This window comes from Macadamia integrifolia, chromosome 3 (assembly GCF_013358625.1).
Source record: "Macadamia integrifolia cultivar HAES 741 chromosome 3, SCU_Mint_v3, whole genome shotgun sequence".
Lineage (NCBI taxonomy): Eukaryota > Viridiplantae > Streptophyta > Magnoliopsida > Proteales > Proteaceae > Macadamia > Macadamia integrifolia.
Genome location: NC_056559.1, coordinates 16843384 through 16915472, shown reverse-complemented (window position 1 = coordinate 16915472; position 72089 = coordinate 16843384). Strand labels below are relative to the sequence as shown.

The 72089-nt window shown below is 43.5% G+C and overlaps 1 protein-coding gene and 1 pseudogene across 1 annotated transcript in view; one reads left to right on the top strand and one right to left on the bottom strand.

Moving 5' to 3' along the window:
• Nucleotides 1-18750: 18750 nt before the first annotated feature.
• On the bottom strand, nt 18751-55220 carry LOC122074199 (annotated as a pseudogene).
• A 13935-nt stretch (nt 55221-69155) lies between these two features.
• Nucleotides 69156-72089, top strand: part of LOC122072602 (actin cytoskeleton-regulatory complex protein PAN1-like) — a 19199-nt gene continuing 16265 nt past the window's right edge. The window contains exons 1-2 of the mRNA XM_042636964.1: nt 69156-69228; nt 69601-69765. Coding sequence (XP_042492898.1) covers nt 69631-69765 — 135 coding nt within the window. The 5' untranslated portion in view covers nt 69156-69228; nt 69601-69630. The remainder of the gene's footprint in view (nt 69229-69600; nt 69766-72089) is intronic.

Sequence of the window (72089 nt, the reverse complement as noted above, 5' to 3'; positions counted from 1 at the left end):
GCCGAACTGGAGTGGCCCATTCACTGTCAAAGAAATTCTACCAAGAAAGGCTGTGAAACTCATAGACCTCAATGACGAAGAAATACCCAGACTGGTCAACATGGATCAACTTAAGATATATTATGTCAGAAAGGGTGAATAACCCGAACTATGCTAGACCTAATTCCTCTCAAGGGATACGTAGGCAACTTGACATGTGCAAGTGCGGCCTCAACAATCTTAAGGCAATAAATTGGTTCCTTGATTAATAATCAATGTATCTAAAAAGATCATCATAGTTTGTGTCCTTTAAGAATCGCCATTTGGCATAAAGGCCATTAGGTATCTGTTATTCACTTATGGTCCTCTAAATTCTTATCCAGAACTCCATCCCCCAAAAGTCACCACCCGGCACGAGTAAATCAAGGCCAGCTCATTCCTCACCCTTAATTAGTAAAAAAAAAAAGGATTTGATGTAATAGTGGTAAAGGTTTGGTTGTGTCAATAGCTAATGAGTAATATTTTGAAAAATTATCTCATCTCCTCTTTGTTTATGATGATTGCGGGAAGGTCATGGGCTTTTTGGATGAGACATTGAGAAAATAGACCTTCGACATGAACATAATGGCACCAGGACTGCTAGAATTTATGAATATGTCAATGCTCAGTCAGATTGGGTATGTAGAATTACATCAGAATTTACTCCGACAAGTGCCTCAAAATTGGGATACCAATCTTCACATATTTTAGTTTGGGTTGGTTAAGATCTATCTAACTCTCGAAGAATTCCGAGTTTGTATGTTATCTCCACCTAAGAGTAGATTGATTCAACCATCTTTGAAGAAAGATTCCTCAGAAAAAATTCAGGACTTCTTCGGATGGGAAAAGGAGGAAGTGAAGCAGTTTATTAGATATGAGAAGATCGACATTTTGAAGGTGGCTAGGATCTTCACCCGGTATCTATCAATGGGAGGAATCCATTAGCAAAGATCATAGAATGCTTATCTACTTTGCATGATAGCTCGCTATGTTCTTCGGACACCCGGACGTGGTGCACCACTTGTTCTGTTAGAAGTGGTAAAGCAATTGAAAGAAGGAGGTGATATCATTCCCACGGTTCTTATAGAGACATTTAAGGGATTTGATGATATGAGCCATAGCCATAGATTTGGACTTGATCATTATCAAAGAAGTCTTGCTATTTTCTAAATTGGGCTGCTTAACAAACTGAAGCTGACCAAGCATTTAAATGGATGCCATCTTGGAGTTCTTTGTTACCAAGATAGGAGGGAAGTCCCGGAATTCAAATTCATCGTTGTTTGGGAGGAGTACCTATAAGGAAGAACTGCACCAAATATTACATGGAGATGCCCAGGATGTTCGCGAGATGATTTTCTAATGTAGACCCCTGGATGCAACTACATTAGGTTGATGGGTTTAATCACACATTAGTTTACTTGCCCGCCTACATGAGCTGACAGTATGGACTTGAAGCAGAGGACCCGGAGGAGTTGGTAAACTTTTACCCACCCTAAGAACTGTCTCCCCACATTGTTACCTACATATTCTGTCTGTGGTAGGGAAGTTATTTCCATTCTATGTAATTCGCTTGCTAGTAAAGACGTGATACATGGATTTTCGTGTTATTCCGATAATTCTAATAAAGACTTGAGTTGTGGAATTAATCATGCTTAAAATTTCAAAATCATAAACAAAGAAGATTTTCTTTATGCTGAAGATAGATTTCCATTCATAAAATGCCAAGTCTGGCAATACAAGAAAATAATAAAGAAAAAATGATGAATAAACATGGGGAGGGAAAAAGAAAAAGAATATATATATGCTTGTGTTTACAAGAACAACAAGAGCAAGTCCCTAAGAATCAAAATCCTCATCCGAGCCATACTTGGGGTCATCCTCAGGGAACATCGAGGAGCTAGCGGGTGCCAATCCTAAGTTTGCCATCCTCCGAGTAAGATCCAGGATCTGAGTGTCCCATCGGGCAAGCTCTTGCTGATAAGAGCTAACTTGTCTCCACAAAGTAGCATTTTCCCAGTCCTGAGAAATACAAAGAATGATCAAGATAAGAGCAAAATAAATAAAAAAGGACAAGATTAAAGGTAGGATGACACCTTATAGAGCACCACCTCACATAAACCCTGGTGCATTCTCCTAATGTCAGCATAGACCTCCGGAGACACCTGATGAAGACCATGTCAGCCAAAAGAAGTTAAAGGACAATCAAATGAGAAGTGGTTGAACACTCACACAGTCATAGGGAATGGGCAGTCCAAGGGAAGCATCTCTATCTAGCCTATGTTCAAGGAGCTGCAGGATACTGGGATGAGCTGCATTAGGATAAGACCAACCTAGGAAACCATGAAAGGGGATGGTAGCCATGTTGTGAGATCTACCTGCAACAATAGAAGGCCCGGCATGGGAAGCACTAGCAACACCCAATTGCGACTGAATAAAAGAAGGGGCCACACGTTGTGTTCTCCACTGAAAGAACATCAATAAAAAAAATAGAAAAAAATAAAAAGAGGACAAGGATTTGAAATATGAAAAAGATACTCAAGAAGGGAAACATACCATTGGGCCTCTAGGACCCAAAGGGGTGCAGACTATTTCTTCCTCAAGAAAGGTCTCATAATCCCCATTCTGATCTAGGAAGGAGTCATCCCAAACCCCTTCAACTAACCCCTCAACCTGGTCCTTAGGGATGAGCTCTGGATGATGCATGGAAGGTGGAGGAAGACAAGGAGGGAAGCACATATTAGAATCGGACCACTAGAGAGTGACCCACTCCCCCAAGTACCAAGCATGGCCCCAAAGAACCCTGAACAGAACCTGGCTCTCTGTTAATTGTCTAGCACAAGCAATCTCACCGATGTCAGGGAACCCATGATGCCGAAATGGTCTCCAGGTGACCTGCAAGTTCAGAAGAATTAAGTACAGCATAAGATAAAGGAAAATGCAATGCCAAATATGACATACCTCTGTAAACTCATTCAGGAGAGAACAAGCAATGGTCCCAGAAGGATAGCGGCAGGCCCTGAGTACCTGACCGTTTCCCCACCTTGTGGCCACAGGGAAAAATGTTGCCTGATGAACCTTTAGTATGGGGGCCATGATCTCCAAATGTTCATAACACCAGGGTTGAGTTGAAAAATCAAAGGAAGTGCAACCAAATAAAAGGAAAGGTGAGTATGGAGAAGAGGCTACCTGGACAATGTAGCTTGCTCCCTTAAGGCCATGATCTCCATATGATAGAAGATCAAGAGACCGCAATAGGTAGGCATAGGCGGCCCCACCCCAATCCCAATTGTCCACCTCCCCAAGATTCTGGAAAAGGGCAGCCAAGCGGATGTCTACCCCACCTCGAAGGTTGCCAAAAAGACACTGGCACATAGTATATAGAAGAAAAGAACGGGTCACCTATACGATAGTACCAGGGTTCACACTCAGGCCGATCCACCACTAGCAAGAACTAATCTCGCCCAACCGGATATATTTCTAGTCATCTAGAATGTCAACACCAGTCAAGTTTGTGAAATCCTCTACACTAAGGACCTCAGGCAGGACTAGGGGCCTCCCCCCAAATGGTATGTCTGTCAAGGCATAGAAGCATAGGGCGTGATGGTAATCTCGCCAGTAGGGAGATGGAAAGAGTGGGTACTCGGCCACCACCATTTAATCAGGCCTCCCACCAATGTCGGGCTGAACTTTCTGGTCTCTAACGAGGCCAATCTACTCAAGTAGGATGCGTCTACTATCTCCTTAACCCTGTAGGGAAGCACCTTGTACCAATCTCGGGCTAAATTTGGATGGTTGTATCTGGCCTATGTGGGTGGTTCTTCCCCATGGGACCCCTAAAAAATAATAATAGAAAATAAAAATGAAAAAAATGAAAAAAATAAAAATGAAAAAAATAAAAAAATATGAATAAAATGAAAAATAATAGAAATGATGAATGAATAAAATGCATGATTTTTTCATAAACAAAGACTTACCCATGCGCCCCATATGGGGTTACATACGTGACCCCAGTCTTCTGGAGCGTCTGTCCAGCATACCAATCCGCAGGACCCTCGTCCCTCTGAGCTAATGTACCACTACTCTCCACGCCATCTAACCGGCGCCCTCTGGGAGTCCTTCTCTTCCTTCTCTCCGCCATATTTTTCAAAAATTATAAGGAACCTCAAGAAGTTTCACAATTTACAAAAAAGCCCAAAAAATTTCAAATTCTCCAAATGGCTCCCTACTCAAGAACTTTTGAAGATCTTCAAAGAGAGGATGAAGATCTTCAAAGAACTTCAAAGCAAACTCAAAGATCTTCGAAGGAAATTCGAAGAAATTTGATAAAATGCAAAGAACTTCGAATGATCTTCAAATCTTCAAGGAAATCCAAAAACCCGAGCTCACCCACCCGCAACTCGCCCTCAACCCAAAAAAATCAGAATGAGAAGTGAGTAGGGGTGGACCATTTTATAGCTCAAATTCATTTTTTGAAAAAAAAAATCTTTGAGATTCCAATTCCAAGGTGTAACTCAAAGATTCTTACCACAAGATATAAGATGCAAATCAAATTCAAAGCACATTCAAATCAAATTCATGTGGAAAGTAAAATTCCAATCAAATTCATGTGGAAAGTAAAAATCACATTCATGTGGGAAGTGAAATTCAAAGCACATTCAAATCAAATTCATGTGGAAAGTAAAATTCAAATCAAATTCTTGTGGAAAGTAAAATTCCAATCAAATTCATGTGAAATGTAAGATTCAAATCATATTCATGTGGAAGGTAAAATTTAAATCACATTCATGTGGAAGGTAAAAATCAAATCCCATTCATGTGGAAGGTAAACTTCAAATCACATTCATGTAAAAGGCCAAAATCCGAATGCAATCAAATTCATGTCACATTCATGAAAAGCAAAATTCAAATCAAATCCATATCAAAAGAAAATCAAGATTCCAATTCAAAGGTTCAAATTCAAGAGTCCCAATCAAAGGTCAAAAGGAAAAAATTAAGAAAAGAAAGAATCTCATTGAACCGGCCTTAGGCGGCCCAATCTCATTGAATTGGCCCCAGGTGGCCCAATCTCATTGAACCAGCCCTAGGTGGCCCAATCTCATTGAATTGGCCCCAGGGGCCCAATCTCATTAATCTAGCTCCAGGCGGCCCAATCTCTTTGAATTGGCCCCAAGTGGCCCGATCTCATTGGTCAATTCCATGGACTGGTGGAAGGAAGCCCAGCCTAGGAAAGCCAAAATTCAAGCACTAACATCTTTTGCAAGGAGAGCTCAAATCTCTGCAAACAATGACTCAAGAACAATTTCAAGCACTAACATCTTCTGTAGGGAGGGCTCAAATCTCTGCAAATGATGTCTTCAAAACAATTTCAAGCACTAATATCTTCTGCAGGGAGGGCTCAAATCTCTGCAAATGATGGCTCAAGAACAATTTGAAGTACTAGCATCTTTGGTAGGAAGGGCTCAAATCTCTGCAAAACAATGGTTCAACATCTTCTAACAGGATTGAAAGGATTCAAATTTCTTTCCTACAATCGGTGGCCAAGGTAAGATCCTAAACTTTAAAGTAGTTAGGAGAGATTACCTGTTGCATTTTCAACTCTGTCATTGTTATGCAAGATGATGACAGTACATGCTTCAAGTGACAAAATGTGGCCGTTCTTTTCTTTGCCCTTCGACTGCTAATATAGGCCTCGGCCAAAGAGGGGCATTCTTTAGACACCCAATTTTATCACCCTCCCCCAGCTATGATGACTTACGGATCTTAGAGTGAGCTCTCGCTTTCGATCAATAGAGATGACAATTGAATGAGGTAACCCAACCTAGAAACATTCCATACTCACCTAAAATTCCCAGAAATCCCATGCAAGAGAAAGAAGGGTCCAATTATGACTTCTCATATATGAAGGAATCCGATCCAAAGTGACCATAAGAATGAATAGAACTCAGAATCATGATTCCAATGATATATGGTATGTCAAAATTGAACCATTGGATCTCCTGCAATCATTCCCAGAAATTACACCTTGAACACCCAAAACCCTGCCCATGTGAGCACCCACACCTTGCCATGAGCACCCAAACCCGCCCATGCGAGCACCCACACCTTAACATGAGATCCCAAACCCCACCTATGTGAGCACCCACACCATGCCATAAGCAGCCTTGCACACCCTCACATCCAACAACTTGGCCTAACATTGCGCATCCTTATACACACCAATCAGCCTTGCGCGCCCCATGTGCATCGGCTCAAAGCCTCCGGCACCCCCACAAGAGCCTTGATGCCCCTGCAGGAGCCCCGATGCCCCCAAAAGAGTCCCAGTGCCCCCATAGGAGTTCTGACGCCCTCGCAGGAGCCCCGGTGCCCCCACATGATGCCCAGCACCCCCACCGGTGACTAGAATCCTCACTTTGATGATCGATTTTGTGAGGAGATCCCCTCTTCACCTACTTGTGTACTCCACACTACCCCGCTAGTGTATCCTACACCATGACCTCCCATTGGCCCAAAACAACATCTTTTCACACTATTGGCCAAAAAAGCATCTTTCTTTTCAATTGGCCAAAAAATTACCTCTTTCCTCCCGTTGGCCTAAAAAAGTATCTTTACACCTCATTGGCCCAAAAAAGCATCTTTATACCTCATTGGCCAAAGAAATTTACTCTTCACCCTATTGGCCCAAAAATTTACTTTGTTACCCCATTGGCAAAGAAAATTCACTTTTTAACCCCATTAGCTAAGGAAATCCCTCTTTCCTCCCCATTGGTCCAAAAAATCTATAAATACCCCCCTCTCTTTGGTTTTTGACACTCAACCCTCCTAGTGAGCACCCCTTGTCTCCTAGTGACACTTAAGCTCTGCCCTCTCTCCTCCCCTCCTAGCTTGAGGTTCTTCAAGTCTTTGGAGAGATCTTCATAAGATTTGAAGTGTTCTTCCAATCTTCAAAGTGTTCTTTGAATCTTCAAAGTGTTCTTTGGGCCTTCGAAGTTCTTCAATCATCTGCTTCTTTTTGAGTGAGCATTTTGTGTAGGAGAAACTTTGCCTTAGTCCCCCCCCCTTTGAGGTTCTTCAAGTCTTCAAAGCGATCTTCATAGATTCAAAGTGCTCTTTAAATCTTCGAATTGTTCTTTGGGCTTTCGAAGTTCCTCAATCACTTGAGTTTCGTCAAGCCCTCCCATAGCCTATTCCTAGTAGAAGCTCTGTCAAAGTGCCAACTCAGCCTAGCCCTTCCATAGCCTATCCCCAGTGGAAGCTCTACTGGAGTGCCACCTCAGCCTAGCCCTTTCATAGCCTATCTCCAGTAGAAGCTCCGTCGGAGTGCCACCTCAACCTATCCCTCCCATAGCCTATCCCCAGCAGAAGCTCTGCCGAAGTGCCACCTCAGCCTAGCCCTCCTATAGCCTATCCCCACCGAAAGCTCTGTTAGAGTGCCATCTCAGCCAAAATCCAGAAGTAGCCATCCCCAATGAAAGCTCTGTCAAATTGACACCTTAGTCAAAGCTTGAAAGTAACTGTTCCTAGTCGAAACTCTATTCAAATATTATCATAGTTAGCATCTCTCGAAAAATGAAATTGGAGGTCAAGACCATCTTCCCCTAAGCCGAGAGAATCCACAAGAAACTTCATGCCAGCATTAATCAGGGGGTCCACCCCTCTTGACCTAAAATAGGGGTCAAGGTCAGATATAATTTCTCAACTGAATTAGCATAATATAGACTTTATATTGACCTTATTTTAGTGTATATAATTATTTAAATTTAATCAATATATATGTGTGATAACTTAGCCATGCGTGTGGAATAGGAATAATTGTGAAAAATGTTCGTTCTTAAGCATCTAATAGGAAGACTGGTTAAACTGAGTAGATTGGGTGCCTAACACCTTCTCAACCCTACAACCTGACACGTACCCTAAATCTCTGGACCAGACCAACTTTTGATCCATTTCTTCAAGAATTGGGCCCACCCCTAGGTCCTAGGCCCATAATCCTAAGTGGCGACTCCAAACCACTTTTGTATGATCCCAATCCCCTATATTGGACCATCATCAAATACCTATCTCAATAACGATCTTTATACTTCTGCGAAATAGGCCTCCAAGTATCTTTGAGCGGTGATACGATGATGTAGGGCCTGCAGGTAAGCACACACGACACACCTCTTCCTAAGAAAGAGAAAGAGAGGAGAGAGGGTCGAATGCATAAAGTCTTTTTTCCCCTCCCACAAAGGGGAAAAGAAGAGATCTCCGGCCAATACCCTCATAGTACTATATTGGCCAACCATTGGGGGTACTTCACCACTTGTAGAAACCCTACATTCCACTGCTTCATAACTTCTTCTCTTATCTTTTCACTCAATTCTAGACACATTCTTCTGACCTTCTGTTTGACTAGCTTTACCCCAGGGTAGGTCGGCAAACAATGTTGCATGATGTTGGAGTCTATCCCAGGCATATCCTCATAAGACCAGGAAAACTCCTTCAAAAGACTAATCATCTGATCTACTTCTTCATCATCCAGGGTGGTAACAATTTTTACCTCTTGAAGGCATTGGTCGGTTTGGGCCCGGGTATCCTTATGGATGGGTTGGGCTTTCGTTTGTTTGTATTATTTTATTAAGTTATGATATTCATTAAGATCATCATCAGAAAAAGAATGCAAGTTGTAATCAGAATTAGAAATCTCATTCATGAATGAAGGAGTAATAGACTCGACATACACGGACTTTGGACTTTCCTCAAGAGGGAAACAAACACGTAATCATAAATAGAGGACTCAAAAATAGACTCGACGGCCAACTTGATGCTTTTATCAGTGGTATTTAGGTTGGTTGACTCAGCAGCATGAGTAAACTTGAAGTTCTCTCTAATGCTTGTCCAGTTTAGGAGCGGTTCAACAGACTGATGGATGTGCAGATGTGGCAAAGGGCCTTTTTCTTCTTCTAGGAAGGTCACTATTATCTCTTCAGTGATGTTGATATTGTTCTCTTGGTTGGTGCCTTCTTGTCTACAGACACAAACTGATCAATCTCGTAGTTTTTAAAGCTGCCAACTTTCTCAGAGGCAAAAGACGGTGGAGACTGCTCAATGCTCTCTATAAAATCCAACTTTTTTAGCCTGTTGATCATGGCCATCCCTACTCCTTGGTCACACCTCTGACCATCGTCTTAAGCCTTTCCATTGCAGTTGATTCTGGCACAGTACATGCAAACCATTATTCTTTGTGCCATTCTTCACTTTGCATACATGCTCCTTCCTCTGAAGGGCCTAGGCCTGATTTCATGGAGCTCTTGAGCTCGTTATTCTTACAGGAAGGAACAAATGTGGCTTTTCATATTAGTAGGAAGTCATAAACTCTAGACAAGTCTTATCTTCTTTTCCCATTCTCTCTTCAAAAGGACTCGGGGGCTTGGTGCCTCTTTTGACCGGATTAATGTTGTAGGTTTGCTAGAGGAAGACCTATTCTCAATTAATGCAATTTCTGCTATTCTATTAATGTAGCTTTCTTGATCACTTTCCTTGCTTTGTAGTTGTTCTAAGTTACCCAGTAGAATTCATCTTAAAAGAACACTTTGAACCCTGGTTGCATCTTTGCGGTGGTTTCATCAAACCGTGGCTTAACATTTCCATAGAAAGGAAAATCGCCCCCTTCCCTTACAAAATACCCATTGAGATTGGGGTAGTAAGAGGCGAATATCTTCCTAGTCATTTGTAGACACCCAATTTTGTCACCCCTCTAGCTATGATGTAATATGGATCTTGGATGTGACTTCTTGCTTCCAATCAACAGAGATGATGATTGACTAAGGAAACTCGGAAACATCCCCTACCTAAAAACCCCAGAAACCCTACACGAGAGAAATGAAGATCCAATTTGACTTTTTATATATGAAGGAATCCGGTCAATATGACCATACGGATGAATAGTACTTAGAAATATTATTTGACGATATATGGTACTTCAAAATTGGACTGTCGGATCTCCTGCAATCTTCCCTGGAAAATTATATTTTTTTGCAAGCATGTTATGCACACCAACTTGCGTACAGCTGCATTTCAACCCGGGTGTAGACACAGGCCAGCTCGCAAGTGCTTGTAAGCTAGCCCGTAGGCTAGCCCACGTGCATCTTACCAGCCAGAGTGCCCCCATTGTACGTCTCCTATATGCATCCATACATGCCTCGTGCACCCCTACCTAGCCTTGTGTGCCATCAATAATGGTCAAGATTTGTGTTCCACTGACCCGGTGGGTGAAAAGATTTTCTCTTCACCCTCTTAAGCATTTTACACTACCCCTCTAGCATACCTTACTCTGTAACCTCCCACTGGTCCAAAAAGGAATCTTTTTACCTTATTGGTCCAAAAAAATTACCTTTCCCCCATTGGCCAAAGAAATTTACCCTCCACCCTATTAGTCCAAAATTTCTTACTTTCACCCTATTGGTGTAAAAAAATCATTTTATTCCCCTATTGGCAAAAGGAATTCCCTTTCCCTCCCCAATGGTTCAAGAATCCTATAAATATCCCCCTCCCTTTGGTTTTGGACACATCAACACACCACAAGATTCCAAGCCACTTAGTGAGAGAAGCTTTGCCCTCTCTCCTCCTCCCCCCTTGAGGTTTTTCAAGTCTTCAGAGAGATCTTCATAAGATCCAAAGTATTCTTCGGATCTTCGAAATGTTCTTCGAGCTTTCAAAACTCTTCAACCCTTTGCTTTCTTTGAGTGAGCTTTTGTCGAAAAAATCTCCCCTTAGTCTGCCACTCCCCTTTTGAGGTTCTCCCTGTCTACAGGGAGATCTTCATAAGATTCCTTTAGTGTTCTTTGGGCCTTCGAAGTTCTTCAATCATTTAGGTTTCAGTCCATTCCCAACGGAAGCTCTGTCTGAGTGCCACCTCAGCCTAGCCCTCTTGTAGCCAATCCCTAGCGGAAGCTCTACCAGAGTACCAACTTAGGTTAGCCCTCCCATAGCCTATCCCCAGCGAAAGCTCTGCTGAAGTGCCACCTCAGCCAAAATCTGAAAGTAATCATCCCTAGCCAGAACTCTATCCGAATATCATCATAGTTAGCATCTCTCGAGAAAGGAAGTTGGAGGTCAAGACCATCTTCCCCTGAGCTGGGAGAATCCACAAGAAATTTCATACCAGCATCAACCAGGGGGTCCACCCCTCTTGACCTGAAACAGGGATCAAGCTCAGGTATAATTTCTCAACAGAATTAGCACAATGTAGACTTTATGTTGACCTTGTTTTAGTGTACATAGTTATTTAAATTTAGTCAATGTATACAGAATTGGAATAATTATGAAAAATATTCGTTACTAAGCATCTAGAAGGAAGACCGGTTAAACAGGGTAGATTGGGTGCCTAACATCTTCCCAATTCTACAACCTAACACTTACCCTAAATCTCTAGACCAAGCCAACTTTTGGGCCCTTTTCTCAGGAATTGGGCCCACCCCTGGGTCCTAGACCCATAATCCTAGGTGTCAACTCCAAACCCTTTTGCATGATCCCAATCCCCTTATTGTCTCATCATCGAATGACAAACTTTACACTCTTATGAAATAGGCCTCCATGTATCTCCGAGAGGGAATACAGCGGTGTGAGGCCCATAGGGCAAGGACACATGAATCACTCCTCCCTTATGAAAGAGAAAGAGAGGAGAGAGGACACAATGGATGAAAGCCTTTTCCTCCGCCACAAAAGGGAAGGAACGCAACATCTTTTTCGGCCGCTACCTTCACATCATTCTTAGCACCTTTTGGTTTGCTACTCCTCCTGAATTCCTTCACTTTCCGAAGTTCTTGTCCCGGATCTAAGATTTAGGAATATACCCTAGTCCATTCTTTCCCTTACTTATAGCCATGGTTGGCAATCTTGGCCCGCCTTGGTGATACTTCCCTAATCCCATTCCGGGGAAGTATTGTATATTTTTCATCATTCGACTCACTGGTGGACTCCAAGCTGCTTCATAATCAGCCGAGATGGGCTCTTCAAATGTCCCTTTGGTGAGGATTGTGCAAGTTCCTTCTATTTCAAATCCACTGAGTTGGACCTCTTCGGCCTATTCTTCCCCTTTTTCAATATTGGCCAAAGTATTCACTATCTCTGGGTCTCCTGTGATAGTGATCACTTTCCCTTCATGTAGGAATTTCACCTTCTAATGGAGACTGGATGACACTGCCTTTGCATGGTGTAGCCATGGGCTTCCTATAATCATTTTGAAAGATGTTGGTATGTCGATGATTTGGAAGTCAATATTGAACCCTACTAGGCCAATCAAAATAGCTATGGTAAGGATTCCAAGAACCTCCCTTTTGGTATTGTCATAAGCTCATACTAAGTGGCCTGATGACCTCATCTTCTCCATATTGGCACCAATACTCTTAGTTGATCTTAAGGGCATGACATTCAAAGCAGACCCATTGTCAATGAGAACTTGGGGAATAGTCTTGTTAAGGCACTCCACTATTATGTGCAGAGATTTGTTGTGCTAGATTCCTTTGGCTGGGACTTAGAATCTGAAAACATCAGTGATTGCAATACATATATTACTCCTACTATTTGTGAGAGATGTGTCGGATCTATCTCAATAGGCACTTGCACATTGGTGTAGGACTTCAGGACTATTTCACGGTGTGAAGGGGAGGCCATCAATAATCCCCAAATTGAGATATTGGCCTGGGCCTTCTTAAGTTGGGCAAAGACCGGGTTCTCAGGTTCTTTCTTTGAGCCACTTGTTCCAGCCTCATTGGTCTTTGACTATTCTACCACTAGGGCCTTGCCCTTGTAGTCTCTTCCGCTTCTAGTCTCCATTATACTGACAGGCTTCTTCACAATAATCTCTGTGGGATAATGATCCTCGTCATCACTGTCTATTATAGTAATTATCCCCACCATAGGATCATTTTCTTCTTCAAACTCCCCATCTCGGCTTGGGGTGGGAAGTTGAGGTCCTCCATAGATATAGAGAGCCTTAGCTCACAATTTCCTCACCGCTTTGGAAAGGCGTTTGATCCCTGCATCCACTATTTCTGCAAGTGTGTCATCTCCTCCTATTTCTTCAAGGTCTTCCATTTGTTCAATGTAGTAGCGTTCACTAATGGCTACTTCACTTAACATCTAGTCAATCTCCTCAACTTCAAGTTTCATCTCACCCAAGCACCTATAAATGTCAAATCATCTGTTTTGCCATAGGGTCTACATTACCTTCAAAGACGATCTCATGTTCTTCGATATCCTCATTATCTTCTAATTCTGATGTAGACTCATCCCCTTCCATACGAATTGTGAGTGCTGATTGAATAACATCTATCGGGTCATCTCCGTCGATAGCATACATTCAGTACCCTCCCAGATGCCTTGGTGAGTAATACCTGGATTCATCATCTTCATCATGATTCCAAGGTCCCTAGTTGTCATTATCATCCCAGTCCTTGTAATTATCATCACTTCAAGCTTTGGAGTCATCACTATCATCCCAATCCTCACTCTCGTCTTCATCCTTATCATCATCGTCCTCTTCTTCACTGATTTCCCCCTCACTTGGTTCTTCATTAGATTCCTTATGGCCCTCAAATCTCCTGTATCCAAATGTTCATAGTATTCAAAGCGTATGGATCAAAAAATCTCCATAGGGCTAGACTTGATCTTATTGGCCAGACTCATCATCTTCTGTATCACTCCCTACATGGATAAAGGAGGTGTGTTTCTTGATTTGTTCACCTACTGCCAGTGCCAATACTGCTCTGAGAAAGACATCTGTGACTTCTTCAATTGTCTCTGGACCATCCTCCTGAGGTGCGATTGTCTAAATCAAAGATGTGGGATTAATGTCTTGACTTTCCCCTAAGACATTCATTGAACCTATTAACGAGGTCACTTTTAGAGATTTTGGCAATGCAAGCATATACTTCCAGCTATACCCCACCAATTCATCTTCTTTTGGGTTATCCCCTGAACCCTGAGAATGAGAATGACATGAGGTTGGTGAGGGATATGAGGCAGGATGATATGAAGGTGATGTGATGTAAGAGGTAGGGTATTCTGACGAAGGCAATGGGTAGTAGAATGATGAGGAGGTTCCTTCTCTTTGATAGTATGGTGAAGGTTGATGGTACTGTGCGATGGATTCTCCTATTGAAGATGAAGGAGGGATGGCAGATACCTGATCTTCATTTTCTAATTCTTCTTCTGATGACTCTTCTTTTTTGGGAGTTTTCATGACTTTAACCCTTTGCCTCATGATTTTTCAGTAGGCATAGGCATTCAAGTGGTTTTTCTGATTCCTGTGTTTGATGAGTTGAGTGGAGTCACTTTCTGTTGTTTCCTCTTCCGATTCCTAGGTTTGATGAGTTGATGGTATAGTGAAGGTTGATGGTAAGGTGTGGTGGATTCTCCTATTGACGATGAAGGAGGGATAGTGGATACCTAATCTTCATTTTCTATTTCTTCTTCTGATGACTTCTTTTGTGGGAGTTTTCATGACTTTGGCCCTTTGCCTCGTGATTTTTCAGTAGGCGTGGGCATTCAAGTGATTTTTCTTATTCATAGGTTTGATGTTGAGTGGGGTCACTCTTTGTTGTTTCCTCTTCTAGATTGTACACATGAGTAGAGTGAGGACCTCCAAAATCATAGAACATGGGATGATAGAAGTGCATGCCCGCATAGTACATGTAGAGGGCCCTTTGGAAGGAGTTGCATTCCTTCTAATAAGCCATCTTGATGAAGCTGATTATATGCCTTACTTTTCATATGCAATAACTTCTATCCACTCATGTTGCCTCCGGACATGGTACTTCTTGGAGCTCCTGATGAGATGAGTTGGATCATAGAATTGAGGACCAAAATCTCACCGATCATTTATCATTGACAACATGTTGACTGTTCTATGATCTGGGAGTGGATTGGTAGTGACATTAGGAGGCTGTTTGACTTTGACTTCAATAATCCCATTGTCTACCAAGTCTTGAATTGCACGTTGAAGGCCTAGGCACCTTTCTGTGGTGTGCCCATTCTGAGTATGATAGGCATAATACTCATAGTCCCTGTACCAAGCTAGGGTAGGATTATTGATCACCTTAGAGCTACAGTGCCTAACAGTCATTGTTTCTTTAACTTCTCATACACCGCTGCCATAGGCATCCCCAAATCAGTGAACTGTCTTCTTTGGTGAGGATCCTTCTAAGCAGGAGCATCTATTTTTATCACAAATGGTTGTGAAGAGGTGATGGGTGGCACTGACTATTAGACCATGCCTACCACATTGGTTTCGGGATTCTTTCCCTATCCAACTTTTGTATTTTTTCCCACATCTTGAGAAATTCCTTGATACTGTGCATCCCTTAGGATCCTGTTCTCAACACATGTCCTGGTAGCTATCAATGCATCAAAAGTTTGTAGATGCTAGTAGTAGAGAACAACATAGTAAGGCTTAGAGAGGTTTTCAATCAACATTTCCACCTACTCAGTTTCAGAAGGTCGATCTTCCATCTTGGCGGCCTTATTTCTAAATCTCATCAGGAAGGCAATGAATCCTTCTCTAGGCTGCTATCTCAAGGTCTCAAGTTCCTGATGCTTCACATCTACTTCAGTGTTGTAAGAGTACTACTTGGTGAAGGCTTTTACCACTGTTGTCCAATTCTAGGTCTGTGTAGACTCCATCTGTGTGAGCCATCTTAGTGTTAGTCCTGATAGTGTCAACATGAATTCCTGATCCATCTGATTATCAACATGCTACCATGTCTTGGCAATGCTGAGAAAGACCTTTAGATGAGCCTTAGGGTCCCCTGACCCATCAAATCTATCAGTTTGCCACTTGAATTTCTCGGGAATCCTTACCCCAAAAAAGAAACTCATCTCATCAGAATTCAGTATTGGACTTTCTAAACCCTTTCCTTCTCGGATCATATTCTCCAACTTTTCTAACTGCTCTATGGTTTTTATTTCTCTCTTCCTCTCTGGAGGTTCCATTCGTACATGTGCCACGAACTCTTCTTCCTCATCATCGATCACCACCCTGGGTGGAGGAACTCAGGAATAAGCTCCTCGTTGACCATTCGGACAGGTGGGTGAAACTCCTCATTGATCGGTTGGCTTAACTGGTTTTGGTTCTCCTGAGTCAACTCGGAAGGAAGTCCCATAATGGCCCGTAGGCCCGTTCTATTCCAATTCTCCTATATCCAAAGTCAATTTAGCCCTAAGATTGATCCTAGGAGGATTACGTAACAGATGTAGTACTTAATCTAATCTAGTCTTGACTTCAGCCATTTTCATTTGTAATATCTCTACCAGATGGACCCATGCTTGTTTGGGTGATTCATTGTCAGGCGGATCCATGTGAACCGGACTGTAATCACTTAGAAGGAGATAGTCTCAAAGAGACGATGGAGGTGACACCAGACTTAAGCAAGTCAACCGATTACCCTGACGTGTCTAGACCGACCACGGAGAATACTTGAGGTGTGTAATTGTACCTGAACCAAAAGTGGTTTATTTTAGGATTCATGCATTCCCACCCCTTTATTCATTCATTCACTCATTTATCAACCAATAATTAATCCAAGTTAGTCCAATTATTGATAGGGAGTGGACAGAGGCTGATGCCCCTAGTCCACTCAATGTCATAGGTGAGAGATACACACAAATGGCTTGAATAGAATATTCCTATAAGGCATTCTCTGTCAGTAAAGTCATAATTTCCTTAATCTTACCCCACTAGGAGACTTCCTCCTAGTTTCCTCGGGTCTTTAGATAATTTGGCATTTTGTGGGACTTTGACCGGAACCACCCCAGAGTCACGTATACCAAATCATCCACATATTATTTCTAAGTAGGAAGGACACCTTTCATCCAAAACCCACTCAGGAGAGCATTTCTTTATGACTAGAATGCATTATAGGAAGATTCCTTTTCAAGACCTCAACACAAGTTCTACAGATCAACTTGTGGTGTTCCTAGCATTCTCCATCTATTTCCTACATGATGCAAGTATGTAGTGGATGCAAATAGGACCAACTAGGCTTCCTTGATAGGATCTATATACACAAGGTACGTGATCCTTTTGACATACCCGAGGGTACGAGATCAAAGGGGTGACGTCCTTGCTCATGACTGGTGACTACACAGGAGGTTAAGCAACTGGCTATGGGGGTGATGGATCATGAAAGCGTGAGTGATTACGTGCATAAGGGTAATGTGGGAATACCATTATTCGATCTCAGAATGTCATAAAGTGCACGGACCTCCTCGAGGGTGCTGGCACAATTATGAACATCCTCACCGTTTAACAATACCCCACACCCTTGTACAAGATGCGACTACTATTTAATCTCAAAGTACTCTCCATGATATGCACTGACCTCCTCGAGGGTGCAGGCATGACAGTGAGTCCCTCACCAAATGATTTTACTTCGAGCACAATGCATGATGTGGTTAGTGAATACAATTACAATCATGGGGTTAGCCAAACATATTTTCAAACAGATGTGGTGGAAAATGTTCTTGCATTTAATGGTAGCGTCTAGTGTTGAAAGCTTGACAAATCCCCAGTGGAGTCACCACTGCGAGGGTAGCGGCCAAAATCTTTCGTGCTTTTTCCCCTTTGTGGTGGGAGAAAAGAGCTTTCGATTTCATCCCTCTCTCCTCTCTTTCTCTTTCTTGGAGAGAGGTGTGTTGTGTGTGCCTCTACAGGCCCCGCACTATTGTACCACTACTCGGAGATATATAGGGGCCTATTTCACATGAGTGTGGGGGTCGTCATTGAGATGGGTATTTGATGATGGTCCAATATAGGGGATTGGGATCATACAAAAGGGTTTTGGAGTTGCCACCTAGGGTTATGGGCCTAGGACCCAGGGGTGGGCCCAATTCCTAAGAAAAGGGCCCAGAATTTGGTATGGTTTAGAGAAAAGGGTACATGTCAGGTTATAGAGTTGGGAATGTGTAAGGCACCCAATCTACCTGGTTCAACCGGTCTTCCTACTAGATGTTTGAGAACGAACATTTTCCATAATTATTCCTATACCGTATGCATGGCTAAGTTAACATATGTATATTGATTGAATTTGATTACTTATGTACACTAAAATAAGGTCAATAAAGAGTCTACATTATGCTAACTCGGGTGAGAGATTATACCTGAGCTCAACCCATGTTTCGGGTCAAGAGGAGTGGACCCCCAATTAGTGAGGGCACAAGCTTTCTTGTGGATTCTCCAGGCTCAGGGGAAGATGGTCTTAACCTCCAACTTCCTTTCTCGAGTGATGCTAACTATGGTAATATTTAGGCAGAGTTCCAACTAGGAAAGGTTACTTTCGAATTTGAGTTTCGGCAAAGCTTTGGCTAGGGAAGGCTACTTCCGGGCTTAGGCTGAGGTGGCACTCTGACAGAGCTTCCACTAGGGAGGGGGTACTTTCGGATTTGGATTTCAACAGAGCTTTAGCTAGGGAAGGCTAGTTCCGAGCTTAGACTGAGGTGACACTCCAGCAGAGCTTCTGTTAGGGATAGGCTATAGGAGGGCTTAGGCTGAGGTGCACTCCGACAGAGCTTCCACTGGGGATAGGCTATAAGAGGGCCTAGGAGGCTTGGGAATGCTTGGGAAGAACTTCAAAGCGGAGGGAGAGAAAGACAGGGTGTCTCCAACAAGGGTGCTCACCAAGTGGCTCAAGTATGTCATTTCAAGGAGAGGGGGTATTTAGAGGTTTCTTGGACCAATGGGGTGAAAAAGATGGCTTTTCAGCCAATAAGGTGTAGTGGTGTAGGGTACGCTAGTAAGGTGGCATGGGGTACGCAAGCAGGTGAAGAGGGAAAGCCGTTATGTTTGCGATGACTGGCTTTGTGTCCTCCAAGCGCCTGGTATGAAGGGAAAGCCTTGTTACAGACGATACACTTGTAATTCAGCTTCAGAGTTGGGGGTTCCTGAAGCTGAGGCAGTGGCGATGTGTTGCGGAGGTGAGACTCGTCGGCGGTGATGGAGGCAGAGTCGGTTCCAGTGTTACCACCACGAGCGAGCATGACATAAAATGAGTGTGGCTGACATTAAGAAGTCAAGTGGAAATACTAGGAAAATAGGTAAATAATTAAATGGAATTAGGGGTCATTAAAAGTGGCTAGAATAGTATCAAGACACACTAGAGACCGTATCATTACATGAATTGACCATCCCTTCATTACTTGACCATATTCTCAATATTAGACCATCACCACTAAAACCTCTCTATCATAAATGTATCCTTGATCCTCCCATAATTGGAAAGCAAAAATCCCTTCCATACCAAGGGTTACTGCCACAAATGAAAGCCCGAGTAGCAGCTCACAGCCAAGGGAGAAGAAAGCTGGATCTAGATTCATTGCTGGGCCACTCTATTCTCTAGAGTGAATGCAATCGAGAGGAGGATAAGATATCAATTGGATGATTATTTCGCCCCTGTATCTTCCAAAAGGGATAAAGATCTATGAGAGTTGTTTCATGGATCCAAAAGAGAGTAATTGGGTTCTCATGCCTAAATCTAACTAGGGTTCTCGGTGCTGGGAGAACCGGATCAGAAAATCCACCAAAATCCGATCACCAGAGCGGGGTCGTCGGCCTAACTGGCAGGGTAGCGTGTGCGCAGTGTGGGGGAGGGAGCAAGGCCGGGCCACAGGGCAAGGGGCACAAGGCCGCTAGGTAGGAGGCGCGGGGTTGCAGGGCAGGGGGCATGGGTGTGCAGATGTGTGCACCAGTGTGTGCACCAGCGTGCATAGGTGTGCATGGGTGTGTGTAGGTGTGTGCACGGGTGTGTGCATGGGTGTGCATAAGTTCTATCTTCTGACGATGATTGCGGAGATCCGTCAATCTGATTTTGACATACCATATATCGTTAGAATCGTGATTCCGAGCACTTTCCATCTGTATGGTCACTTTGGATTGGTTTCCTTCGTATATGTGTGGTCATAATTGAACCTTTCTTTTCTCTGACATTAGGACTTCTAGGGTTTCAAAGATTTCTAGGTGTGAAGGGAGTGTTTTGGGGTTGGGTTACCTCAATCAGTTGTCATCTCTGTTGATCGGAAGTGAAATGCCATGTCCACGATCCTTGAGTCATCATAGCCGGGGGAGGGTGACAAAATTGGGTGTCTATACATATGTAATTAATTTTGTTAGTGTATATATGTATCATGATTTAGCCATGCATGCAGTATAGAAATAATTATGAAAAATGTTCGTTCTTAAGCATGTAGTAGGAAGACCGATTGAACCAGGTAGATTAGGTGCCTAACATCTACCCAATTCTACAACCTGACATGTACCCTATTCTTTGGACTAGACCAACTTTTGGGCCATTTTCTTAATAATTGGACCCACCCCTGGGTCCTATGCCCATAATCCTAGGTGGCAACTCCAAACCCCTTTTGTATGGTCTGAATCCCTCATATTGGACCATCAAATACCCGTCTCAGTGACGACCCCCCCCCCACACTTTTGCGAAATAGGCCCCCACATATCTCCGAGTGGCAATATGGCGGTGTAGGGTTCACAGAAGCACACACCATGTGAACGAAAGAAAAAAAGTGAAAGAGGAATAAGGGCCGAATCAATTCCCCAGAAAGAGAAATTCTGGCTGCTACCCTCACACCTCATCATATAATTTCCTTTGTCATCACTCTTATCCACAAGTTACAATTTCAAATTTTCACTTGTCATCATTAATGGAATTACACATCATTGGTGAAACTAATTAATCCCCTCATCACACATCCAATATATCCATTAGATGTATTGATCTCCAACAATTATTCTTAGTTCTTTGAAATCCACAAATTAGTATTCCATTATGTTCCTTATCTCTCTTCAAAATCTGGTTGCATCTTTACATATCCGTATATTGTATCTTTGACCTTAGCACCAATATGTATATATTAGATAATCTGGATTCAAATTTTCATAAGAATTTTCAGACTTCTATAGTACTGTATTAATCCCCACTTAATATTCAATTAATATCCTTGTATACTTAGCTCACCAAATCAAAATCCTGAGTATTACCCTTAAAATTGCAAGTATCACTCCATATAACCTCATATATGTTGCAAATCAATCATGAAGTCCAACATTTTATGGTTCTTAATGTCTGATCATATTTTATCTTATTCACTATTTTTTCATCATGAGCTTCAATTCTTCGTTCTTGGTACCATAAGCTTGTTTACAGAATCTTACCCTTTTTCTACATTAGTTCACATATATAGGATACTATCCTCACCATGAATGCATATACTTCCATTATCAGAAGGAAATTTCAATGTGTCAAGTCATGGTTTAGTCTTCCTTCTAATTCCATCATTAATGTCCTTTTAGATTCAATGAACTAATATTAACTATTATTGTTCTTTCACAATTTCTCATTGTCATCTAAATACTAGCAATCCATTCCTATCTTTCTAGGTAATCTTTTACTTACTTCTACCATGTCTCCATCTCCATGTTCAAAATTTTCAATTTTACACCTCAAGGATAAATTGCATCTTGTGTTCTGTTCATCACTTCTTCCTTCCTCTTGGTCCCGTTTATTTCATTCACTGCATGTACTTATAAAGGTCCATTCTGAGGTGCCATTGCCAATTTTAGGTCATATACCATCTATCCTAGAAATTTTCATACTTATCAGGCAACTTTGGCCAAACTGATGGGATCCAACCAGCGGGCAAGTGCCCACGATTGGCCAGTCGGTTCGCCTAAATCTATACTTATTTAACAGTACCCGAGAGCGCTATAAAACACTATCAAGTCACTATTTCTCCCTCCAACATCATCAGTCTACCGCCACACTTGGGTCTAAGCTTCTACCAACCATTTCTAGCAAGTTTCTTACTCAATCTCACTCCAAGTATGTTTATTTCTCAGTATTTATCTACCCTATGTCAAATTTTCAGTTTTAGGGAGATTTTCTAACCTAGGTTACATTCTTTGTATTACTTGCTATTGTATATACTTCTTGCTCCATGAATTATTACATTTACTTATTTGACTATATTTATTATGTAGAACTCATGGCTTCGGAAAGGATTACCTGTAGCAAGGTTGCTACAATCCAGGTTGCTACAATCCCTATTGGGAAAACGGCTACCAAAGAGGGATTCGACACCATTTAGTTTTGAACTCCCACCGACCAAGCCAATTGGGTCCATTTCATATCCCAAGCTATATTGAAAGTAGAGGAAGATGTCTACCCTAGGTTAGTTCGAGCCTTCGACTGTAATTTGACCGGAAAACATCTTAGTAATGGAGATTACAAGATTGTTAGCCGTATAGGTGGTAAGGACATCTCCCATACTACTATTGAGTTTAGAAGCATCATTAGGGTGTCAAGTAAGGGAAACAAGACCTATTTCCCTCCTAGGACTAGTTCCCGTGGTTTATTCACTGACATAGAAAAAGACTTTCTAAAAGCGGTAGTCACTGAGGGTGGTGAAGCTAGTTGGGCCCAGATAGCCGATTGGAGACCTAGTCCTAGAGTATTGTGCAGAATTGTACAATACAACATTCTCCCCATTAGTGGCCATTTCAATGAGGTGTCCCTGATGCAGGCTTACATAACCTTTTGCCTTTACTTAGGAGAGTAAATTAGTTTACCATATTAGATGTTGAGGCATGTGGTGCATTGGGCCTATCACCCTAGTGATGGTCATTTGTTCTATGGCAAGATCCTGACCAAGTTGTTCAAACATATGAGGATTTTCCTGGAGGGTGAGGAGAAGAAAGAATCTCATGCTATTCCCTTCGATAGAGCCATCCTAAAGAAGATGTAGCTTCATGAGTACACAGGTATTGATCAAGATGAGGCACCTGCAGCAGGGATGACCTAGGAATCTTGGGCATGATGATCAGTATATGAGTGCTTATTGAGCAGCATGAGGAGGAGGAGGTGCAGCATAGAGATGAGGAGCAGCACGAGTCAAGGGAGCAGTATGAGGATCCCCTTCGAGACTTCCATATGAGTGATGCGGATGTCTGAATGGGTTCACTATGGAGGAGATAAGAGGTTCTAGGGGTATAGCTTCCATGTATCCTGAAGGAGATTCCAATGGAGGAGATTCTATAGCCTGGTCATACACCTTCTCGGAATCACTTTGAGACTACTCCTGAGACTACCCAACCTACTGGTCAGACTTGAGGTAATCTCACATATCGACTTTATACTATTGTAGGACTATTTCTTATGGTTTATCTCCTTATTTTCTTTGTATACTGATTTTTATTTGCTTTGTTGGTCTAGATGCCCCGACTTAACAGAAAATGTTAGACTTTATGGAGAGGGGCTTCACTCAAGTCACTTCTAGCATTGAGGCTCTTGAGTTCAAGAGTGGAGATGGTGGAGGCTGCTTTGGATGGGTGGGAAGAGTGCTTGAACATTTTGCCTAATTTCATACCTCCCATCTACCATTCACTAGCACAGCGACAGCGGAACTCAGCTTCGTCCAGTCACTAGCAACAGTCCTGACAATAGAGCCTAGTTCTTATCCTTGCCAAATTGCTAGACCTTTTTCTTTCTCTTTTCTTCTACTGACTTAGATCAGCTTTTAGAGTAGTTCAGATTGTATTTAAGTGTTTAAATTCTAGATGTAATTTTCCCCATTTTGTACTTGTGGGGGGTCCATCTCTTTCTTTCTTCCTTTTATGTTTCTGTTTATATTCTTATTTTGTCCTGTGATCACATATTGTAGATTATGTTTATATAATATAATAGTTCTTTTGGTTTCTATTCCATATTTGTGGTTACTATCTTTTTGGTTCACTATTTATGCATTTTATTTTGTAGATTTTATTGCATTTCCTATTTGATCACCACAACACCTATAATCCCAAGTTAAGTTAGGTTGGGTTTCTACAGAGAATCCTGCTCTGATACCACTCTCTCACACCCTGCCCCAAATATAGCTTAGGTATGCGGCATTGGATTCTCAACCCAGTCAGCCTACCTATACCCAGGATCACAGATGCAATGTAATAACCAAATCAACCACTTGAGACATCTGCCATAATCAAAGTATGCATATAAAATCCATAGGAAGCACATATGTGTGGTGACCAACTATAATGATAGTTCATAATAATTAATAATACATGTCCATAATGATTGAATCCATAGGTAACAATAGCAATAATATAAATCTTACAACCACTGTTAATATAAATATAAGAATAAATAGTAGAGGTGTCCATCCAACTACAAAGTGTCTCGCAGACACACCCTCACAATCGCACTGATCTTCCTTTCTTCTCAGCTCCGGTTCCACCATCTATAAATAAATTCAACATGAGCTATACAGCCCAGTGAGGGTTGAGCATGCAAGCACACACAACATCATGATGTAACACATGCTCACAGTAATATCTACAGATGCACAGCCATATGATTCATTTTATTTATACTTATCCATTCTAGTTACTAAGTCTCAATATGTGGGTATAAGTGCCATAAGCAACATAGGTGGTATCCCCTACCATGTACATTAGGCCTCAGAGATACAAGGTAGTTGCAAGCAAGAGTCAGTCAGTCTCGGTTAGAGCCTCGGTGCCACAGTCAACCCCTAAATAGTAACCCTTGACAGTCATGGTCTCTGTATCCCACACCATCATCGGTCTTCCATGCTATCTGACAATCATGTGTATGGTACGTCATACCATGTTGTGCCCTCTCAAGATATAGTACATCGTATCTAGGTGTAGTAGTCCTCCACGACCTACCACCAATTGGGATTAGCCAATACCTTACCCCTATTGGCAAGGGGTTATAGCACTGGGATGTGGTCCTAACCTTATGCATCTACATGCATCCATAGTAATCATAGCATCCAACATAAATCTATGGCCATCACTGTGATACCTACCTCTGAGGTCACAGTATCGAATTCCCCCCCTCGTCCACACTGTGCCTCAGACTGTCGATGTTATAACCATTACCATATAGCTATCATACTACACATCCACAAATCCTCGATCACATCAAAATCGGTAAAATCATGCAACATGTGAAATATATAGAGTCATATAAAACAAATCCATAATACAGTATTCATCACATGAGCATGAGCATGCATAACTAAAGATATTAAAACACTCCGTAAAATAAATCAAACACCCACTCACTTGATTTCCCAAATCTGGTGTTATTCCGTTGAATTTCCGATCATGCATATCCTCACCGGTACATTTTAGGTTCCTAGACGAACATTTTACAATTAAATTAATTAATTAATTAATTTTGGTCTTTAATAATCGTTATTAATTATACTTTTCCATATCCTAATTGAATCATGTACCGGAATCTCATTTCCAACTGATATGGAGCACACTGACCTCAAGTTAGTATTCCTTCTCAGCTGACCAAGCTAGTATTCCAGTCTAGTTCCCAAGGTCTAGGTAGGTCATCTATTCAACCTAAATAGTCATTGAGGCCATTCTTGGTCTACTAGAATAGACTTACAAACACATAGCCCATAATTACCTAACTGGATGTGTCTGTATTGCCTTTGGCTCATGAATGTGCTTGGATAAGGTTTCCAATCATAGGAAGGGGTAATACTTACATTTCACAATCCAATACCTTTTTATAGCATTTTCTATTTAGATTATAATTCATGATCCTATATTGCATAACCATTTCTGGGCAGGTTTGGTCACATACACACAGTTCACGGCCATTCAGTGTCAAAATAACCTTAACAGCCCTATTCTGTCAGGGCCCAACCAGCTGGCCAATTCCCCTAGCAGAATAGGCCATTTTTAGGCTATTAACCCTGCCTTCTTTGGTAGAGTTGTGCTAGGCAGTTCCAATGCCTGAATTACATCCTATCCACTTTATTTTAACTTTCTACATCTTGCAAATTAATTTTCCCCATTTGGGTCTTTGAGGTAATGTATTGGGTCAATTGGGTCTCATCCCACCCTGCCCTCCATATGGCATAGGTATGCGACACTAAAATTCCTAAAATTCTGATCCAATCAGCCTACCAATACCCAGGATCTCGGATGCGGGTAGTAACTAAATCCACCACTTGACTTACAACTAAATCAATGTATACATAAAGAATTCACAACATAAACCATAAGATACGCGTGGTGATCATCTACAATGATATATGTAATATTATAGGCCCGTACAATTGAATCCACAAGTTATAAGGAATATCTTGTAAATATTACATTCATCTAAATTATAATACATAGTGTACATCATGAATCTCCTCTGCGAGTGTCCGCATAAATATCTCCACAATCGAACGGATCTCCTAACCATCACCGTTCTAGCTCCTTTATCTCGAAATAGGTATCAATGGGGGTTGAGCAAGGGAATACTCAGTGAGGGGTGGGGGCATACAAGCACATACATAGATGTAAATAAAAGCACCATTACACACACATGCTCCCGATGCAACATTCACATGATTCATTTAATTAGCTATTTCCATTCTAGTTACTAAGTCTCTTCCTATGGGTTAAGTGCTATAAGCAATATAGGTGGCATTCCCTACCATGTACGTTGGGCCTCAGGAATACAAGCTTGTTGCAGATAGGAGCCAACCACTCTCAATCAGAGCCTCAGTCCCCTATGTGTTCGACAGCCATACGTACAGTATGTCGTACCATGTTATGCCCTCTCTGGATACAGTATAGCGTACCCGGGCGTAGTAGTCCTACACAACATACCACTGAGTGGGGTTAGCCAATACTTGACCCCTATTGGAAAGGGGTTATAGCACTGGAGTGTGAGCCTAACCGTATGCATCTATATGCATCCAAATATATACCTATGGCCATAGTTGTAAGACTGACCTCTGAGCTCACAGTATCGGATAGAACCTCGGCCACACCATGCCACAGACTATCAATATTACAACCACCTCCACATATATGTCTGTGGTCCTAGCTATAAGATTGACCTCTAAGCCCACAGTATCAAATAGAACCTCAGCCACACCATACCACAAACCATCAATATTACAACCAACACCACCAGCTATTAAACTAAGCATCCACAAAACCACGATCACATCCATATCGATAAAGCATGCATCATGCCAAATTTCATAATATTTTATCTAAAATAGCTGCACTTTACAATAGAAAATTCAATGCATGGTATAAAACACACAAACAATCAATGAAAAACCCCTCAATTGAAATTCCATGTCTGATGCTCTTCACTAATTCCAGTCTTGCATATTATGTTCACCAAGTATGTATATTGGACCCCTAGTTAACAATTTATATGTGAATCAACTTAGTAACATAATCAGTCATAAATTATCCTTCCTAGGTTATATTTACATTTCTATATTCAAATCTATTTGTAACCTAATTCCTTCTCTCATCCAATTAAAAGGGAAATTATCTAACAACCCCTATAGTTATTGAACTTATCCTTGGGTTACTGGGTTGGAATTATAGATCCTTAATCCTTATTCAACCTCCTTGGATATGTCAATGTAGCTTTTAACCCAAGAATTACTTTTATTATTATGATAGGGGTAAAAAGGTCATTTCCTTCTTATACATTTTCATCCCCTTTTTTATCCTTTTCTTCTCCTGCACAGGTTCATAATTCATGGCCATATTATTTTCATAGCATCTTTAGTAGTTCGGAACACTTCCAGATAGATATGACACAAAATCCTATTCTGTCAGGCCCAACCGGCTGGCCTGTTAGCCAGAGGCTCTTTGGCCGGTTGCCTAGCAGAATGGGTTTTCACTGCCTTACAGCCCTGCCCCTGATGACAGGATTGATCCCAGTAAATTCCATTCTTAAAAACACATTTATCTTGCCTTATCTCCCCTTATTACACCAAACCAAACCATTTCCTTACCCAGACTAGGTCCCCATGCTTTGTATTAATTGTTCTAAGCCTTACTTTAATCGGATTTGCTTCCCTAAAAGGAACCACCTATATATCTCCTATACCAGGAAAAATTAGCACCAAGTGTGGGCAATCTTCACCACCAATTTCACCCTATTTCAGTCCATTATGAAAAGTAGTAAATCTTTGGGTTCCCAGGTGTAGACACCCAATTTTGTCACCCTCCTCTGGCTATGATGAAATATGGATCTTGGACTCAACTTTCGACTTCCGACCAACAGAGATGCTAATGGAAACATTCCCCACCCATTTTTGTCCAACCCTCCTCTTTACCCATTGGACGAAACCTATCCCCCACCTTAAGCAAAACCTCACCCTTTCGTCCGTTGGATAAAGAGGCTCCCCCTCTCCTATTGGCCAGAAAAAACTGTAAATACACCCCTCATTTAGATTGGAGAGACCAGAATCCCACCTCACTCTTTTGTAGTGAAATTTTCCTCCCCTCCCCTCTTGATTTTCTTCTGATCTTCGGAGCAATCTTTGTCAAGATCCAAAATCTCATTCATATCTTCGAAGTGTTCTTCGGGATCTTGAAGATCTTCAATCCAAGTTCTTAATTAGATCCAATTTTTTGTCAAAAACAATATGTTCTTGAGTGTTCTTGAGTGTTCTTGAGCATTTTTGAGATAGAAATCCCCCCCTTTGAGGTTCTTCAGGTCTACAAAGAGATCTTTGTCAAGATTTAAATTTATATTTGGATCTTCAAAGTGTTCTTTGAGGCTTTGGAGTTCTTCAGTCCATTTTTAGGTCAGCCCGTTTCTTTTCATAAATACCCATTCCTAGCGGAAGCCCTTTTCGAATGCCCCTGGAATCTTTTTAGAACTAGCCATTCCCAGTAGAAGTTCTGCAAAAGTACCACTGCAACCTAGCCCTCCCTTAGCCTATCCCCAATGGAAGCTCTACTGGAGTGCCACCTCAGCCTAACCCTCCCTAGCTTATCCCTAGCTGAAGCTCTGCCAAAGTGCCATCTCATCCCAAGCCCGAAAATAGCCTTCCCTAGTCAAATCTCTTTCTGAATCCAAACCCGAAAATAGCCTTCCCTAGCCAAAGCTTTGTCCGAATCCAAAACCTAAAATAGTCTTCCCAAGCTGAAGCTCTGTCCAAACCCAAATCCAAAAATGACCATTCCTAGCTGGAACTCTGTCCGAATACTATCACAATCAGCATCTCTCAAGAAAGAAAGTTGGAGGTCAAGACCATCTTCCCATGAGCCAGGAGAACACAAAAGGTAGTCCGAACAGGTACTAGTCAGGGGCCCACCCTCTTGACCCAAAATAGGGGTTAAGTTCAGGTACAGTTTCTCAAACCAATTATAATCATGTAGACTTTATATAAACCTAGTTTTAGTGTATGTAGTAATTTAAATTCAATTAATGTATATATGTGTAATAACTTAGCCATGCATGTGGAATAGTAATAAATTGTGGAAAATGTTTGTTCTTAAGCTTCTAGTAGGAAGACCGGTCAAACTGGGCAGATTGGGTGCCTAACACCTTCTCGATTCTGTAACCTGGCACTTACTCTAAATCTCTAAACTAGACCAACTTTCGGGGCCCTTTCTCCAGAATTGGGCCCATCCCCGGGTCCTGGGCCCATAATCCTAGGTGGTGACTCCAAACCCTTTTGTATGATCCTGATCCCCATATTGGACCATCATCAAATCATCGTCTCGAATGACGAACTTTATACTCTTGCGAAATAGGCCTCCACGTATCTCCAAGCGGCGATACTGTGGTGTGGGACCCACAAGTAAAGCACACACGACACACCCCTCCCTCATATGAAAGAGAGAAGGAGAGGAGAGAGGATGGAATCAACGTCGAGCCCCTTTTCACAAAGAGGGTGGAGTCCATCTCCAGCCTCTACCCTCACACCCGAGCAATCTTGTACCCATTTGGGTTCTTAATTAGGCTCCACAGTTGGGGCTCTCTGTTGTGAGAACTTGTATCAGGTCTTCACAAGCAATTTCCTCCTTTAATTCCACTTTTGTACTTTCCTTACCCCCAACCATCCAATATATAGTTAGATTTCAAGGTTTGGGTTAAGACTTACCTTCCCTACAAGTTCCAGGTGTAGGAGGATCTATTCATGAGCCGTAAAATTTCAATTCCAGCTCTCAGATTCAGCAACAGCATAGCAACACCATGGGGTAAGCAGCAGCAACATGAAACACCACCAGCTACACCCGCATGCACAATAGCAGCAATCGTAGGCAAGGCCAGTGAGGTGCTGCTACACTTTCTCTCTCTCCTTTTTTCTTCTTTCCTTCTTTTCCTTCTTCCTTTCCTTCATTTCCTTCTTTCTCTTCTCTATTTCTTCCTTTGTACTCATGACATCAGGGAGAAGAGAAGATAACCGACCTCCCCCACCCCCCACATTTACCTGCATCACTTTTCTAAAACTGCATTTTTTTCTACCCCATTTAAAACTAAATAACTTGTGATAGAAAATGGTGTTTAATATGAAACCACCTGCATTAAAACCCTCTAACATGCTTCTAATCATGGCACAAAGTGGGTAGAAAAATCCTATCAAATGGTGGGGCCCATAAAAGAAAATCACCAAATCTAGGCATTATGTTACTGAACCGGCTGGTTGGTTGGCCAGAGGCTCTCTAGCCGGTTAGCCCCTTTTTGGCCCTCTGTTGTCCAATCTTCTGGTTAAGGTACCCCACCTTATATGGGACCCCTCTCCACTCATGTAAGCATCATTAATCCTATCCATACCCTACAATAACATAGCCTTCCCCTTCCTAGTCACCTGATTGTAAGTCCTTTTTCACCACGTCCCTTCTCCATAAATTTTCTATTTCTAAGGCTAGGATTCTAAAATTAGGGTGTTATACTGTGTGGGGGTTAATTTGACACCCAATTGCAATTAATTCAGTCTAATTAGGAAAAGCCCTATGGTTTAGGGTTTCGGGACCAACCCTGTTGTCCATTGGGTTCTAGTTGGGTTCCATAAATTAGGGTTTCTACGGTGGTAGACTGTATTGGATTCCCACAGGCGACTCCCCACTTCCAATTTTAATTTTTAAATCATCCCTACCCTTGACCGATTACTACCCTAGCTAAATCCACTAGGTTGGGTTAGGGTTTGTTACCTTCCTTGTGTTCCTGAGGTGTACAGGTAGGTTCACCAGTAGCCGGATGCATTTCTCTATTGTGACAGCACCTTAGTAGCACTTGGAAGGTGAATGGCAGTAGCAATAGCAGCAACACTAGTAGCTTTGGGGAAGGGCCATAGCCTCCTAGCAGCAATAGGGCAGCAGCCTATGTGATACCCTACTTTCTAAACCCGGTCTAATTACCTAGTTGGTTCGGTGTGGTCTTGACCTGAACCCGAGTGAGCTGAGGCAAGTACCTTATGGAACATGATGGCAAGGGTGACTCTAAACTCAGGTTGGCCAGACGAGTTAGAGTTGATGCCTAATGAAGTTCGGGTGCCCAAGCCGTGCACTTGCATGTATCATTGGGCCATATACTAAAGGTACGTAGCCATATTTCGTGTCGAGTACATATTTTAGTCAATTACCAAGAGTGAAATACATGTCGGGGCTGAGCCCCTCCAAAATCCTAGATTAATCAGCTAAGTTTTGGCCGACTAGTGGGTGGTTATAGGTGGGTCAGACCCACTAGTGTGACCTACCACTCTGATCATTAGATATTTTGACCCAAGTATAAATAGCATTTATTACATTTCTTCACCCTCATTTATTGTTTTACAAGGTGGGTGAGAAAAGTAAAGAAGAGAGAGAAACAAAGGAGAGAGAAGGGAAGAAGATGATCATTGTGCATCGCTGGGGTCAGATCTTTTGAATTCGACATCGGATTAGTAACCCTCATTTTGAGATCTACGATTTGAGGTGACTAAAGATGGTATTTCTTAAACCCTTATGAAACCCTAAGTGAAATCCTATGATTTGGGTAGAAATCCTTTAGATCTTGTTAATCCCTATTGAGAATGTGAATCTAAGTGTTTAATAAAGGACCAACATGTTGTTTATGAAGGTTTTAGAGGAAGAAATTGTAAGATTTGAGAAGCATTTGTTGATCTCTTGAGCTGGAAAGAAGATTTAAGGTTTTTGAAGTATTCTTGAGCAAAGTGGTAAAACCCAAGCTTAAAACTTTGAATCGATCCTAGATCTATGTTGGAATCATGATATGGAACCTTAGATTTGTGGAAAATGTGGTTAAATCGACCTATGATGGTTTCCCTAATGTGGGATGAAGAATAGGAGTGAATAGAAAAATCTTGGTTCTGAGTGGTGGGTGCCTAAAAATGGTCAGACCCACCAATCCAGAGCCTGCCTGTCCTAGATGTGTTGCTGGCTCGACCAACAAGCAAGACCGATGAGCACCGGGTCAGGCACTCCTGGTCTATCGGTCCAGGCAAAGCCCCTCGGTCGAGCGGTGAGCGAGGATCGATGGGCACCTGGCCTACTGCTCCTGGCTCGTTGGTCCTTACAAGGCCCCTGTGTCGAGTGGCGAGCAAGGACCAGTAGGTACGTCACCCATCGGTTGACTTACCAATCCGACCCTTCGGGTTCCGATTGGGCCCAAATTTATCAAGCAACCTTCGATGATGAATCCAAACTTGTTGGGATCATTGTACTCCATTGGTTGTGAACCTAAGATGGAGCTATATTAAACTTGAACTCTTTTATAATAGGTTGTACTAAGAACTCATATCATCGCACGTCGGATCTTCCTCGTACCAAGGGTGATCATTGTACACAATTAAGTAAGTGGGAAGAGAACATTGATTTTATTTTGGAGTGTTTTTGCACCATTCCATTATTATTGTAGATTAGCCATGTCATCATTTCATTATTGTATGTAGCCTAGTGACTCATGAATACCATTTGCATGCATTAACGTGTGCATAATGAAATTCATTTATGACTTGATATGCTGATATCTTTAATTGTTAAATGCTTATTCTTACTTTGAGTTATGAGATGGGTGACTTTAAATTATTGAATATGATGCATTTCTAGACTAGATGCCGTAGTTGGCTTGGAAACGAATACATTGGTGGCCCGAGGAATGGGACGTAATGGCACTATGCAGTTATCCTACCTCATATAGGAGCATGCGGTTAGGAATGACATATCCCTGTGCTACGACCCTTCCTAGCAGGGGTTCAGGTGTTGGATATATCACTAGGGGAAGCCCGAGGTTGTGTACCAAAGATAGAGGTTAGAAATACACCCGACCGATCACTAAGATGATTGACAACTTTGGTGATATAATAAGAGGGTCAATCGTACTACTTTTAATTTAATGCAGGGCAAGGCCCATTTTACTTTAATGTAGGGCAAGGTCCATTTTACTTTTCGGTACCCATGACCAACCTTCTCCGAAAACCCTATGGGTGTATCATGAGATGGAGTTCGTGACTCGTACCAGGGGCATACGCACACTGTGGTTGTGAGTAGCACATGACCTATGACTTAGATGTGATGTTTAGGAGGTTTAGGATAATAAAAATGGACTTGCATATATATAGTTGCATTTGTATGGCGAATGATTGCGTGGTCTTTCATTTTACTTACTAAACTAGTGAATTCATCCCACGTGTACACCACTTTTAGATGATCTTGTAATTTATCCAGCTGAAGAGCTAGAGCCGGGACCCACTATGGAGTTTCCAGCTGAGGACTGGTGGGTCCCTGAAGATCTTGGGAATGGGGCCGAGTGCCCGTGTGAGAGTTATGTTGTGGGACAGCAACACTAATACCTACATGGGATTCTTTTTTATTATTTTGTGATGTTGCCCCTTTTGTACTCTGGATTTCTAAACTGTAATTTTTGTGTATATACCATGCCTACGGGCTCACATATAAATGTATTATGTATTACAATTTGGGTATCAACAGTATTAGGGCATTTACAGCTATATACATGTAAGACTTCTGCTGAAATATAGAAATTACTTTCTTTAGTTGTGGGTATACTGTGTAGTGGTTATTGTATCAAATGATCTTGGCAGGTTTTGGGTTAACAGGTGTTAACTCGGTTACCGATCCGGTTCTATGTGAACAGGGTGTGACAACGGGGATATCAGAGCGTGATGCTCTACCCACTCACAACATACAAGTTAGATCCCATAGAATCTTATAATAGGACCTGGGGTTGGGTAAATATAAAAGCTTTAAAAAACTAAAACCGGTAATAAGATTAAAAAGACTAAAGTCTTGCATCCCATCACATACATGAGAGTAGAACTTAAAAGATTAACAAAAGACTAATTGGTCGATTTCATAAACTAGTGAATGCAAAATTTAATGAAAATTATGGCAGCATAACAGTGCTATATTGAATTTTCAAAAATTTTACAAAGAAGTCACTTGATAAAGCAATTATACAAATATAATAAACAAAAAGAGGGGTGACAAACACTATCACCACCAAACCACAATAGGATAACTAAACAAGTAAAACTTATCCAGAAAGTTATAATCATCCATATAAATACTACCAAGTTCCAAACCATAGGAATGTATCAGAATATACAACCACCAAGGTATCAGAATTATCGCCATCAGAAAAGATAGAAAAGAAGGAAGGTAGAGGATCTCTAAGGCACAGGCAAAGTAGAGGGAGGATCTACTGCTTCATCAATCATCATTGGGCACGGTGGATGTATTTCCCTGCTTGGACTGTTATTTACAATGAAAGTGTAGTCATAAAAGTCTAGTCGGTCGTTTGTCAGGATGACCTACCTTTGCACTCAACTGAAATTGGTAGTGATACCTTTGGAAACCTTGTCCAAATCCTCTGCTAGAGTCTTGAAATCAGTCTCCATTCTCCCCAACCTACGTTGTATCACCAACTACTGTACGACACTCTCCTCCATGTGCTCTGAAATCTGATCTTGCCCATCTTTCAGGGCACCAATACTATCCATCGATATCTAAAAATCAAAAGCCCCACCTGAAGGTGGTGGAGCTCTAAAGTTTGGATCAGCAGCCCTGGTCTCTATGGGCTTCTCCATAAGGATCTCATCCTCATCAATCTCCTCCTCATTAGCTTAAGGAATGTAGTCCTCGTCCTCCTCGCTAACATACTCTCCCTCCATATCCTCTGACCCTTGTTCTTTCGCCTTATGTGGTGCACCCATGTAACACTGTAGGCCCATCCCCCTTAGGTTCTCTCTATTGAACCTGTCCCCTGGAGACTTCCCTTCCTCATCCAACAAATCCACTTGGAAGTACTCGAAGACCTTGGTTAGTGATCTTCCATAGGGGAAATCAGAGTCATTGGGGTGAGCAATGTGGTACTCCATGGTCTTCATCATGATGTAGGGGAGGCAAAGTTCAGGAAGCACCCTCATCCAAGGCCAAATAAATACAGAAGGCAATGTAGGCTGTCATAAAGCTCACCTGGTTCCTATGACCCACACTGGGGAGCAGGTTAAATTGGGCCAGGCATGCAAACACTCGAGCATCGGTAGTATAAGCTATCTCAGATGATGGATGCTCCTTCCTACCACAGATGGTCCTATAGATGTGCTCCTGCATCTCTAGGCTCAAGTCTGGGCCCATAGCCTTTATCCTCGGGCACCCTCAGCTGAGATACCCAAGATTCCTACCAATAGGTCAATAGTCAGGACGATGTTGATTCCCTTCACCAGGCTGGTGAGGGAATACTCCCCATTCTCATAGGAGACTTCTAAATTGTAATAAAATTATCGGACGAGGTCCTCGTAGCATGGACTATTGGGGTGGAGCATAGTTTGCCAACCCAGGGCTGTGAATTTCTTCATCAACTAAAAAGCTACAAAATCCTCTGTCACCACTGTCTTCTCCATCATAACTGATTTCCTGGAGAAGATCAGCCATGCCACAGCCACTTCGAGGCTATGGAACAACCCCTTATCAAAGTCCATGGGATTGACAGAAGGCTCCCTTGTGGGTCGAACCCACAATGAAGAGAAACTTGGGACTGCATTTCTTCCCCTAGAGGTGGTGGTCTTCCTCCTTTTGGAAGAAGAGGCAGCCTCTTTACCCTTCTTGGAAGACATCCTGAAAACACCAGGGAGATGTGTAAGTGTAATGAGCAGAGAATATGAAGAGAATGTGATAAGCAATATTATAAAAAGGGGGGTGAAATGAACCCTAAGAAAGGTGACAAGAATGATAAAACCCCAAAGTGTAAATAGCCAATATCAAAATTTAGTGATATTAAGTGATGAATTTTGAAGCAGATAAAGGAATAAATGAGTCAATGATGCTCATCAAATAAATGGAGATGAAATAAAGTGAGGGTAAGGATATTTTCTCAAGGCCTAAATGCAATAAATAGAAAACAAAGAGCACAATGGTGGCAAATCATTTCATTAGTATTGAGGGAAAAATGGATAGAAACCCCAAAACAATAACTTAGGAAAAAGTAAGGGATTTTATATGAGTAAAGTTGAGACAATCACAAGGGAAAATCTATGTATCCTTGCAAAGGAATTATTTGAGATAATGTACTACTAATTGAGAAAGGTGGATATGGTTGTATCCATTATTTATAAGAAAAGGGGGGAAATGTATATCAAAAGAAAGGAAAACCTAGGCACACACGAATGGAAATGATTTGTCTACTAATGTGTGTGTGCATGAGAGTGAAGAATAGCATTTGAACCATCGATTTGCATTAAAGGAGAAAGATGAAAAGAAAACCCTAAAACAGATAAATTAGGGCAAAATTTTGTGATTTTCTCTCTATAAATAGGTCAATCAAGGCCAACAAGCCATGGAAAGCATAAATGGATTACCACATTGCCAAGAAACAAACAGTCCATGGAGAAAATGAAGTATATAAGGATATTTTAAGATTTCTATAATGAAAGAACACCAAAATCGTGGTTTTCAAAGAGAAAATGGAGAAGAGAACTTACTTGTGGATTTGAGATGATGAAGAAGAGATGAACGCCGATTTGTTGAGTGAGATCGCGAGTTGAAGCATTGGAACGGACCCTCAAATCACCCTAGCTTGGAGTTTGGAGAGAACAAAGAAAAGAGTGGGAAAATTTGGGTTTTAAAACCCCTTATAAGTCGCTCGATCGGGACCAACGGGCCCCAGCCTGACCTTGCCCCCCGGTTTTGCCTGCCGATTTGGGTATCAAGGCCCAGAATGGCCTGAGTCTGGAATTTTTTTTGTGCCTAGTGGACCCCAATTAGATGCCAATAGGGGTGTTTTACCGTATAGTTAAGCATCGTTTTGAGACCAAACTATATATTGGTAATTAAGTGTGGGCGTGTTGGTCATGTGGTGTGGTGCATCGATGTAACTTGTGATATAAAATGCAATTAGTTGTGAATGTATATATAAATGTTGTGGCACTCAATCAATGCTTACATTTTGGAATAATCCAGGTACAGAACACCATGGTATGCACTAGATCTAGTGGTAATGTTTGAGGTATCACTTGGGGTTCCCAACCCGTTGCTCGACCACCTAATCCCGTGGACCTTTACCCATAGGGCAATCCTCACATCCATTGCCACAAGTGGACCATGGACCAGGGGAAGTTCATGGTAACCCACTTGAGAATGAGCTTCCGGGTCCCCCACATGTTATCACTCTAGGTGATATTGCGACACTTATACAACAGTCGCAAGAGGCCTTTCAGCAGCAACAAACTTTTATGGTTGTTATGCAATAGTACTTGAACCCTACTCAGCAGGGTCAGCCACCTAGGGTGGTTACTCCACAGGGCCCTCCCGTGGGGTCAGGAGTTGGGGTGCAACTTGGAGGAACACTGCCTAGGGTTACTGTAATACCCTACTTCTTAAACCCGGTCTGATTTCACGACTGAACCGGTTAACCGTGCAGGGACCGAACCAGAGGGAGTTAGAGCGGGTTCCTTATGGGCTATGATGGCAAGGGTGACCTTAAACATCAGCTAGCCCGACAAGTCCAAGCCAGTGCCAGAAGAGACGGGCGTGCCCAAGTCGTGTACATGCACCTACCAAAAGGCCATGTACGGATAAAGTAGGTATTATAGATATATTTTAAGGTATATACGTATGCTACATCGTATGCCAGGGGTGGGGTTCGCGCCGAGGCCCGAACCCTGTCAAAATCCCAAGTTTTGGCCCTCAAGTGGGTGAACAGGTGGGTGCACCCACCCACCTGAGTGACCCATCCATGTGCACTATTCACTTATTTAGGAATTATATATATAGCATTATGATTTTCTTTTCTTTCATTTATGACACCCGTACGTTGGTGAGAAGAGTAAAGAGGAGAGAGAAAAGAAAGGGAAGAAGAAGGGAAGAGAAGGAAGAGGAAGAAGAGAAGGATTTCAGGGGCGCCGAAGCTTGATCTTCCCATTCCGGCACCGGAAGAGTGATCTTCAACTCTAGATCTACATTTAGAGGTAAGAAAAGTTGGGTTCTTTGAACATTCACCATACTCAAGCTTAAAACCCTTGATTCGAGTAGGGTTTCTTGAGATCTTGTAAATCCCCTTTGAAATGATGAATCTAAGGTTTAATAGATGATTTATGTGTTGATCTTGAAGGATTTGAAGAGGTAGTGACAAGGTGGAAGAAGCATTGTGAGTTTGAAGCGATTTGGAGGGTTTGAAGTTGTTCTTGAGCAAAGAAGGTAAGACGGTTTCCCATCCCTTGAATCTAACCTAGATCTAGGTTAGAACCATCCTATAAGACCTTGAAGGTGTGAAGAATGGGTTGGAAAAAGCCCCATTTGAACCCCCAAAGAATGGAGGAAGTTGGGAAGAAACAGTGTCTTTCCCGCCAAGACCGGTGGGTGCAACCGGTGGGCCCCTACCCGCCTGTGGGCACCCACCTGAGAGGGCAGGGGACTTCGGGCACAACCGACGGGCCCAACCGGTTGGCCACCCTACCCGCCGATCCTAGCAGGGGCCCCTAGCCCAATCGGTGGGCCAGACCGGTGGGCTCTATCGGCGGACCCCTACCCACCGGTCCAAACCGGTGGGTAGGACCGGTGGGCCAGACAGCCCACCTGTCTGACCCACCCGTGTGGCCCTGAAGGTGATCCTTATGTCCGATTGAACCCAAATCGGACGTGTGACCTTATTTTAACGTTCTAAACATGATTTTGTCATCGGATCGTGTTAATTTTGATTCTAAAATGGTGACGTACTAACCCCGCTCAATTATGTTAGGTTCACCAAATCCTACCCGATTCGCACCGGATCTCACCCGTACTGAACGGGAATCCTTGTACACTACAAGTAAGTGGGGAGAGGACGTTTGGCCTTGTTTCAAGGCATTGTTTGGCATTCATTTAATTATATCTAGTCTAGTCATGCCATCATGAATATGCTATGTAGATTAGTCATTCCTCACATTGTTATGCATATGTGCTATGTTTACTTTCTAAATGCCAATTGAATGAGATGTTTATATGTTGAATGTGGACATCATGGTGCATGATGCATTGATAGACTAGATGCCATAGTCGGATTGGAAATGAGTGCATTGGTGGCCCGTGGAATGGGACACGGAGGTACTATGCAATCGTACTATTGTCATATAAGAGCATGCGGTATTAGGATTTTCACCATCCCGTGCTACGACCCTTCCTAACAAGGGTTAAGGTGTTGGATTATCATTTGGGGGGAAGCAGTGGTCGCGGTCATCGGGTCACTGTGGCGGTTAGACATAACACCCGGCGGGTCATGTAGGACAGCCGGTAACCCCGGTGGTACATTCAAGAGGGCCAATCGTACTGCTTTTAAATTACTGAAGTCAGCACCTATATTTTTAGTCATTTACATTTATGTTGAGAGCCGGTGGACGGCATTGTCTTTACTTTTCCGAGTACTCACGGTGGGCCTTCTCCGACAGTCCTATGGGTGTATCGCGGGATGGAGTTCGCAGCTCGTACCCGGAGTATACGCGCACTGTGGCTGTAGTAGCACTAAAACCAAGGACTTAGTAATATTGCTTAGGTGGATGTGATTTAAAATGTATTGCATGGCATGTAGTGCATATGATGTGTTTTGATGTGTGGACTGCTGTGTGGTCTGTCTTACCACTTACTGAGCTAGTCAAAGTGTACACCCCTTTTTAGATGATTTTACAGGTCATACATCTGAGGAGCACGGGGTGGGTCCCACAGTCAAGTTTCCTGAAGAGGACTGGTGGACCCCTGAGGAGTTAGAGCACGGCACTGACTGCTCGTGCGAGAGTTGTGCTGCGGGACAGCAGTTCTGAGGCAGAGCTGAGCTCCACCTTTGAGGTCGTGCTAAGCTCCACTTCTGAGGCCGAGCTGAGCTCTACTATGTGATGCCGAGCTGGGCTCAACCTTTGATGCTGAGTTGAGCTCTAGCCTTGTTGCCGAGCCGAGCTGTGTACTTTGATTATTTTGATGATTTCCTTTACATACTTGATATATGAATTGTACTTTTATTGTGTAATTATCATTCCTTCGGGCCCACATGTATATAATTATTGTATCACAATTCGGGTATCAAGTACTATGGGATTATTCACAGGTAAAACTTAGTCTTTCGCTGATCTGATGAGCTTATATTAGTTGTGTGTATGCTGTGGTGGAATACAGTATCTGATGATCCTGGCAGGTTTGGGTTAACCGGTGTTAACCCGGTCACTGGCCCAATTCTGTGAGAACGGGGTGTGACAACGGTGGTATCAGAGCATGATGCTCTGCTCCACTCACAGCATACCATTAAAATGCCGTAGACTCTATAATAGGGAAATGGGGTTGGGTTAATGTAAAAGCTTTAAGGAGTTAAAAGCCAAAGAAATAAAGTATAAAAAGAGTTGCATTTAGGGATTGCATTCATGGCATACGTGAGTGTAGATAAAAGGTAATTAAATTGATGTTGTAACCTATAGAATACTAGTTTGACGAAATTTTGGCAGCATAACGGCGTAAAATGGGATTTCCAAAAATTTTACACACAAACACCTGATAAACAACAGATAATATGATATAACAATGATCAAGTAGCAAAATACATAACTAAACTACACAAGTGTTCAACATCTGATTCCACCACAAAATGATCACTATCAAAATATATTCCACAAATGATTCCAGTTACAGTACAAATACAAGGAATGAGAATAAATGAAGTATACAATAAGGTCTACATAAAAAAGAGAAAATGGATAAACAGCTGGTGTGGGCGAGCTAAGCCCTCACTGGTCATCGTCGTCGTCATCGATGATCACCACGTTCATCGGAGGCCTAGAGTTGACGTCGAGGTGGTGGTCGTAGTAATCGAACCTCACGTTCACTAGCTGTACTGCCCTCCATAGTCGGCCAAAGTCGACGGACATGGCGTTAGCCGTGGTGCTCAAGTCCTGGCCCAGCTGGAGAAAGGAGTTCTCCAAAGTGGCCTGCCTCTCCAGGATGCGTTCCTCCCTGGAGGCACTCTCGTCCAGCCATCTCAGTAGCTGAACTTGGCCATCCTGTAAGGCCTGCATGGAGGACATCATGCCCTCGAAGTCGTATGCACCACTCCCAGGTGGTGGGGCTGTATGTCGTGAGGTTGCAGCTCTGGAGGAACTAGGACCGGGGCCTCTCGACTCCTGAGGTGCCTCCTCAGGGATGCCACCACCCACCAGATCCTCCTCCTCGTCCTGAGGAACGTAGTCCTCATCCTCCTCGCTGGACTCCTCCTCCATTGGGACATCCTCCATAGGGGCAGCCCTCCTACCCCTACCTCTCTGAGCTCCTGATCTCGGGGGTGTATCCATGAGGGTATGGAGACCCATCCTTAGGAGGTTACTCCTGTCGAACCTATCAGCCGGAGTCTTCCCCTCCTCGCCGCTCAGGTCCACCCCGAAGAACTCGAAGATCCCGGTGAGGATCCTGCCATAGGGGAATCCTTCATCCTCAGGGTGGGAAGTGTGGTGCTCCATCGTCCTGAGGATGATGTACGGAAGGCATAAGTGCTCGTCGCCTCCCTCTGCGGCCGTGAAGATGCAGAAAGCAATGAAGGCCGCCATAAAACCCACCTGGTTCCGATGACCTCCTCTGGGGAGCAGGTTGAACTGGACCAATCGAGCAAATAAACGAACCTCAGGGTAGAAGGACGTCTCGGACTTCGGACGGGTGCTGGTGCCGCAGATAGTCTCGTAAATGAAGTCCGGCATCTCCAAACTCATGAATGGTCCCAGAGGCTTACTCCTGGGAGGACTGTAGTATCGGTGTCCAGCTACTGATATGCCCAGGATGCTGGCCAAGGTACCCATCGTCAGCTGGATGTCTACCCCCTTCACCAAGCTGCTTATGGTGAACTCCCCGTATGGATAAGACACCTCCAAGTTGTAGTAGAACCGGTGGACTAGCTGCTCGTAGCATGGTCGGTCTACATGAAGGATAGAATCCCAGCCCAGTGCTGAGAACCTCTCCTGAAGCCGAGCCTTGTGGAAGTCATCGACTACCACGGTCTTCTCCATCATCACCGACCTCTTCAGGAAAATCGACCAGTTGGCTGCTGCCTCTGTACTAAGGAAGTGCTCCTCATCATAATCTGTAGGGTCAGACCGGGCAGGTCCGGGTCTCCCTGTGCGGGGGGCTGAAGAGCTGGTCTCTGCACTCTTCTGCTTAGTAGCGGTGGTCTTACGTCGTATGCCAGAGGAAGATGGTCCTTTGCCGGTGCGAGATGACATCCTGGCAAGAAGAAAAGAAAGTGGGGTAAGTAAAGAAAAGAAAATGATAGCAGAAAAAGGGAAGCTCAAAACACAAATACTCACAAAATGGGAATGGCGACAAGCTAGAAATGATAGGGAGCTAATGGACATGATGCACGGTAAGCGACAAAGGGGAAACATGCTAAAACAGTAAAATAACAGCAAGGATGACATGGGAGGATTCAATTGCAATGCGCAAACTCATTCACAATGGAGTAAAAAGCTTGAAACCCTAGGTATAGAACGAAATGCCATGGTAGCGGGATCATGAATGTACAAGAACATACCCAAATAGACAATGGAGGTCCACAGATGCAAGTATGTGATGAAAAAAACCAATACAAAAGAGGGGTTTTTCATGGGAATACATGGGGATTCCAAGCACAATGGATATTTCATGAAATCTATGGCATGCTAAGCATAAATCAAGTGGAATGCATCATAAAGGAATCATCAATTGGAGAAAAGGATCGAATATTTAAGAAATCCCCAAATTTGAAAACCTAGGGCACGATTTGGGGTTTTCTCCAAATGAGGAGATAAAATCCTAATAAACTACAAATGACCACAGTAGAAACATCACAATCACATGGAAATGCTATTCCATAGAAAGAAAGGTGGAAGGAAAGCATAGATTAAAGCCTACACATGCATTTTACCCCAAAAGGAAAATTCTGAGAAAAGAGAAGAAGAAACTTACTTGAGGAAAAGGGAGAGTTAAACCTTCTCAAAAGTGCCGAGTTGATAAGTAGACTCGTGAGTAGAAGCGCCGAGGAGACCTCCAAGGTCGCCCAAGGAAGAGAGGAAGAAAGAGACAAGACAGAACAGGGTCTGTAGGGCCCTGTTCGTGTTTTTACACGGGCAAGATCGGCGGGCCAGACCGATGGGCCCCACCCACCGGTGCCACCCGTCTGTTTGAGGTACTGGGACCGGCGGGCCCTTACCCTCCGGTGCAGCCCACCGGTTGTGAAAATTGGGGAAAAATTTTGAAAATTTTTTTTTCTTTCCTTTCCTCCTTCTAGCATAATTATATTGCTTCTTATCATTGATATTATTCCTATATTAATTTTTTGTGGTCAAATGGGACCATTGACACACCTGTTGGGGCATTGGCCCTGTATCTCGAAAATTAAGTTGCGGTAAATTGCAGGTTGTCATACACTACAGCACCTTATATGATGGCATATATTTGTATGCTGAAATCAATTCTATGGTGTTTAACCAGTATGGTGTGTGATATGTTCCAGGTACAGGAATACGATGGTACGTACTAGATCCGGTAGTAATGCCCGAGGTACCTCGCGAGGTCCTTGTCCGGACGGTCGACCACAAAATCCCAGGAGGTCCCGCTCTGTGGGGCAAACCTCACCTCCACCACCTTCAGAGACCCTTGGTCAGGGTGGGGCACATGGGGACCCACCTATGACTACACTCCCGGACCCTCCACCGGTTATCACACCGGGAGATGTTGCTACTATAATTCAGCAGTCACAACAGGCTTTTCAGCAACAGCAAGCATTTATGACTGCTATTCAGCAACAGCTGGAATTTTCTCAACCGGGTCAACCTCCTTGGGTACTCACTCCATAGGACCCGCCTGTAGGGTCAGGAACGGGACCACAAGTGGGGGGTACACCTCCAATCCCACCATTCGGTGTTCCTCAGTATGGGATGCCTCCTCCATACTCCTACTATCCGGCTTATGCTCCTAACTTCCCGCCAACAAATATTACGTCAAAGGTAGTGGAGTCATTCAAGAGGAACTTACCACCTGTATTCTCTAAGGTGGGGAGTGATCCTCTGGAACCGGACCAATGGATCCAAGAATTAGAGAAGATATTTGAGGTGCTTGAGTGCACAGATGCACAGAAACTCATTTGTGCTGGGTTGCAACTTAAAAAGGAGGCAAATTCTTGGTGGCAAGCCTCCAAGCCCATATTGCTGGCTGCCCATCCAGAACCCACTTGGGAGCAATTCAAGGAGTTGTTCTTAGACAACCATTATCCGCGTAGTTTCAGAGACCGCAAAGAGACTGAGTTCATGGCCTTAACTCAAGGAGGTAAGACTGTCCTTGAGTACCAACAACAATTCGAGAGTTTGTTCCATTTTGCCCCAAGGCATATGAGGACAGCTGAAGAGAAGGCAGCAAGGTTCCTAAAAGGCCTAAAAGCATCTATTGGGTCTGTACTTGAGGTATTGGATTTGACCGAATATGGCTAGATTGTGCAGAAGGCCAAGACCATGGAGGATAAACAAAAGGGAGAACAGTCCCTCACCCCTGGACTGTGGAAGAGAACAAACCCATTTCCGGATATGGGAAACTCCTCCAAGGCATACCGCGGATCATACAGTTCTGGGCCTATGTATAGGCAGCCCTATAGGTCATCTGGCTACCCTCCTAGACCAGTTGGTGGTTCGGGTTCCACCTCTTTTCGCACGAACACTAGTGTGGCACCTACAGCTCCAAGGCCACCTCGACCTCCATCTGCAACGGGTCAAGTGCAGAGGGGCCCCACCCCAGTTCTGACGTCCGAGATTCGTTGCTTCAACTGCCATTCATATGGACATTATGCGAAAGACTGTCGGGCTAGACCAGCCTTGCCCTCCAGTCAGCCCTCTGCGTATCGACCTCCCTTAGCTCGGGGGAATCAACCGCAGGGAAGGATGTATGCTCCGTCAGCTGAGGAAGCTGAGGCCAGTACAGAAGTAGTGGCAGGTACATTTTAAATTAAAAAATTTATTATGATTAATATTGATGACCTGCTGAAATTATATGCATTGTTACACTAGGTATCCTACCCATATCAGGCATACCTGCCTATGTTTTATTCGATTCAGGAGCTACTCATTCATTCGCATCTAAGAGATTCGCAGAGAAACTTGGGATGTCACCCAGGATCCTAGATCATGGAATGATTGTTAGTATGCCTACTGGTAAAGTTGCACAGTTGAAGGAAGTGTATGGGCCGTGCCCAGTGGAAATTAATGGGAAGAACCTTGATGCACAACTCATTAAGTTTAATATGCAGAATTTTGATGTTATATTGGGTATGGATTGGTTGTCGGCTCATCGAGCTAATGTGATCTGTGCTGAAAAGCTGATTAGGGTGGCAGATGACGAAGGGAAAGAATTGGTATACCGAGTAGATACAATAAAAAGGGTGAGGAAGGTCCTTGTCTCTGCTCTTCAAGCGGTAAAATTGCTAGAAAGTGGATGTCAGGGTTACTTGGCATCGGTACTTGATGTTGATGCAAGGATTACACCTCTAGAAGACGTAAAGGTGGTTAAAGAGTTTCCCAACGTTTTCCCGGATGATCTGATGCATTTACCACCTGATAGAGAGTTGGAGTTTGCCATAGATTTGACTCCTGGAGCAGCTCCAGTATCTAAGGCTCCATACAGGATGGCACCAGCTGAATTGAAGGAGTTGCAGATGCAGTTGCAGGAACTATTGGAAAAGGGGTTTATTCGCCCAAGTGTTTCACCTTGGGGTGCCCCAGTGTTGTTTGTCAAGAAGAAAGATGGCAGTTTGCGTATGTGCATAGATTACCGGGAGTTAAATAAGCTAACCATTAAGAACCGGTATCCATTGCCACGCATTGATGATCTATTTGACCAGTTGCAGGGAGCCAGAGTATTTTCAAAGATAGACCTTCGGTCAGGCTATTATCAGCTCAAGATAAAGAGCAGTGATATACCCAAAACAACATTTAGGACTCGATACGGTCACTATGAGTTCCTAGTGTTATCTTTCGGGTTAACCAATGCACCGGCAGCATTCATGGATCTAATGAATCGAGTATTTCAGGATGTGCTCGATAAATAGGAAATTGTTTTTATTGATGACATCTTGATCTACTCCAAGACCGAAGAGGAGCACACTCAACACTTGAGAATGGTGTTACAGAGGTTGAAAGATCAACAGTTGTTTGCCAAGTACAGCAAGTGTGTATTCTGGCTTGAACAAGTTGGATTCCTGGGGCACGTAGTGTCTAAAGCCGGAATCGAAGTAGATCCTGCAAAGGTGAAAGCAGTAGTGGAATGGGAAAGCCCCAAGAATGTTACTGAAATTAGAAGCTTCTTGGGTTTGGCTGGATATTACCGGCGCTTCATTGAGAATTTTGCTCAGATCTCAGCACCAATGACCAAGTTGACTAAAAAGGGTGTGAAATTCGACTGGGCAGAGGAATGTGAGAAGAGCTTCCAGGAATTGAAAGAAAGGTTGGTGACTGCCCCTGTGCTGACTATTCCTGAAGGCACAGGTGGAATGATAGTCTATATCGATGCTTCCAAAGTTGGTTTGGGTTGTGTTCTCATGCAACGCTGTAAGGTAATAGCGTATGCATCCCGACAACTAAAGGAGTATGAGAAGAATTACCCCACTCATGACTTAGAACTAGCTGCAGTCATTTTTGCCCTTAAGATCTGGCGACATTATTTGTATGGGGAGAAGTGTGAGATATACAGCGATCACAAAAGCCTGAAGTACTTCTTCACCCAGAAGGATCTGAACATGAGACAGAGGAGATGGCTTGAACCCATGAAGGATTATGACTGCGACATTCAGTATCATCCCGGCAAGGCAAATGTAGTGGTAGATGCATTGAGTCGGAAGACACAGACTGTGTCGCTCCCATACTTAGCAGTCAGCCCACCACTCGTGCAGGAGGCTATGCTAATGGATGAAACCCTCTTATATGAAGGGGCAACCTTAGAGCTTGAACCTCAACCAGAAAACCTTAAATGGTTGACTGTATCCTTGACGGCTCTACAGGTGCATCCTGCAATTAGAAAAGAGGTAATAATGAAGCAACCTTTGGATCCTGAATTGTAGAGGATCAGAGTTAAGGTTCAAGATCAAACAATGAACGACCCAGATTTTGCTTTAGCCAGTAATGGGGCATTGATGTTTCGAGACAGATTGTGTGTACCCGATGACTTGGATATACAAGACAAGATAGTGCGAGAAGCACATAGCTCCGAGTACTCACTTCACCCAGGAAGTACCAAGATGTACAAAGACCTCAAACAAAGTTACTGGTGGTCAAACATGAAAGTCACCATAGCTTTGTATGTGGCGACTTGTCTTACCTGCCAGAAAGTAAAAGCTGAGAGGCATCGACCTTATGGTACTCTTCAGCCACTCCCAGTACTAGAATGGAAGTGGGAAAGGATCACAATGGATTTCGTCATCGGACTACCAAGTACACCTAAGGGAATGGACACGATATGGGTGATCGTGGATCGGCTTACCAAGACTGCTCATTTCATTCCCATCAAGACCAAGTTCTCTATGGCCAAACTAGCACAACTTTACATGGACAACATAGTGCGCTTACATGGAGTGCCAGTGAGCATTGTTTCAGATAGGGACCCAAGGTTCCCTTCCAGATTTTGGAAAATCTTACAGCGTGCCTTAGGATCACAATTGAATTTGAGTACTGCTTTTCACCCACAGACTGATGGTCAGTCGGAGCGAACCATACAGATATTAGAGGACATGCTCAGGGCATGTACAATGGAGATGAGTGGCAGCTGGGAAGAATATATACCTCTTATGGAGTTTGCATATAACAGCAGTTACCAAGCTACAATTGGGATGGCTCCATATGAGGCGTTATATGGCAGAAAGTGCAGAACTCCTTTGTATTGGGATGAGGTAGATGAACGTCGAATGTTAGGACCTGAGATGATACAGATGACTTGTGACAAAGTCGACGTTATTAGAGAACGGATTAAAGCAGCTCAGTCCCGTCAAAAGAGCTATGCGGACACCCGTAAAAAAGATATTGAATTTCAGCCAGGAGAAAAGGTATTTCTCAAGATCTCTCCTACTAAAGGGTTGCAAAGGTTTCACAGAAAGGGGAAGTTGAGCCCAAGATACATTGGACCATTTGAGATCTTATCCCGGGTTGGCTTAGTAGCCTACATGCTTGCTCTGCCACCTTCACTTGGGGATGTTCACAATGTATTCCATGTATCCATGCTGAAGAGATACGTGCATGATCCATCTCATGTACTACCCATGGAGCCAGAATACCTTGAAGCTGACATGACCTATAAAGAACAGCCAGCTGAAATTTTGGACTGGAAGGTGAAAACCCTTAGTAACCGCTCCATTTCCTATGTGAAGGTGCGATGGGCTGATCATTCAATTGAAGAAGCATCTTGGGAGGTAGAGGATGAAATGCAAGCCAAGTACCCTCATCTTTTTGATCAACCAGGTACGCAATTTCGAGGATGAAATTTTTCAGAAGGGGGGGTAAGGTAATACCCTACTTCTTAAACCTGGTATGATTTCGTGGTTGAACCGGTTAACCGTGCAGGGACCGAACCAGAGGGAGTTAGAGCGGGTTCCTTATGGGCTATGATGGCAAGGGTGACCTTAAACACCGGCTGGCCCGACAAGTCCGAGCCAGTGCCAGAAGAGACGGGAGTGCCCAAGCCGTGTACATGCACCTACCATAAGGCCATGTACGGATAAAGCAGGTATTATAGCCATATTTTAAGGTATATACGTATGCTACATCGTATGCCAGGGGTGGGATTCACGCCGAGGCCGGAACCCTGTCAAAATCCCAAGTTTTGGCCCTCAAGTGGGCGGACAGGTGGGTGCACCCACCCACCTGAGTGACCCATCCATGTGCACTATTCACTTATTTAGGAATTATATATATAGCATTATGATTTTATTTTCTTTCATTTATGACACCCGTACGTTGGTGAGAAGAGTAAAGAGGAGAGAGAAAAGAAAGGGAAGAAGAAGGGAAGAGAAGGAAGAAGAAGAGAAGGATTTCAGCGGCGCCGAAGCTTGATCTTCCCATTCCGGCGCCGGAAGAGTGATCTTCAACTCTAGATCTACATTTAGAGGTAAGCAAAGTTGGGTTCTTTGAACATTCACCATACCCAAGATTAAAACCCTTGATTTGAGTAGGGTTTCTTGAGATCTTGTAAATCCCCTTTGAAATGATGAATCTAAGGTTTAATAGATGATTTATGTGTTGATCTTGAAGGATTTGAAGAGGTAGTGACAAGGTGGAAGAAGCATTGTGAGTTTGAAGCGATTTGGAGGGTTTGAAGTTGTTCTTGAGCAAAGAAGGTAAGATGGTTTCCCATCCCTTGAATCTAACCTAGATCTAGGTTAGAACCATCCTATAAGACCTTGAAGGTGTGAAGAATGGGTTGGGAAAATCCCCATTTGAACCCCCAAAGAATGGAGGAAGTTGGGAAGAAACAGTGTCTTTCCCGCCAAGACCGGTGGTTGCAATCGGTGGGCCCCTACCCGCCTGTGGGCACCCACCTGAGAGGGCAGGGGCCTTCGGGCACAACCGGCGGGCCCTACTGGCGGGCCCCTACCCGTCGGTCCAAACCGGTGGGTAGGACCGGTGGGCCAGACAGCCCACCTGTCTGACCCACCCGTGTGGCCCCGAAGGTGATCCTTATGTCCGATTGAACCCAAATCGGATGTGTGACCTTATTTTAACCTTCTAAACATGATTTTGTCATCAGATAGTGTTAATTTTGATTCTAAAATGGTGAAGTACTAACCCCGCTCAATTATGTTAGGTTCACCAAATCCTACCCGATTCGCACCGAATCTCACCCGTACCGAACGGGAATCCTTGTACACTACAAGTAAGTGGGGAGAGGACGTTTGGCCTTGTTTCAAGGAATTGTTTGGCATTCATTTAATTATATCTAGTCTAGTCATGCCATCATGAATATGCTATGTAGATTAGTCATTCCTCACATTGTTATGTATATGTGCTATGTTTACTTTCTAAATGTCAATTGAATGAGATGTTTATATATTGAATGTGGACATCATGATGCATGATGCATTGATAGATTAGATGCCATAGTCGGCTTGGAAACTATTACATTGGTGGCCCGTGGAATGGGACACGGTGGCACTATGCATTCGTACTATTGTCATATAGGAGCATGCGGTATTAGGATTTTCACCATCCCGTGCTACGACCCTTCCCAACAGGGGTTAAGGTGTTGGGTTATCATTTGGGGGGAAGCAGTGGTCGCGGGTGATCGGGTCACTGTGGCGGTTAGACATAACGCCCGACGAGTCATGTAGGACAGTCGGCAACCCCGGTGGTACATTCAAGAGGGCCAATCCTACTGATTTTAAATTACTGGAGTCAGCACCTTTATTTTCAGTCATTTACATTTCTGTTGAGAGCCGGTGGATGGCATTGTCTTTACTTTTCTGAGTGCTCACGGTGGGCCTTCTTCGACAGCCCTATGGGCGTATCGTGGGAGGGAGTTCGCAGCTCGTACCCGGAGTATACGCGCACTGTGGTTGTAGTAGCACTAAAACCAATGACTTAGTAATGTTGCTTAGGTGGATGTGATTTAAAATGTATAGCATGGCATGTAGTGCATATGATGTGTTTTGATGTGTGGACTGTTGTGTGGTCCATCTTACCACTTACTGAGCTAGTGAGCTCATCCCACGTGTGCACCCCTTTTTAGATGATTTTACAGGTCATACATTTGAGGAGCATGGGGTGGGTCCCACAGTCGAGTTTCCTGATGAGGACTGGTGGACCCCTGAGGAGTTAGAGCACGACACTGACTGCTCGTGTGAGAGTTGTGCTGCGGGACAGCAGTTCTGAGGCCGAGCTGAGCTCCACCTTTGAGGCCGTGCTGAGCTCCACTTCTGAGGCCGAGCTGAACTCTTCTATGTGATGCCGAGCTGAGCTCTAGCCTTGATACCGAGCCGAGCTGTGTACTTTGATTGTTTTGGTGGATTTCCTTATGTACTTGATATTTGAATTTTATTCTTTTTGTGTAAATATCATGCCTTCGGGCCCACATGTATATAATTATTGTATCCCAATCCGGGTATCAAGTATCATGGGATTATTCACAGGTAAAACTTAGTCTTCCGCTGGTCTGATGAGTTTATATTAGTTGTGTGTATGCTGTGGTGGAATACAGTATCTGATGATCCTGGCAGGTTTGGGTTAACCGGTGTTAACCCGGTCACTGGCCCGGTTCTGTGAGAACGATGTGTGACATATTGTGTTGTTGTTACTGCTGTAGTAAGATGGTCATTCCCTCAAGTTCTGTATCTTCCATCCCAATACTCACTGGTAACAATTATCAAAAGTGGGTGGAAGAATTAGAATTGCATTTAGGTCTTCTTGACTTAGACTTGGCACTTAGGGAGCCTAAACCTGAGCCTCTCACAGACTCGAGCAGAAGTGTTGAAAGGACTAAGTTTAAGAAATGGACTAAAGCAAACAGAAAGTGCATATTGGTTTTAAAAAATGCAGTTCCTGAAATTATACGTGGGAACATAGAGATCAAAGACACTGCAAAAGAATTCCCGGATGCTATTAAAGCTAGATTTCAACACAACAAGAAAGCTGAGAAAACCACATTGATGACCAGGCTAATGAATACAAGGTATGATGGATGCGGGAGTGTTAGAGAATACATTTTGGGTGTAGCTACTGATGCTGGTAAACTTAAGAATCTTGGAATACAGATCGATGAAGAATTTATTGTACACATTGCACTAAATACCCTCCCTAGTCAGTATAAGGTTATCCAATCTACCTACATTGCACTGAAGGACGATTGGAGCTTAAATGAGCTCATTTCCATTTGCACTCAAGAGGAAAAAAAATTGAAACAAACTAGGTTTGAGAGTGCACATGCAACTTTCCACAAGGGATCTTCTGGTAGACCAAGCAGAAGGAACAAAAATTTTTCCAACAGAGGAAGCGTCAAGCCATATGATAGGACTAATAGCTCTCAAGAACTTGACACATCTCAAAAGGCTCAGGATGAAGAGAATACCAACAACGTAGAGTGTTTCTGGTGCCATAAGAAAGGACATGTGAAGAAGGACTGTTTTATTTTCAAGAAATGGTTAGAGAAGAGGAAGAATTCTAAGGTTGATAAGTAGGATGATACTAAGAAAGGGTGAGGTAGACTGATCATCAGCAATTGAGAGCAAGTAAAATTTGGTCCCATCAAGTAGTTAGGATTTCTTTACATACGGTTATTTGAAATGCTTGATTAGTGGGAGCTCTGGTTTTGTTTAGTATTTGTTTATGTTTTGAACCTTAGCCCGTATGTTTTGGGGCACAGTTTGATGAATTATGGTTAAGTTTTAGCATTTACATTATGCACAGTTATTTCTTGAAATATTTGGTTTATGATTTCATTTGAAAATGTTTTTATAGGCAGTAATTGTCTTAGTTATAGGCAATATTTTGCCACAGTTCAAAAGGTAATGTTTGCCACATTTTAAGACAGTATTTGTCACAGCTCATAGGCAATATTTGCCACAGTTTATAGGCGGAAGGCCACAGTTAGATATTAACCACAGATCAAAGGCGATTTGCCACAGTGAAGGTTAATATCTTAGTTAAGAACCTATATAGAATGACAACAGTGTAATTTGAGGATATGTCAATATTTCTATGATGGTATCCCACATAGATTCGTGTTAAGAAACTTACTTATGTTTGTAATAACAGAAAGTTGTATGCCATATATTGAGGTGTATCTTCTGCTGTTATTCGATGTGAGTGGTTTTTCAACTGAATCACAGTAAGAGTGGTTAATGTAATAAGATTCTATGGCCACACCAATTTAAAAGACATCCTTATAATTAATGTAGCCCAAGTGGGAGATTGTTAGATTTATGGGCTAAATTAATTATTCGGGTTGATTAAATGGGTGAGAGTCAAATTGCATGAACCGGTTCGGTCCACTCTCAAGCTTAGGGATATGCTGGCTCAACCCATTGTGGTTTAGGGTTTTGAGTGCAGGACAGTATTATAAATACTAGGTTTTGGGTCCCTACAGCCATTATTCACTCTTCTCCACTTTACCACTAAAGTGAGAGAACCAAGGAGGTTTAAGGGGCTGTAGAAGATCCATAGCCAAGCCAAGAGAGCGAAAGTGGGAGTGACCAACATCAATCATCTTCAGCATACTAGGTGAAAGGTACAAATTGATCCTCCATAATTTTATTAGATTCGTGTTCTTATTTTTCCTGTGTGGTTTCCTCAATAGGGTTTCAAACTCAAACCCATAGGGAGTTCTAACACCCTATACTGTCTTGTTTGAATATCTTCTGTAAATTTTTTATCAACCCAACATGCATTTCCAAAATCCACAATCTTGCACTTAAAATCAATCCCATTCAAGTCCCTGTCATGCTTTAAAGCTCCACACTTTAAGGCTTTCCTTTCTGAGATCTTTGCCACTCCCCTCTTTGCGTTCCTCTTCAGCTATTTGTCTTTGCTAGGATCAATGGTGGAGACAAGATGAATGTTTTCAAGTTTTAAGTCTGGGATTATATTGAGTTCCGTATGCAAGTAATCCAGACCATACAAAATCATCTGCAGATCTCCCTAACCTTGTTCAATTCAACACCCTTATAAAGGTCATATATTGTCAATCGAAGCAAATTGTCAGCAAGAAGCTCAAGAACCGTACCTAGGTGCTGCCCATTTAGGCCCACATGCTTGAAGTGGTCACTTAGTCAAACAATGCAATTGGAACTAGAGGGGTCACCGCTAGCTATTGTGGAGAGGACTTCGATCTCATGGAGAGTAGCTTGAGCAAATTGAGCAGCACTTTTTTGGATCTTAAGAGTTTCAAATCTCTTTAAAACAAATGAAGCAACTATTAGCTTCCACAAGAAATAGAAATCGGGAATGAAATGAGTTTTCCACAAAATGGACCTAAGTTGTTAAAATTGAAATAGGAAAAATAGGATAGAAAAAAAAAGATGAAATGGCAAAATTACGAGAGAGATAACAGCTATAGATGTTTGAATCAAACAACCATTGGGAAAAATCTCAGGTGATAAAACAAGTTCAAAAGTAAATACAACATTTTCCAATGAGATGACTCATGTAGAGTACTTTACCCATCCGTGGGTTGCCTAAACGGTTAGGGTGAATCGGGGATTGTGTGGATGAGTGCTCAGTCCTAACTTCGATTCTCCATTTGTGCATTTGCGATTTAAGTGGAGACCATGGCAGTGGGTTGCTACGCTAGTCTTCCCGAGGATTAGTCGAGGTACACGTAAGCTGACCCAAACACCTTGATTAACAAAAAAAAAAAATACTTTAAGAACAAAAAACCTATCCCACAATCAAAAATTTAAACAGAACAGAAAACTCAACAAATAATTAGCAGATCATAAACAGAGGGAAAAACCCCATATGAGATAGATATGTAATTTCATTCAATAAAGGAAAATTAAAGAAATCCGAATGGATCAGGTAAGGAATGCAAATAAAATTTGATAAATAGAAGGCATGAATGAAAATGTCAAATGAATTAACAAATTCTAACCAGAGGCCAAAGAAGCAAAATTCACAGAACACCCCATAGTAGAAGAGAACATAAAAAGGTAATCATCTAGAGAAACATAACTAGATTGATTAGGATTGTTTTCTTAGGTTAAGAGAGCTTTAGAGGTTAGGAAATACTCTACCAAAAAGGAAAATGGCATCGTCACTACAAATTGTCATATCACGTAGCGAAATCCTATGAACTTTTAAAAAACGACATTAAAAAATAAAATAAAACAAAAACGAGGTTCACACTATCGGTAGTACGCCATGAATCCTATCTCCGCCGGGACGCCTGTGTTCTGAGTATCCATCTACTTAATGTTCATTTCTTGTTTTTATTATGATTTCCTTTTTGCCAATGACAAGGGGGAGAAATATGTTGAAAAGTATGGAAATATATCTTTGTTGTGCATGAGCTGATTGGAGTTCAGATCTGGGGGATCTCAGTTTTGATTAAAAGCTTCCAAAACCCTGACAACAAATTGATTGTATTCTTGTGGTTAATCTTCACTTTCCAAGGTATGATGATCTTTAAGTAACTTATAATTACTTAATAACAAAGTAAAACAAAAAATAAGAGAAGGAAAAGGGTGAGAAGAGTTTTCAGAAGAAGGGCGGTAGGGGAATGGTTATCTCAACTTGAGTCTCTCACCCTCAACTATGGTTATCTCAACTTGAGTTTCTCACCCTCAACTATCCCAGTTGATGAAACAAATCTATCTCAAGTTTAAGAGTAAGCATTGCTCACAAAATAAATTTTCATTTATTCGTTCTCAAGGTATTACTTCAATGCACCCATCCGTGGGTTGCTCAGACGGTTAGGGTGAATTAGAGACCATGTGCATCAGGTTTGATTCCCCATCTATGCATCTGCGATTTAAGTGGAAACCCTGGCGGTTGGTTGCTGTGCTAGTCTCCCCGAGGATTAGTTAAGGTGCACGTAAGCTAGCCCAGACACCTTAGTTAACAAAAAAAAAAGGGGTATTACTTCAATACTTATATAATAGAATTAGAGTACAACCTTACAATTTAGACACAAAATCAAAATAGAAACTAATTGATTTAAATAATTAAATACTAATTTGTGCACTAAGAAACTAACGTAAGACCCTAGAGGACTCTTCTAGAAAACTAAATCTAACTTTGACTACTTGTTAACAAAGAAACATGAAAATAAAACAAAAAAAGGGACCAAATCATTGTTAAAACGGGAATGGCAAAAAAACAGAAACATACGGTACAGGTTTTAAACAGATAAAAATGATGAACGGTACGGTCAAAAAAAGGGTAAAAAAAAAGGAAACGGCAAACAGACTAAAACGAACGGTACAAGTATTAAACATGTAGTTTTCAAAAAAACGAAACCAAAAAAAGGCAGTATACTCATGCAATTTGAGATATTATTACCTGCATACATGCATCTAATGTTCCAAAAGTTTTGGGAGTCCCAAGATAAAATAGCCCAATGGGCTCCAAAAAGATGAGATGTTGCTAGTTTTAGCTTCTCCTTATTGAATGGGCTATAAGAAGATGAGATTTTTTTCCTATAGATAGTATGGAAGTTAAAAATCAATACCCAAGTACCATATTGTCTTCACTCTGCACTTTTACTAAATTTTTTTTTTAAATTAATTACTTTTTTTTAATAAAATTCCTATTTTACCCTTAAAAAAAAGGATACGCGTTAAAACGGATTCTTTTGTCGTTTCCATTTTTTTCCGTATTGTATAATATCATAAGGGAAAACGCATTTTAAACGGGAAAAAATGGCAACCAGTTTTAAACACGTTTTAACTAACAGTGGTACTGTTCACATGAATAGTAATTTCTGGTTTTGGGTTAGCCTAGGCCAACATTGGGGCTGACTAGTATGGCTTGATAGAACCAACAGCTCCTTTCTTTACAAGCTCGATCTACATAAGACCCTTCCAACAAAAATACAATAAGATAAGACCTAGTATGCTAAAAAAAAAAAAAAGACCAAGAAAAATCTACTAGTTCTACCTCATCGGGAGTTCAAGGCTACAAGTGAGGAGACTGGATTGATATATGCACTTGTGACAAAGGAGAAAGAAGTGACATTCCTTGAGTCAATAAGAGAACTTTTTACAGATTTTTCAGACTTGGTGCCCAATGAGTTAGGGCTAGTAGATTTTTCAGACTTGGATCGATCTAATATTAGTAGATCCAAGTCATTTATTTTTCTAGGTAAGAGTTGGGTTGTCAGCATCCAAATGCATTAAGTGACAAGCATGAAGCATATCCTTAAAGTGCTTAATATCATGGCCTCCCCTTCTGTTGCCCTGGCCTAGATTTCTTCTGCCAACTTGAAAGATTGAATTAAAATTTCCTATGCAAAATCTATGTAACTGATTTACACCCAATGAAATAAGCTTACTCATTCCATTTTCTTATTAGCTCTGTTAGGTTCTCCATAAACGCAGGTAAGTGAAAATCCAGAATGTTGAAAGGAAACATTAGCATCAACGATCTTACTGTCTGAATAATTTACTGAAATATGATCTTGACCATACCAAAGTAATGCAAGCCCACTTGAAGCCCCTTGGGCACTAACAGAAAACAAAGAGTCTATCTCAAGTTTCTTACAAATAGATTCTAGCTTAGCAGTTTGGCACTTAATTTCAATTAAGAAGATGACATTGGCTTTCCTGGTTTGGAGAGATAAGCCGAGAACATATAGTCAAAGCTCTCCCCTAGCCCTGATAGTTCCAACTTCCAACTAACATGTTTCATGACTCCTACCCTTGTGGGTACCCCTACCTCCTTGATTTCATAGCAACCTAGCTAGAGATCTTATAGACAGAGAATGAATGCTTCAGCTTTCTCTTGTGCTAGACATGGTCAAAGCATCTTGTAACTGGGGGAGAAGGGATACTAGGAGTATTTGGTGAAATTGGATACAATTCCAAATTTGTTGATTTGAAGAATAAATGATACGGCAAAATTTGTCACCCAATAAAGCGAAGACACGTGGAATCCGAGGGAGGGACACGTGTCACCCATCCGATAGAGGCCGCAAGGTTTCAAACCACGTCAGGAGAAGATACCTGAGGGGGGTTCCCGAAACCCTAGGCCAAGAAACCCTATAAGAGGGAACCCAAAAGAAACCTGGAGGAGGTACGCCGACACCCACTATTACTCATGTAAAAACACTGTTCTACTGGTCACTATCTTGGGCATCAAAAGACTAATCCCAGAGATACCTTCGGGCCTCTACCTTTTGTGCTTGTGCAGGGTCGACTCATACGGATTTTCGATAGTAACAGATTGGTGTCGTCCGTGGGAACGACAGTAATGGTGAGGAAAACCTATAATCGTAAGAAAACAAGACCAGCACCGAGTATAAACATGGATGAGGGGGAAGCTTCAGGAGGGCTCTCCCCCTCGACAGAAATCGGTGAAGAATGGGGAAACAATGATCGAGAAGGTTCCGTGAGGGACTGGCGCTCGGCCGGATATTTGATACACATAGATAGTAATCTTCCACCCCCTCCTAGGGCATAGGAATATGTGACAAGGGAGCAGTTCGATACCCTTCTGGAGAAGTATGACTGAATGGCCGAGACAATGAAGGAGGTCTCCAAGGCCGTCTCTCAAAAGACTGACGGAGCACCGCGAGGCTCCCATGTCCAGCCAGAGCGAGCCCAATATGAGGATTGGAGTAGTTCAGGATCGATAAGGTCTGGTCGGAGTCCTCGAAACCAAGTAATGAGGGAAAGCCCCGCACCTAAAGAAAGGATGCGGCGTGCCACTTGGGCCAAGCATGAGGAACCATGCCAAGGAAACAGACAGAGACATGAGGACTCGGGGTTGAAGCAGATGATCTTAGACCTGAAAGACGAGATCCAGAAGGTCACAGAAAACCAGACAGGAACTAGCAAGCCGGTCCTCACTAATGACATAGCTCAAGTTGATGAGGTCATGAGGGACCCGCTCCCGGTCGGTGTCTGTCTACTCAAATATAACACCTACGATGGGTCTGGAGACCCCGTAGATCATCTGGAAGGCTTCAAGGTTGCGATACAATTCTATCGAGTCTCGAAAAACATCATGTGTCATGCCTTACCTTTAACGTTCAGAGGAGCGGCAATTTTATGGTACAATCGCCTACCGACAAAATCGATTCACAGCTTCAACGATTTGAGTTACTTCTTCTTGAAGGGAGTCTCCAGTAGCCAACCCCTTCAGAAGACCACATTAAACCTGACCAATGTCAAACAACATAAAGGAGAGTCACTGGGAAGTTACATAAAGCGCTTCCAGCAGGAGAAGATCACGATCAGAGGTTTGGACCCGAAAGAAGAGTTCACAGCCTTGTTGGGAGGCGTAAAAAATAAAGAGCTAAAAAGGTCTTTGGTGAAGCATACACCGAAGAACCTAGCTGAGTTGAGGGCTCGGTGTGATAAGTATATTTAGATGGAAGAAACCCTCCAAGCTGATGAAGAAGTTGAAGCGAAGATGGGGAGGAAAAGGACCTTAAGAGATGTTGACAAACCTTCCGAGGGCAAGAGACGAAAGTCCGAACGTGATCGAGCACCCAGTTCGTTGAAGAAGTTCAAGAGATATGCACCGCTAAACCGGAGACGGACGGACGTGCTAATGCTGATAAAAGAAACCCTAGACGCCAGTCATGAAGTGGCCTGGGAAGATGGGACAGCATCCTGAGAGACACAATATGGATAAATATTGCCACTTCCACAGAGACCACGACCATGACACCGAAGATTGTTGGCACCTAAAGAGAGAGATAGAAGGAATGATTCGAAGAGGATATCTAGGTCGATTTATAGAATGCAAAAAGGAGGATACCTAAGACGGAAATGATCGCAGGGACAATCAAGAACGACAAAGGGACCGGACACCCGAGGAAGCTAACCATCACCCCCGTGATGATCATAAAAGCCCAACTAGGGTTATAACAACTATCAGTGGAGGCCTAACCGTAGGAGACAGTTCTATCTCGGACAGGAAATCAAAAGCCTATGCGAGAAGCGTGCATGTGGCAGAATGGTCAAATAAGAAGGCAAGGATGGGGACGGTTATCTCCTTCTCGGATGATGACCTAGAAGGGGTGCAAACCCCACATGACGATGCCCTGCTAATCACCATGACCGTAGCCGATTGTAGAGTAAAAAGGATCTTGGTGGATAACGGTAGCTCAGTTGATATTCTATTCCTTGAAGCCTTTCAGAAGATGGGTCTAGATAAAGCAAAGCTAAAGAAGGTCAAACACCCATTGCAAGGGTTCTCGGATGCCTTGATTAAAGTAGAAGGGTCGGTTGAGTTACCGGTAAGTGCAGACACCGGATACCGCCAGGGAACAGTTATGATCAACTTCCTGGTAGTAAACATCACTTCAGCGTACAACGCCATACTAGGGAGAGTTGGCTTAAACCTATTAAAGGTTGTCGTCTCCACACCACACCTCAAGATGAAGTTCCTAACTAAGAATGGGGTTGGGCAGTATCGAGGCAATCAGGAGGTGTCCCAGAAGTGCTGTGCCACCACCTTATGGGGAAAGGGAAAGGTGGGCAAGGTGCTCCCGATAGAAGATCTACGCAATGATACAAATTATCAAAAGGGAGAACCGACTGAGGAGTTGATACAAGTCGAAGCCGAAGAAGGGGATAGTACTCACCAATTTCAAGTCGGGGCTACAATGCCAAGACAGCAATGGGAAAACTCATCGTATTCCTTCTAGGCAATTTTGACGTCTTCTCCTAGTTGGCCTCAGACATGCCTAGGATAGACCGAGAGGTAATAGAGCATTGTCTGAGCATCAACCCGACTAAAAAGTTGGTACAGCTAAAGAAGAGGACCTTTGCCCCTGAGAGGTAACAGAAGATAGATGATGAGATAGAGAAGTTACTAGAAGTAAAGTTCATCTGTGAAATCCAATACCTTGAATGGATATCTAATGTGGTTATGGTCCCGAAGGCAAAAGGGAAGTGGAGGATCTGCATCTACTTCACGGATTTAAACAAGGCCTGCCCGAAAGACAGCTACCCCTTACCAAAGATAGACCTTCTCATCGAAGCCACTTCGGGACATGAGGCACTGAGCTTCATGGATGCGTACTCGGGATACAATCAGATCAAGATGTGTGAGGAAGATGTCCCGAAGACATCCTTCGTGACCGAGGGAGGACTTTATTGCTACGAAGTAATGCCCTTCGGACTAAAAAACATGGGGGCCACTTATCAAAGGTTAGTGAACAAGATCTTCAAGGGGATGATCGGTAAGACTATGGAGGTGTATATGGATGACATGCTAGTGAAAATTCTGAAGGTAGAACACCATATTCGAGACCTAGAAAAGGCATTCCAAGTATTAAGGCAATACGGCATGAAGCTGAATCCAACAAAGTGTGCATTCGGAGTAGCATCGGGAAAGTTCCTCGACTTCATCGTTTCGGAGAGGAGAATCGAGGCCAACCCGATGAAAATACAGGCCATCCGAGATATGAGGTCACCACAGAATGTGAAGCAAGTCCAGGAGCTCACAGGTAGAGTCGCCGCCCTAGGACGGTTCATGTCTCGGTCAACTGATAAGTGCCTTCCTTTCTTCAAAACCTTGAAGGGGTTAAAAAAGTTTGAGTGGACAGAGGAGTGTGAAAAGTCCTTCAAACTATTGAAAGAATACGTAGTGACGCCCCCACTACTGACGAAGCCAAATACAGGGGATACCTTGTAGTTATACCTAGCTGTATCGGCAATGGCAGTAAGCGCGGTACTGATAAAGGAAGAGGGAAGACAACAACGACCAATATATTATGTTAGCCGAACCCTTTTGGACATAGAAACAAGACACAGAAAAATGGAGAAAGTAACATACACCCTGGTGATCTCGACAAGAAAGCTGAGGCCCTATTTCTAGTCGCACATGGTGTGCGTGCTCACAGACCAACCTCTGAAGAAGATACTACAGAGGCCGGCTGGTCGCCTAGTAAACTGGGCCATAGAATTGGGAGAATTCGACATCTAGTACAAACCGAGAACCGCAATAAAAGCACAGGCCCTAGCAGACTTCATAGCTGAGACAACGCTCCCAGATGAACCCCAAGAGTCTGTCGAGGCTTGGGCAGAAAGGACTTGGACATTGTATGTGGATGGTGCATCCAATAGCACGGGAAGCGACACTGGGATCATACTTATTAGCCTCAAGGGATTTAAAATCTAGTATGCAATACGGTTCGACTTCGATGCATCCAACAATGAAGCTGAGTACGAAGCACTAATAGCCAGAATAAATCTGGCACGAGCCTTGATGGTACAGGAGTTAGTGGTGCATAGTGACTCACAGCTCGTGGTGCGACAGTTGAATGGGGACCATGAAGCCAAGGAGCAAAAGATGGCCGAGTACTTGAAGATGGTTGAGAGAAAGTAACAACCTTCAAGGAGTTCGAGGTAAGGCAGGTGTCGCGGGTAGAGAATGCCAGCGTAGACGCGTTGTCACAATTGGCCACCTCTGACTTCACGGACCTTAGATGATTGGTGTATTTCAAGGTATTGCCCCAACCAAGCACCTAAGAACTCCGGGAGGTATTACCCGTTTGGAGGACGGCCCTAGCTGGAGGGATGCCATAATCAAATACCTGAAGGAAGGAATAATCCCCAAGGACAGGGACAAGGCAAGGAAGGTACGAATGCGGTCAGCATGCTTCCTATTGAAGGACAAGACACTGTACAAAATAGGGTTCACCACACCATACCTCAAGTGCCTGAACCCTGTCGATGGTGAGTACGCACTCTGAGAAGTACATGAAGGGATATGTGGCCAATACTTGGGAGCCCGGGCCTTGGCCCATAAAGTGCTGAGGAAGGGTCTGTTCTGGCCGACTATGAGGAAGGATGCAGAGTTGTTCGTTAAGAAGTGCGTTAAGTGTCAGATGTTCGCCCCAGTCCCTCGGCAGTACTCTACCAAGATTTCTTCCCTGTCAAGCTCTGTACCATTTGTCATGTGGGGAATGGACATCCTGGGCCCGTTCCCCCCGGCCACAAGGCAAAGAAAGTTTGTTGTGGTGGCGGTAGACTACTTCACGAAGTGGGCAGAAGCCGAAGCATTGGCTACGATATCCGAAAAGAATATAAGGGACTTCTTCGAGAGGGCGGTAGTCTGTCGATTCGGAATCCCCCGGGTGGTGGTAATGAACAATGGAACTCAGTTTGCCAACCTGACTTTTGGCTTTTTTTGTGATGCCCTCGGCATTGACCATAGGAAAACGTCCGTCGGTTACCCATCGACCAACGGACTGACAGAGGTAACCAATCGTACCCTGCTTCAAGGAATAAAGAAGAGACTGGATGACGCCCAAAGGGTTATGGACAAAAGAGTTATACAACATCCTCTGGGCTTATCGCACGATTGAGAGATTAGCCACTAGAGAAACACCCTTCATTTTAACCTACGGCACCGAAGTTGTACTTCTGATGGAGATATGAGCCGCGACCCATCGGATTCAGTATTACAATGAAGAAGAAAATGATAAAGGACTCCGAGCTAATTTAGACCTCTTGACTGAAGTCAGAGATGCCTTGCAAGAAAGGATCGTCGCCTACCAGCAAAAGGTTGCGAGGTATTACAACTCCAAAGTCTGAAGGAACGAGTTCAGAATGAGTGACCTCGTCCTCAGAAGGGCAAAGATATCAGACCTGAGGCATCAAGGAAAGCTAGCTCCAAATTGGGAAGGTCCTTACAGACTCTCGAGGATAATACGACCAGGGTCCTATCACCTGGAGACTACGGGGGGAGAAAAGGTACCCCGATCATGGAACTCGAAGAACTTGAGGAAATTCTACCAGTAGTGAAGTAGCATGCACATTTACTTCTACATTTCGTAATTTTTTCCCTAAGCACTTCCAAGTTGTAACTCTCCATCCCAAACACTCTGAAGGATTTTCATTTCATAAATATATGAGCTGGCTTACGGCAATCGCTTCTCGATGGTTGCTAATATAAGGCACTCACTTCGATCGGGCGCTCGGGCCGAAGCCAAGAAAACATAGTCGAAAGAATAACCTTGGTTGGGAGCTCAGGCCAGGGCAGAGCAGACCTGACCAGGAACCTTAGATAGGACCCTAGTTGAGAGCCGACAACAGATAGGGGGTATGAAGGAAGCACCTACGGCGGGGGCTGAATGAAGACACCCCGAGGTGTGTGGGAGCCTCGGTCTTTATTCCCCCACCATCGGACCAATGACTCAACAGGACCGAACCTTGTGATAAAGGTTGGCTCCCACTGAACCACTTGAATGAGAGCTTCGGCCTTTATACCCCCACCTGTAGGCCAAAGATTTAGAACATCCCTTCGGATTCGGAATCGGTCTTCGGGATTGCAAAGGAAAAAAAAAGGTAAAAGACAAATCGAGAAGACAAGTATTTGAACAAAAAGCATTTCATTCATAGAGATGCCCGAAGGCCAACATTACATTAGGACGCCGGAAGGCCAAAATTACAAAAAATGAACCTAAGGCTAAGTTGCAAAGAGGCCCGAAGGGCCAAAAAAAAAAAAGCCTCATGGAGTGTTTGCGGGAGGGATGGCCTCGTCCCCGGTATGGTCAGCAGTGTCCACATCGAAGTCTCCTCTCCCAGGAGTAAGAGGGACATCACGAGAAACCTAGACCCCCTCTCCCTCACTGCCGCTATCCTTGCCATCTGCGACCTCTATGGCGGAGGGAGATGCATCGGCATCCTCCTCGAAGATGAGGCCACTCCCCTCGAAGGATACCTCGGGATGATGTTCGAGGACCCAATCTCAAACATCGGTGGTGCCCATGATGAACCTGGGGGCGATGGCGCGCTTTACCACCTCCCGAAAGTCCTCAGAGGACTTGTAGCTCTCGACGGCTCTGGCTTTGGCCTCCCTCAGCTTTGCGGTCATCTGCGCCTCTAGTTCTCTGAGCTTCCGATCACTCTCCTACTGTGCGCAGAGGCGGTTGGCCTCCAGATGTTCCACTTTCTCAAGAAAGACTGTCTGCTCCTTGTTGAGCATCGAATTTTCACGCTCGAACACCTTGAGGTCCCTAGCCAGGGCTTCGGCTCGGATAGTCAGCTGGCTAACTTGGTTTTGAGCCTGAAAGAGATCAACAGTTGGAAAAAATGAAAAAAAAATACTAAAGGCCGAATGCCGAAGATTACCATTGCCATAAATATATGCAAGTGCTTATAATTATGGCCTTGGTCCCTTGGCTTTGGGCCTCGGTCGCATCTCTTGGCAAGCTCCCCTTTTGGACGAGCTCTCGGGCAACCTGCCCAATGAAAAGTGTCTCGCCCTCCTTGATGGACCATCGAGGGACTAACCCAACTTTGACTCAAGAATGACTGCCTCTTAGGCTTTGAAAGTCGGCACTAGGGGAGGAGGCCCTCGGAGGGGATGTGCCATGGCTTAGGGCCTCGAGCACCTGAATAGCCTCGGTGGTGGGGCCTTCAAATCTGAGCTTCTTCTTTAGGAAGGCGTCGGAAGTTGAAGCCCCTCTTTTTTTGCCTTTTTTCAGCTGCCTCTTCTGGGCGTCTTGGGCCCTGACTTCCTTTAGCTGGGCCTGTCTCTCGGCCGCGGCCGCTCTGGCTTCTGCTCTTAAAATTTACACTACAACAAAGATGGTCAAGATCAGTACGAGAATGCTAAATCCGAGGCAAAAATAGTGGCAAACCTAGGACTCACCCGCGCTAAGCCCGAACAGGAACATAAAGGCATCCGACTGGAGGCTACTAGACTCAATAGGTTGACGAAGTGTCTTGTCCTTAGCCATCGATAGTGACTCAGCGTCTGTCCTGAAGAGGGTAGGTGCAGAGTTCACGTCCTTCAGGTCTGGGATGTTCCAAGTATTACCGAAGGGGAACCCTTCAGACACCCTCACAGAAAAGAACGTCAACTTCTAACCGTGTATCGAGGTCGGGTATCGTTTCAGAAATCGGAGGTCTTTTCTAGGGCAGAAGTAGTACCAGCCTGAGTCCCCCTTCCTGGAACCGAGAGACATACAGTTGAGGAAGAGAGGAAGGGAGAGAGGTCTCCCCATCCGAGAGAAGAAGACAATGAAACTGTGGACTTGCCACCACCCATTCGGGGTCAGCTAGGCTAGAGAGATTCCATAGTGCCAAAACACCTGGTTGAAGAAGGGTGAAGAGGGAGCCGAAGCCCAGCCTTGAAGGCATCTCGATAGAAGCAAAGCTCTTCAGGATTTCGGTAGCTCGCTCTATCTTCGGGCCTCTGTATCCGAAGGACGAACTCGTTTGGGATACTACACGACGCACGGAGCTCCATTAGCTCCTCCTTGGTCATGGTCGACACTATATTCCTTGCTTCGACCTCCAGGGACTCATTTGCCTGAGCCCTGGAGTCGAGAAGCCCCTTCCTAATACCTCCACCACTCATGTCACTAGCGGTAGAGGACGAGGAGGCATCCGAAGATGTGGATGTGGAGGATGAGTCCGAAGACATCCCTCGGACCTGACCGGGACTTCGACGTCTAGAAACAATGCCCTCGGATGACGAGGTCCCACTACCTAAAGAGCTAGACATAACTTACTCCTCAATGACTCTAGCCGAACCGAAGATCAGAGGACAGTTAAGGACGAAGGAGAAGGATGAAGGGTCAGAGAAATGAGTAGAAGATGACAAAATGAGAGAAAGTGACACTATTTGTAGGCAGCAGTGTGTCGATATGACTCCCCAGCCTTATTAAATGTAGTACATGTCATCTACGCGAGATTCCCGAAGTACACTTAAGCAAAAGCACACAAGCGCAGCACCGCACCCGGATTCGAGTGAACCTAACCAAAGGTCACTACCTCGGAAGGGAGCTCAAGCAAAGGCCGAGTGGACCTAGCTGAAGGTGATAACCTTGAAAGGGAACTTAGGCTAAGGCCTAGTGGACCTAGCCGAAGGTCTCAACCTTGGTAGGGGGCTTAGGCAAAGGCCGAGTGAACCTAACCGAAGGTCACTACATTGGAAGGGAGCTCAGACAAAGGCCGAGTGGACCGAGCCGAAGGTGACAACCTCAAAAGGGAGCTCAAGCTAAGGTTGAGTGATACTAGTCGAAGGTCTCAACCTCGGTAGGGGGCTCAGGCAAAGGCCGAGTGAACCTGACCAAAGGTCACTACCTCGGAAGGGAGCTCGGGCTAAGGCTGAGTAGACCTAGCCAAAGGTCTCAACCTCGGTATGGGGCTCAGGAAAAGGCTGAGTGAACCTGACCGAAGGTCACTACCTAGGAAGGGAGCTCAGGCTAAGGCTGAGTGGACCTAGCCGAAGGTCTCAACCTCGGTAAGAGTCTCAGGCAAAGGCCGAGTGAACCTAGCCGAAGGTCTCATCCTCGGTAGGGGGCTCAAGCAAAGGCCAAGTGAATCTGACCGAAGGTCACTACCTAGGAAGGGAGCTCAGGATAAGGCCGAGTGGACCTAGCGAAGGTCTCAACCTTGGTAAGAGTCTCAGGCAAAGGCCGAGTGAACCTGGCCGAAGGTCTCATCCTCGGTAGGGGGCTCAGGCAAAGGCTGAGTGAACCTGACCGAATGTCACTCCCTCACAAGGGAGTTCAGGCTAAGGCCGTGTGGACCTAGCTGAAGGTCTCAACCTCGGTAGGGGGCTCAGGCAAAGGCCGAGTGAACCTGACCGAAGGTCACAACCTCGGAAGGGAGCTCAGGCTAAGGCCGAGTGGACCTAGTCGAAGGTCTCAACCTCGGTAGGGGGCTCAGGCAAAGGCTGAGTGAACCTAATCGAAGGTCTCAACCTCGGAAGGGGGCTCAGGCCAAGGCCGAGTGAACTTGACCGAAGGTCACTACCTCGGTAGGGAACTCAGACCAAGCCGAGTGAACCTGATCGAAGGTCACTTCCTCGGGTCTCAGCCAAAGGCCGAGCAAACCTAATCGAAGGTCAACCTTGGAAGGGAGCTCAGGCCAAGGCTGAGTGAACCTGACTGAATGTTAGAACCTCAGTTGGTGGCTCAGGCCAAGACCGAGCATAACTAATCGTATGTCGTGTTTTCAAGACGAATGTCAAAACCGAAGGCTGAAGGGGCACTTGAAAGAGAAATTAGGTAGTTACTTCCACTGAAAGAGCCTCCTAGTGGAAATGAGGGGGCTGCTGATATGGCAGAATTTGTCACTCGATAAAGCGAAGACATGTGGCATCTAAGGGAGGGACGCATGTCGCCCATCCGATAGAGACCGCAAGGCTTCAAACCATGTGAGGAGAAGATACCCGAGGGGGTTCCCGAAACCCTAGGCTGAGAAACCCTATAAGAGAAAACCCAAAAGAAACAAGGAGGAGGTATGCCGACACCCACTATTACTCCTGTAAAAATACTATTCTGCTGGTCACTAACTTGGGTATTGGAGGACTAATCCCGGAGATACCTCCGGGCCTCTGCCTTCTGTGCTTGTGCAGGGTCGACTCATATGGATTTTCGGCAATAACAATAAAGAAGAGCACTAAACTAGAGGAAGACTTGGCCAATGCTTAGTTTGCCTCTTTTATTTTAAGTGGATTTCTTGAGAGGTTCTTAAAGTACCTAAACTCGAAGCAATGGAAATCTTGGTACTTCATAACAGAAACTGGATGGGAGCTTCGCAGACAAGTTCTGCAATCAAAAGCGACCCTGTAAATATGAAGCTGACAAAACCTTCAGCATAGATGCCAGCAGCCCATTGTAGAAGGTTGAAGAGAGGACCATTGGGCAGAGTAACATGCCACACTGTTAGATTGTAAACCTAATCCCAGAGATAAACGACAGAGAAGGGAGACGACAAGATGGGAAGAATAAGGTCGGAGTGAGGCTTTAACTGGAAAGCACGCGCGCGCGTGAGAGAGAGAGAGAGAGAAGCGCTTCTTATGCCGCTTGGCCAAGAATAGTCCGTTAAAATAATATCCAAACGTGCCCTTAAATTGATATCTTTGAAATGGCGGCTCTGGCTAGGGTCAATAAAATGCCACGTTCTCTCCATCGGTGCCACGAGTGCCACCATCTTCTCACTGTGGCGCTTTATGCCCACACCAGTCATCACTTTGACGAATACTTGTTGAAATCTTGGATTCTAATCTGACAGTCGGCAGTTTTGTTCCTTGAGAGTGGCTTCAAGCAATTGGATTGGTTTCAGGGCGAGTGAAATCTTTGATTCTATTTTGATGATAAATATGACTCTTCTCACATGAAATTACCAATCCTCGCCGTTTAGCCATTGGTAAAAAGGTAAGGATAGTTTTGTCGTTTTGAACATAATATAAATTTCGGACCCACTCTGGTTACACTGTAACCGGTTTCTCGATTGAGCGAGAAATGCATCCATGATTTATCGATGCGTTTCTAAGGCAAGCTCTGTTCTGTAATCTCTTTCTGTTCCTAATTGTCAAAATCTCTGTAAAAATATCAAATCCGCCATTATCTCACTCTCTACTGTTCTCGATCCGAGTAATCGTCCATTGAAATCTCCTTTATCCATCGATCCCACGAAGGCACAAATAAATCCCCATCTTTTTGCTCTTGTTTGTTGTACCTCAACTGCTGAGATCTTATAAACCCCTGTTATCCTTATCTGCGCAGGCCATTAGTTCTAGGGTTTTCAGTTCTGTTTCTTTTCTGATATTTATTCTGATTCGTGGGATTTGGCGCTGTATTTTGAATGTTTGGATGTTTGGGTAGTGGCTTTTGGTTGACTTCATGTTCTGATCTGTGAATTTTAGTGAATTTTGATCGGTCTGTGGTGGATTAGAATGGCGGGGCAAAACGTGGATCTATTCGATTTATATTTCAGGAGAGCGGATTTGGATCAGGACGGGAGGATAAGCGGAGCTGAAGCCGTTTCCTTCTTTCAAGGTTCAAATTTGCCGAAAGTTGTCCTTGCCCAGGTACTTATGCCGTCCTTTTAACTTTCTCTCTTGTCAGTGCTTCTGTCTATTAGATATACAGTCTTTCAAATGAGACAAATTCCTTTTAGTGTTCTTAGTTGTTGCTTGAATTCGAATTTGCATAATATATATAGTCTCTTGGCAAATGTAGTTTGGATTATAAGAACTAATTTGGAATACGTGCATATTGTGTTATGTGCCTGTTTTATCAATGGTGTTAGGAGCAACTCTTGGCCTCGCCCTGCAGGTCGGCCATGCCGGCTACTACCTCGTGGAATGTTGGAGGGAGGGGAGTCAAATGACTTGGGATAATTGTGAAGATTTGGGTAAGTGAGATGAGAATTAGGGAGAGGAAATAGGGATTGGAAGAAGAAGATAAGAGCAAATGAGAGAGAGTTGGGAGTTTCAATAATAATCCATTCATCACCTCTTTCTTGCTTTAATCCCTTAAAATAAGCATTACATAACTGTAACTAACAACCTTCAACAGTTAAAATAAGCCAAAAAAAAAAAATACTAACTACGGTTCCCATATTCCCCATTATCACTAATTAGTATTTACCCTTCCACTACAATATAATTTACAAACTACAGCAACTGCATACATATAACTACACCCTGCATGACTTTGTAACTAAACCCACTACATACGATACTCATAACGTCCCAGCACCTACCTTGCTATGCCACCAACACTCTAACATTCCCACCCTCGTTAGAACCGTCCTTGTCCTCAAGGACTAGCAAAGGTGAGTATTTGGATAATTACCCCCCTCAGAACAGTCCTTGTCCACTATTGTGTAGTTACTTGCTTTTGTCTTCAGACCTGTATCCCTTTATTAGTAATAGCCGTTTACATCGGTGACCTGGGGTGAGTTGTTCATCATAGTTATAAGTTGTAACACAAACCTTGGTCCCGCCGTTTTTGCATTTCTATTGGTGACAAGTGGCGTATTGTCATACCCGGTTTGTCCGTAACGGATGTAGTGGTGTTGGCAGTGACCATATTCGGTTCGTTTTGGGTAAGAGGATGTGAAGGCATGGGCTTTCTCACTTCTTGCATCTTAGATTCGAAAAGTCTAGCCAAACCAACCAATGGCTTCTGATAGGGTTGTGGGTCGTGCCACCATAAAATGGATCCGTATTGTCTCCTCGAGTCGAATTGTGAATAGACTAACTTGTTGTGCCATTGTTAGCCCTCTCAAATGAGTCGATAATATTTCAAATTGACCTTAAAAAATCTCTCACAGTCCCCACTTGTCGTAGTTTAGTGAGGTTTGCGAAGGAATCCTCATATTGGCTTGGCCCCAAAAAGAGAATGTAGCCCTTCCTTAAGGAGATCCTTGGTTACCGGTTTGCCTTGCACCTTTAAGAACTGAAACCAAAATTTTGCATCCCCCTCTTAGTGATAGGTTACCATTGGGAGCTTGGTCTTTCAGAGCTGTTTGTTGGAACTCAAAAATTGTTCTGCTTGCAAAATACAACTTGTAGGATCCACCGTTCTGTCATCCTGTGGGAATTCCAACTTTATCAACTCGGGTATGGTTGCGTAGTCATTGCCACCATTTCTAGGTGGTCGTCCATGACCATTGTGATTAATGGAACGCTCTTCTAAACTTTGATCAATGGAGATTGCGAGGTTGTCGAACCTCGTGTTAAAGATTGAAGCATGTCATGCATTTGTTTCAGCATATCCGTTCTTGGCTGGCTTCAATCTGCTGGAAGCGTTGCTTGTCGGCCATCGCTCATTGCTCGTCAGCCATCGTTGGCTCTGATACCAAGATGTTACATGCCTGCTTTATCAATGGTGTTTGGAAGCAACCCTTGGTCTCAGCCTGGAGGTTGGCCACACTCTCTACTACCTCGTGGAATGTTGAAGGGAGGGAAGTCGCATGACTTGGGATAATTGTGAAGATTTGGATAAGTGAGATGAGAAGTAGGGAGAGGAAATAGGGATTGAAAGAGAATTTCAATATTAATCCATTCATCCCCTCTTTCTTGCTATAATCCCTTAAAATAAGCATACATAACTATAACTTACTACGGTTCTCACATTTAACTAAATACCTTTCTATATCTATATATATATATACACACACATACATATATATCCCCCTTTTCACTATGGAGGTTCAACGACCTTTTGATGTGGGCCCCCTCATTCATCCTTTCTTTATTGCTGTATTTCTTAAAATAAGCATACATAATTATAACTTAACTATGCTTCCCATATTCACCATTATCACTAATTCCCTTACGCTACAATATAGTTTAAAGACTACACCGACTGTTACATATAACCACACGTCCACACCTTGCGTGAA